Source organism: Hakea prostrata, chromosome 8 (assembly GCF_041222555.1).
Source record: "Hakea prostrata isolate BN-2017 chromosome 8, UWA_Hpros_2, whole genome shotgun sequence".
NCBI classification, from domain to species: Eukaryota; Viridiplantae; Streptophyta; class Magnoliopsida; order Proteales; family Proteaceae; genus Hakea; species Hakea prostrata.
In genome coordinates, this window is record NC_142607.1 from 5893958 (window position 1) to 5946912 (window position 52955).

The 52955-nt window shown below is 35.9% G+C and overlaps 4 protein-coding genes across 6 annotated transcripts; 3 read left to right on the forward strand and 1 right to left on the reverse strand.

The window, feature by feature from the left end:
• Positions 1-3485: 3485 nt before the first annotated feature.
• Positions 3486-8529, forward strand: LOC149006495 (auxin-responsive protein IAA27-like). Its single transcript, XM_089166090.1, has 5 exons — positions 3486-4798; positions 5465-5694; positions 5990-6131; positions 7314-7375; positions 8097-8529. The coding sequence occupies exons 1-5, from the start codon at positions 4287-4289 to the stop codon at positions 8132-8134; spliced, it is 984 nt and encodes a 327-aa protein (XP_089022216.1). The 5' UTR covers positions 3486-4286; the 3' UTR covers positions 8135-8529.
• A 4432-nt stretch (positions 8530-12961) lies between these two features.
• Positions 12962-22214, reverse strand: LOC149006496 (uncharacterized). Its single transcript, XM_089166455.1, has 4 exons — positions 21805-22214; positions 20392-20836; positions 20125-20240; positions 12962-14202 (listed from the first exon to the last, which is right to left on the reverse strand). The coding sequence occupies exons 1-4, from the start codon at positions 22094-22096 to the stop codon at positions 13781-13783; spliced, it is 1275 nt and encodes a 424-aa protein (XP_089022581.1). The 5' UTR covers positions 22097-22214; the 3' UTR covers positions 12962-13780.
• A 3946-nt stretch (positions 22215-26160) lies between these two features.
• LOC149006497 (S-adenosyl-L-methionine-dependent methyltransferases superfamily protein) lies at positions 26161-35565 on the forward strand. Its single transcript, XM_089166358.1, has 9 exons — positions 26161-26320; positions 26430-26486; positions 26683-26780; positions 26919-26988; positions 27080-27128; positions 33638-33726; positions 33823-33870; positions 34893-34952; positions 35172-35565. The coding sequence occupies exons 1-9, from the start codon at positions 26261-26263 to the stop codon at positions 35256-35258; spliced, it is 618 nt and encodes a 205-aa protein (XP_089022484.1). The 5' UTR covers positions 26161-26260; the 3' UTR covers positions 35259-35565.
• A 13807-nt stretch (positions 35566-49372) lies between these two features.
• On the forward strand, positions 49373-51159 carry LOC149006498 (protein SPEAR3-like). Of its 3 annotated transcripts, none has more exons than XM_089166624.1 (5): positions 49373-49744; positions 49843-49944; positions 50245-50315; positions 50458-50542; positions 50663-51159. In XM_089166624.1, exons 1-5 carry the CDS (start codon positions 49535-49537, stop codon positions 50771-50773), a joined length of 579 nt encoding a protein of 192 aa, XP_089022750.1. In that variant the 5' UTR covers positions 49373-49534; the 3' UTR covers positions 50774-51159. The 3 variants fall into 3 exon arrangements, with proteins under 3 accessions (XP_089022750.1, XP_089022752.1, XP_089022751.1); XM_089166626.1 differs by having other exon boundaries at positions 50675-51159; XM_089166625.1 differs by having other exon boundaries at positions 50461-50542.
• Positions 51160-52955: the final 1796 nt, after the last annotated feature.

Genomic DNA, 52955 nt, shown 5'->3' on the forward strand with positions numbered 1-52955 from the left:
ATAGAATGAAAAAAACGACTTTCGTTTTTTCTTATGACCAGATACAATAAACGGGGGTGGGGACAACCACCACACTCTAAATAGTTTAAACTTCTTAGAACACTTAGCAAGATGGTTTGCATAAACATTGTTTACCCTATTTACTTAAGTGAAAATTCTAGAGTCGAAACCATAGTAGAAATGATGTTTGATATGCACTTTAGAATACAATACATTTTCTAAGATACCAATAATAATTATTTTTGTCTTCTATATATATATTATCACCCTAATATGTATTCCAATAATATTGTATACCAAATGCAGCATATATGTATTTTGCATCATGGTGTTTCATCAATGAGGGAAAGCAACTAAAAATGAAAGGATAGATGCTTCGGTGCTTTTCAAATTTGTCTCTTTCTTTTGCTTTTCAGAATGAAAAGGTAATCCGAAATTTTTCTTCATTCTAGTATGGTTGATCAAATAGGTATAGAAAATCAAATTTTCTGTTTTTGGGTAGATGTAAAGATAATCAATCAATGACAAACAAAAGACTAGAAAAACAACCTTTATTTCCCTCTGAAGTAAGCCATGAAAACAAATGCCAAATGCCATTTTTGGTCACTCTAACTTCATCAATCAAGTAAGCCTTCTCCTTCATTTCCTTGTTTTCCTCCAAGATTTGGGCAACAAACCATACCCTATGAACAATTTTCCTTTTTTGTTTTTTTTCTTTTCATTTCCTTGTGCTTGTGAATGGATCATAGTATTGAATTTTATCCTTGAGGGGCTCATACCATTTGTATGAGTGTTTGAATCCCATCCTATCACCTTCAAACAAACACGAACAGGCCTGGTCAGACCCACCGTGAGAGTTATGAGAATGGGTGAATAGTCCCCACTTGGGTGGAGAGAATTTGGACTCTAATCCTAATCATGCCACATATATCCAAAGCTACAGTGCGAGGATCTTGCTATGCTAGTGCCGCTAACATGATAGTTCCTATGGTGCCCGTTATTAAATGATGGCTGAACTAATTGCATTAAATCCTAACCACTCAAAATACCATGCACAACTTAAGAAACAAATCGAAGTATATTTTGAACACTGAAATTTAATAGATTTCCTTTAAAAAAAAAAAAAAAAAGATTTTTAATAGATTTCACATGAAATAAATCTTTACAAGAAACAGTTTTGTTTATGAAAAAAAATACGGACTTAAAAATGTATTTTTTCCATTTTTTTACCCAAAAGAAAATTTTAAAAATGTGTTTTTGAGTGTACGTACAATTGCAGAGGGGGTGGTGGGCCCCGGTTCATAAAAGAGAAAAGTAAAAGAAGAGAATTTACTGGAGATGCCACTGAAAACGACACCTTGAGTTTTTTTCTGTCTAAGAACTACCCGACAGGCATGTAGTGGCGGGAATCGTTTGTTTGTTTATGGAGATCGCAAAGCAAAACTCTCACCAATTTTCTTTTTTAATTACCATTTTGGGCTTCCTCAAATTACCATCATGCCATCATCCATATCGGCGCTCTGCGCTTCCCGTGATTTACGCATTTACTCTATCGCTAGCGGCGTAGTCTTATCTTAATTGACCACGTGTCTCAATGAAAAAAGTGTGGGCCATGTCAATTGCTGGCTTGGAAACTACCGCCTGACACGTGTTGTTGGTTGAGTCCGGATCCTCATCCGTCGGGGAGGGAGAGTGCTCCCCGACGGCTTCCCAACCACACAAATACGTGGGGCCCACAGGTGAAAAACATATTTTGAAAATTTTTTCTTCAAATTTTCACCTGTGGGCCCCACGTATTTGTATGGTTGGGAAGCCATCTGTGCTCTCCCGACGGGGTGAGGACCTCATAAAATGGTGACGGTAAAGATAAATTCATTCAGTAACAAAATGTCTTTTTTCTATTTTTCGAATCGATCGCCTCTTCAGTAAAAGTGCCCCCCATCATTGACTAAACAGTCCTTGTTGTAGTGCCCAAACACAAGGTTTAAAGTATCTCATGATATCATAGGATTCTAGCCGATTTGTATTCATAGTTGACCCAACCGATACAATACATCTCGATACGTCTCTCTATTGAATTACACTAAAATACATTTATCAGAACGATACAATACTCGATACATGACTATAAGTCTCTTAAAATCACATAACCAATACGATACTCGATACCGATACTTTAAACCTTACTCAAACGATATTGTTGATTTGCAAAGAATGGCGTGGGGTGTGCGTGATTGTGCGGCTAAGGAAATGTCAAAATGAAAAAAAATTTATTTATTTTTAATAGATATTTTTATAAATCGATGAATATTACATAATATAACGTGGGACTTCATCCTTAGTTCTGAGGGATTCATATTCTAACTTCTTACTAAGAAAATATGGTTTTTTACCTACTAAGCCACCTCTCTACTAAAACGATAAACAATTCTTTTTGTTGGGTGTGGCATAAATTTTTTAAATATTAAAAATCGGAGGTATTACATAATAAAGCAAATTGAAAGTTTTATCAACCGAGTCACCCTCCGGGTTAGAATGATGGAACTTCTCATTTTACAATCACGGCCATCAACTCAGTGAAACAAGACGTCGTTGCGTTCCCTAACAACCGAAATGCGTGTGATGTGGAGCACATTGAACCAGGTCCCATATTTGCTTACCCCCGAGTTCCTCACTCGTAACTCGTCCGATCCAGCCGTTTCGATATCATCACGGAGTGGAGTTGACTCCGATTGAAGAAGAGAGAAGCAGAAAACAAAACTAACAAAATGACCAACAAGAGCACGATTCTGTTAGGAGGTAATTCCAAGTTCCAACTGCAATCAAATTTTGTGTTTTTCTTTCTTCAAAAAAAATCTGAAAATACAAGCATTTGTTCTTTTGTTTCAGAACTGCCGTTTTTTCTCTTCTCTTTTCCTTTTCTGGTATTTCTACAATTCTGATCTCTGTCAGCTTTCCAGCAATCCTTTCGTTTGGTTTCTGTTCTAGGGTTTCGGATCTAGATATAATACAAGTATTTGTTTCTTTTCCTTCTCTTTCCCTCTCTCAATATGTGTGTGTGCGTGTTTGTAGCCAGTGTAACTTCAATTTCATTGTTCGAGCTTTTAAACAAAGTTGATATGTAAAGTGAAATTGAAAAACAGAATTCCAGGACGAATTTCTTATCAAAAGACGTAGGAGAAAACGAGAGATGGAGACAACAATCGTCCAATTCTAATCCTTTGTCTACTTTATTTCCCTGATCGATTGGGTTCTCCCAATTTCACTGTTGCCGATTCCGTGCGATTCCTTTCTGCAACCCCTTTTCTTCCCATTACAAAGTTGTTTTTTTTTTTTAATTGAAGTACGATTTGCGTTGTGTACATTAGCACCCTAAGCGTATGTTAGCCTTCCCCAGTTTTTCCTGTTCTCATTCTCATCCATTAAATTTTTTAATCATGATTAGCAGATAAGAAAAAGCATTATCTTAACGATTGCCGGAAACTTTCAGTGACATGTCGGTGGGTTTGTCCGAAAAAGTTGATAGACAAAGCACAGAACACAGAGAAAGGGATGTGATTCGGATCTTTATTAAGCTTGCTTTATTAACATTTAGGGGAAAATTAGTCTAATTTTGTTTAACCATTGCATTTAACACAAATAGTGTTGCGTATTTCAAGGATTTTGCTGAAATGTTTAAGTCTGATATCAAATGGGTAAGGTGTTCAAATCAAAGTTAAAGAGCTTCACTGTACTATTTGGCTCTAATATCATCTGTCAAGTTTTTAATATATTCATTTTCTTTTAAAACATGGATAAAACAAATTAAATCAGATCTTTTGATGATCCTTTTTTTCTTTTTCGGGGGTAAAGATCAGGTCTTTTAAGCCATCCCATCTGAAGCTGGTGAATGAAATACCCATTGTGTATATCAACTCTGTTATTATTATATTTTTCCTTTTCACTGCTCCCCCAATAGCAATTTAACACAGGAAAAAAAGAGGGGAGAGGATTACTGCTGGTTAGTAATTGGGTTATAGAGACAATCAAAAGAGAGTACAGGAGAAAGGGCCAAGGAGATTTCTAATTTCTAAATCTACAAAACCACTACTCCACTGAGCAGCTCTCTTGGTCTTTGAGAGGTGTCTGATAGTGTTTCTGTATCACTGCTTCTCTTCTCTTTCTGTTTCTGTCGGAATTTGAAATAAGCTCTTCTTCTTCTTCTTCTTTACAACTCTATCATCTTCGTACCCTTTTCATGCTTTCTCGTAGTATTTCTCTTAGATACCTTTGTTGTTAGAAGTTTAATGTCTACACCCTTAGAACATGATTACATAGGCTTATCAGAGGTTGCTCCTTCCATGGAAAACTCTGACAAGATTTCTTCTTCCTCCTCAACTGTGTCCACTGAGCTGGATGACAAGAACAATGTCCTTAATCTCAAGGAGACTGAGTTGAGGCTTGGGTTGCCTGGTTCTGAATCCCCTGAAAGGAAGTCTGGAGGTGGGGTTTCCCTTCTCAAGACTTTTGTTTCTGGAGCTAAAAGGGGTTTCTCCGACGCCATTGATGGCTCTGACAAATGGGTGTTCTCTGGGAACACTGGATCTGAAGTTGATTTGAGTAAAGGAAGCGTCTTGTTCTCTCCTAGAGGTGGGAATGGTGGGAAGTCTCTCACTGTTTTGGAAAATATTACTCATCCGCAGCCGGGTTCAACTGCTTCTGTGCTGAAAGACATAGTCCCAGCGTCACCAAAGCCTGTGCCAGAGAAGAAACCTCAGATTTCTGCTGCAAATGACCCTGGAATGGCTCCTGCTGCTAAGTAAGAGCTATTTTCTCCTGCTTTCCGGGAATTTAGAAATTTGCTTAAATTTTCAAGAGCTGAAATAAGGGAAAGGTACTGCATATCTTCTTGGCCCCAGCACAAGGAGAAAGCTCGTTGCAGTGCTCATTTATTACCTTTCTCAAGTTGGCTTTCTTCTTTCAATTTCAACTGTTCTTTGATTCTGATTTTTTCCTTCCTCTTTCTACCTGCCACTCCCTTTCATTTCACAATTTTATCCTGTCCTCTTCTCTCTTAGTGCGTTTTATCATTCAGTTTACGGAAAACAAAAGGGTTTATATCCATTCAAAGAAAAATACATGGCTTTTCTTATGTATCCTTGCTGGTAAATGTTTCAATTTGCAGATCAGGAGCATTTGGTTTTCAAATTTTTTTTAATGTAATTTTGCATTTTATTACAGCCAATTTCCTTCATGGGACTCAATACTCGATAGTAGCTTTGCATCACGCCTATTTCGGGCTTCTGTGTTAATGTTTCTGTTCTTTTAGCCTGGTTTCCTCAAATTTTAAGCTCCTCCTACAGAAATATAATGGAATTCTATGAGTTCTTCTATGTATGTTTTTGATTATGTAGTTTCAAATTCTGGAGTTAATTTTATCTTAAGATTATTAATCATTTATTTATTGTAATTCTCGTATGAACAGAGCACAGGTGGTAGGATGGCCACCAATTCGATCTTTCCGGAAGAACACTATGGCTACCAGCCCAGCAAAGACCGGCGATGATGCTGAAGGAAAGTCAGGTTTGGGCTGTCTTTATGTCAAGGTCAGCATGGATGGTGCTCCATACTTGAGGAAGGTTGACCTCAAAACCTGCAACAACTATACTGAACTTTCTACCGCGCTTGAGAAAATGTTCAGCTGCTTTACCATTGGTGAAATTCTCCCTCCGAACAAAATTTTCTCAATTTTACTGGCTTCAAGAAACAGATGGTGAAAGATTTAATGGGAATTTGTATTTTGCTTTACTTGTTTTGCTGCCCAGTTTAGGAGAAGTGTAATTATGGGTGGGACATCAAACATACAGTTAAATCTGCTACATACAATTTACAGATGATGGCTTTGGCAATAGAATTTCTACAGTACATCTGATTCATTATATTGCTTTTCCCTTTTCTAGTGTTTTTTCTTGCCTTAAGTTATTGAGATTCTTCTTGATTGTGATTTCAGGTCAGTGTGGCTCTCATGGGGTCCCCGGCCGAGATGGGCTTAGTGAGAGCCGGTTGATGGATCTCATCCATGGTTCTGAATATGTGCTCACTTATGAAGACAAGGATGGTGATTGGATGCTCGTTGGTGATGTTCCATGGGAGTAAGTACAATATCTAACCAGTCCCAAATGTTTATTCTGGTGAAAATTAATTTTCTAGAACAATGCTATTCTAAATACTTTCATCAGGGTTATAGTTCAGCCTATGATCATCGTATATATATTTTTTAGATGTATAGAAGTGAGAAAAGGCTAATAGTATCTTTCATCTCTGCTGTGTAGTTTCTTCATAAGAAAAATAATATATTCTTAACTTAATTATCCCTTCCCCACCTCACAAAAATTTGGTAAATTCTGATTCATATTCCTTTGCAAATACAAAAGGCTAAAAAAAATCATATCCAGTTTACTCTCTATTAAGATCATGCCTTCTTCTGTTAGGGGAAATTCACATTCAGTTCACCATTGAGATAATCTTATCTAAATTGACCACCATTTGAATCATGTGGCAAGATGATGTGGTGATTCCAACCACTGGATTCATAGATCTATGTTTTGGCTTAGTCGACTTCAAATTTCAGAAACAATTGAGTTGATTGCCATCTCATGTATTGGCATGGATTCCTGTATTTTTCAGCCACCCATGTTTCCATATGTATCCTTCCATAGTCTCTAGATTTTAAAGCTTCATTTTGCTTCTTGGTGGTATCCATTTTGACATATAAGGTAGGTATAGTGGGGACTTCCCTTCCAAAACTAGGTGCATAGATTTTCTTCTCCCTTGTTAACTCATGAAGTGACTTTTCTAGCCACTTCAACCCAATATAGGAAGAAGTAATACAAGAATTGAATAACACTACCATCATGGTTCAGGAAAGAGACTTCATCAATCAACTGTTTTTAAGTTTGACCCATGTCGGGTACTGCTGTTATTTATAAAATCTTCAGAAAGCATCAGTTAGTAGGTTTAGTGGCTGTCTAGGGGAATCTGTACCTTGATGTCTCTAATTTAGATATCCCATCTCTGATGATCATTAAAACAGTGAGCACAATCTGATATTTTAATTTTTTAGTTTTTTGAGTGGTGGATAGGGACTTGGGAATCCTTCCACCTTTAGGTTTGATCAATTTGGTTGTAAGTAATTTCATCAACTTGCTCTGAATTGTCTGATCCAGATTCTTGATTTAAGTATTGCCTGATATTATTTATAATGTTATCTATTGCTGGAAAAATGTACCCACTTGATTCTGTCCCCTATTAATTATTTTTGTTTGTTATGGCAGAATGTTTACTGGCTCATGCAAGAGGCTGAGGATCATGAAAGGTTCAGATGCAATTGGTTTAGGTAAACTCTAATAAAATACAGCATATCATGATATTTAAATCAATCCTTAAAATAATACTTGTTTTACCCATATGATCCACCATCTTCTAAGATCCAAGAGAAGCTTACATGGATCAGATTATGAACTTAAATTTCTAGATGTCAAAGTTACAAATTTCCATTTTCTAAGAGTGCCTATGGTTCCATGGCCAGTTGATATGCTTGGATTTTGGATCAGCCCATGGTTTCTGCTTTGATTGGTAGTTTGACAATAGAACAGTAGAAGCCGCCATTAAATAGAAATGCAGAGAAAGTAACTGCTTTTATGGAATAATCTTCCTCAAATTGATCATATTGATTCGGTCCACCATTCTGGATACAGAATATATTCTTTGCCGACCAGCAAAGTCTGAGTCAAAAGCTCACCACTGTTCAACAGATTAGAAACCTACCCAGCATCTCAAAGTCATGGTTGACCTGCTACTTTTTTTCTTGATCTTCATCTGAAATTCCAACTTCGTTATCATTTATTATCTTGACTCTTTGTCAACTTAAAGGTCTAATTTCAGTCGGCTTGAGTCTTTCAGAAGTGACCATTAAAGATTCTCTTTTATCTTGTTTTTCTTGTTTTCAAAATTTTCCATTGAAAGGCTTATCTGGGTTCTTTCACCTCACTACAATATTCTCATTTATTTGAAGTGTACTCTTATTAACTCTGTGCTTTGAACTGGTCTTGTTGCAGCTCCAAGGGCCATGGAGAAGTGCAAAAACCGAAACTAGCCGTGCAGCTATGACCTCAAAACAGATGGATGGATTGGAAGTCTAAAGCAAAGCAAAAGGCATTTTGAAGCATCTTTAATCTGAGTATATAATATTTTTAAGAAAAGGGTTTTTGAAGTATTGCGACCATGTGTTTTGAATTCCTATATAATTTGCTTATAAGTATTTGTCCTTCTAGGGTTTGCTTCCTTTGATAACTAGGAAAACTTCCTTGAAGCCAAAGAAGGAAAAATATACTCTTGTTATGAACCAGAAATTCCAGGTTATTCAAGTCTGTGCTTTTTAATCTGTATTGACTGCCCTTCATTTCTATGAATGTAAATGGCTTGTTTACTTTGTTTCTGTACCAAATCCTCCACTTCATCTGCTTCTTAACTTCTCACCTCCTAAATTCCTGCAGATTTCAAGGCCTTGGATTCCATTTTATTAAATGTTATATGCATTTTATATACACATAAAATATTTACCATGAAAACCCACCCATAAATTTTATATGCATTTTATTTAAAGGGCTTGGTTGGGCACCTTCCATATATTAATAATTTTTGTGCTCATTATTTAGTAATAAAGAAGACAAGAGAGAATGACATGAACAGAAGTAATGTAATGGTTGTTGGAGAAAATAGAGACAATAAGGATTGTGGAAATGTATTGAAAAATGAACCTGACCTGAAATTGTCAACGAGTTTGATTGATGGAGCAGTGGAGTGTCTGGATTTTTTTTTCTCTTCTTAGTTTATCTGGTCTACTCTAAACAGAGTTGGACATTCAATCCTGTCTTTTGAAAATGTTAACCAAAGTGGAAGGCAGCAGAACTCTGGCTTTGTCCTTTTTGCATGTCAGGGAAGAGAAGAGTAACAAGTTCTGATGGAATTAAAACCCATCTGATCCGGATATTCGGATCGAAGTAGCCATCGCAGATACTGATGAGGTGATCAACATTTTAAATATCTTTGATAATTCACAAAGGTTAAACCAAAATCATCTAGGAGGTATTAGCTCAAACACATCTGGGACAAGAATTACAGGCCATGAAGTAATGGTAAAGTGTGTCAAACAGTAGTTTTTGGTCCGTGGTTCTTAGGTTTGCAGTGAGAAGGTGAGGAGGATATAAATGAATCCCACATTTTGGAAATATCTTTGATAATCCGCAAAGGTGAAAATGCAAAATTGCATTGTTGAGGCCCAATACATTTTGATCCAAGTGAAAGCAATGCCCTTTAATATATATATATAAATTTTTTTTTTTGGGGGGGGGGGGAAGAGACATATCAGAACAAACCTTGTTCCAACTAAATGGGAGAAAGGATTGTCTCACCACTTCTACTTAAGCTATGTATATCATTTTTCATAATTTCTCTTAATGTTATTTTAAATCCATCCCTAACTCTTTTAGTTCCTTCAATTTTGATTATATCACTTCTCCATACATGGGCATTTATTGACATCCGTTGAACATGGTCATGCCACTTCAAATGACTAGCTTTCTCGTAGCTTATCAGGAACAACTCCCAAACCAACTATAATATGATCATTTATTATTTTATCTTTTCTAATTTTGCCACTCGTCCATCTTAGCATCCACATTTCTCTATATTAAGTTTATCTATGTGAATCTTTTTAACAACCCAACACTTTGCACTAAATATCATAGTTGGTTGAACGACGGTTCTATAAAATTTTCCTTTGCTTTAATGAAATACGTCTATCACCCAAGATCTCGGCATGCACCTCTCCACTTCATCCACTCTATGTTGATTATTTGGGACATCCTCCTCTATATCACCTCTTTTATGTATAATTGAACAAAGGTATCTACAACAATCACTTTGAGGAATCTCCTTATCGTCAAGTTTCACCACCTCATTGTTTGTCCAATTATGACTAAAGTTACAAACTAGATACTATGTTTTCATTATACTTAGTTTAAAGCCTCTTGATTATAAAGATGCTCTCCATTATTCTAACTTTGTATTAATTCCTACTTGAGTCTCATCTATTAACACAATATCATTAGCAAAAAACATACACCAAGGAACCTCCTTTTGAATGTCTTTGGTTAATTCATCAATTATAAGTGTAAATAAATATAGGCTTAGAGTTGATCTTAATGTAGCCCAACTTTAATTGGGAATTCATTATTTTGTCCTCCCAGTCTTCTTACATTTGTCACTGAACCATCATATGTATCCTCAACTATGTTCACGTATTTACTTGTGACCCTTCTTTTCTCTAGTACTTGCTAAATTGACACTTTAAGAACTTTATCATAAGCTTTTGTTAGGTTAATAAATACCATATAAAGTCTTTCTTACACTCTCTATACATTCTCATAAGTCTCATAATTAGGTAAATAGCCTGTTGTAAATCTTTCCAGCATAAACCTAAATTAATTCTCCATAATTGAGGTTAAGTTCAAACGTCTTTCAATTATTCTCTCCCATAATTTCATAATATGGCTCACTAGTTTAATGCTTCCATATTCATTACAACTTTGAATATCTCCTTTATTTTTGTAAATTGAAACCACAATATTTCTCTTCTATTCATCTAACATTTTTCTTATGCTGATAATCTTATTAAACAACTTAGTCAACCAAGCTAGCCCATGGGTTCCTATGCTCTTCTATTATTCTATTGAAATTTCATTAGGACCTTATGTCTTGCCTAGTTTCATTTTCCTTAGTGCTTCTCTTCAGACATTGAAAATTTTCGCTTATATGTTTGAAAATAGGTGCTTTGGTGTATGTTATAATCATTCGAATCACAGATACTTGAAGTGTGCTCATTTAGTAGACTGGAGAAATAGATTTCCCATCTCTTCTTAATGTTTTCATCACATACTAATACTTTAGAATCTCTACCTTTAATACATCTAACATGATTAAGATCTCTATTCTTCCTATCCTTTATTTTAGTCATCTTATAAATATATTTTCCCCCTTCCATAGTGTTCAATTTATTACAAACCCCTTCGTATTTCTTCTCCCTTGCTTGTCCCACAATTTTCTTAACTTCATTTCTAGCCAACCTACACCTTTGAAGATCCTCAACATCCTTAATCATTTGTCATGTCTTAAAATTAGCTTTCTTATTCCTAGTAGCAATTTGAACATCATTATCCCACCACGACGTTTCTCTACAAGAATGGAACTTTTATTTTGACTCACTTAGGACATCTTTAGCCATCTTCTTAATACACATAGTCATCTCATTCCCCATTGCATTAGTTTCACCCTCAAAATCCCACTTTCCTTGTTTGATTATTTCATTAGCAAAGGATTGCAAGCACTCTCCTTTCAGGTTCCACCATCTTATTCTAGGGTAACTAACATTGCACATATTATGAGTTTTGAGGTTAGGCACATCTCCAAGACCATAAATCTATGTTGTGCAGTCAAACTTTCTCCTGATATCACTTTGCAATCCTTGCACAACAATCTATCCATCATTCTAATTAGGAAGATATCTATTTGGCTTCTATGATATCCACTTTTGAAAGTAATTAAATGTTCTTCCTCTCTCTTTTTGAAGTAAGTATTAACAATAGATAAATCAAAAGCAACAACAAAATTTAAAATTGAGATCCCTTCCTCTTTCCTCTCTCCAAAACCATAACCTCCATGTATATTCTCATGGCCATGTACACTCTCATAGCCTCTTTGATCTTTTCAAATACGTCCATTTAGATGACCCCCTTAACAAATTTCTTGCATTAATCCATCCATATTTTCCCAAATTCTAAATCAGACTTTCATCCAATCCTACTTGAGGTGCATATGCATAAACTATATTTACAATATTATTTTTCATTACGAACTTGATAGCAATAATTCTATCATATATTCTTTTAACATCTACCACATCATTATTAAAGTCTTTATACATTATTATACCTACTTTATTTACAAGGTTAAAGTCATCCAACTCTTTAGCTTTTTTATTCTTCCATCTAATCTTTTGAATGCAAGCTATAATCCTTCTTTTTCTCATAACATCTATCAATTTTGAACTCTTACCTCTTAAAGATCTTATATACCAAGATATCAATCTAATTCTACATTTCTAAACTAGCTTCTTTACCTACACTCGTCCACAGCACAGGAACCCTTGCCTACTTATCATTGCATCCTGGCGGGCGGCGCTGATGCGGCTCATCTCTTACATGAGACCACGTAGCCAACTCTTTCTCACTTATCACTACACCGAGCCATGGTGTAGTGCATCGCTTCTTTTGTCGTGGAATGCCCTAACCTCTTACATGAGACCACGTAGCTAACTCTTTCTTGCTTATCACTACGCTTGAACCATGGTGTAGTGCATCGCTTCTTTTGTCCAGGAACGCCCTAACATGTCGTTTATCATATAATGTTGAATCCATGAAAAAGCTTTGACTAAATTTTTTCTAGTACCAGCTGTTGATTAAACGCACCAACCTTCTTTCTTTACCAGGCGGGCAGCAAACACGGGCGGAATTCTATGTTTATGCACAATTGCAAGCACAAAAACAATTGCAAATCCACCACTACACTACAAACATTCCCACAGGCACTTACACAAACACCTAGCCTACATGTGACCTACTATAGAATACGGACATCCCAAAGTAGACTACCTCAACCCACGTAATCCTACAAACTTTGGAATTGCTGATGATGGACATCGCTAGTCAGTGACTCAGTCATGCAGTCTTCGCCTCTCCTATTTTCTGAATCTGGATCATCTCCCCTTCTCCCCCATGGTTTCTTGACCACAAAAACTAGTGAATCTCACTGGTGAAATTGTTTTTTCCAAAAGTATTTTTCACCATGAACCCCAACCCCACTGATCTTTGTGGTCATAAAACGTCCGGAGAGGGTCGCTGATCCGGATTCCTATTTTCTTCCATTTCTTTTTTACTCTACTTCATAATCAACCCTCACGTACACACCTAGTTGTGACTTTGCGGCACTTTTCGTGGTCTCCAAGGCCTTAAAATGAAAACACACACATTCCAATCTTCTCAAAGTATCTGTCACGCATTACACCTACAAATTTCAACATTTTGGAATGTTGTCAAGTCCATTTTCTACCTTCACTTTAAGGATTTCCTCTTTCAAATTCTGGAGCAATAGAGACTCACTAGGAATTGAAAAGGAACCAGAAAGTCAATGCAACCCCATGACATTAGAGTGACATTAAATTGAAATGGGAACAATTGTTAACCTTGGGGATGATTTTGGCATATGTTGTGATTGGATGCTCACCAGCCAAAGGTGATGTGTCTGCTTAGAAAACAGAAAACAGAAAACTCCATCCTCCAATGGCCCAAAAAAACATTCCAGCAGATTAGATGAAATCAAGCACATAACCAATTTGGATTAAGCCAAAACGCTGGTAATCCAGCCAAGTTCAATCCTAAGTTGGATAGATTAAAGAAGTTCTACTCGGAGTTTTTGCAAGATGTCAAGCATGACAATAAGCAGATGGGGACCCTAACAAAACTTGCAGGAAGTTTGCTATCGCACAATGAATCGAGTTACTACAATTACATTAGTGGACTTTCCATAGACAACTCGTGTAATATTTGAACTCTCCAAGTACGAAGTGTGGCAATCATTGAGGTAGGGCTTCTATGGACAAAACAGTATCTATTCTTGGGCAGATTTACAAGCCCGGTTCAGATATTTTAAGATATACCATCTGAGTGTATCCATTGAACACAGATGTTTCAAGCCTACCTAAACCAAGCCTCTGGAACAAGCCAAATCTACCATCTTCAACAATAGGACTGGGTACGCGGGCAGGGTCATACCTCGTTTGATGAGTAAGGGAAGGACCAGCCACTGGAGGAAGCTCCCAATATGTATCTAGAACTGATTCAACAAACCTGCTGTTTTGAAAATGATCAGAAGAAGAAATTGCCTTATTGCTGTGGTTGAAATCGTCCCGCATCTCCCCTCTGACACCCCACCATGCCTCGTTTGGTCCACATAGTTCTTCTATGTCCACTGCCTTCTCCCAAAACTTCTTCCGTTTTGCCCTTATCCTGGCTTCATCACTATCCCTAAAGCAGCTATGCCCACCTCCTGGAAAAATATTACCAATAGTAAAATTACAGCCAACAATATTACAGCTGCCATACCACAATTGGAACAACAACAATATATTTGACATAAATTCAACTGAAACATATTCTTGCAGAACATAACCATCGCCGTAAAATCAAATCACTCATTCATTAACAAGATTATCCCAACAAATGTAAGGGAAGATGACTATGCTCTTAAGTATCCAATAGAAAATTTGCACTGAAAATTCAGTTATACAGGACAAGACAGCTAGATCCGCAGTATTTCAGTTCAATGATACTCTCCAAGTATTCATTACCCAGGATGAGCTCGCAACAAATGTTAACTTAAATGCCTCCGCTTCTTTAGTAACCAATGAAATATTTTCTCTGAGAATCTACTATCAGCGACAAGCATAGAGCCCAGTTAGGAGAATCAGGCTACAAAAGTAAACAAAAAAATCATAAAGACTCCACAAAGCTGAATACCGAGTTCATCAGATTTTTTTTCTTCTGAAATTACTTGTATTCCCAAGCATCACGTACTGGAAATTGCCTGAGACTCATACCATTCCATGGATTTAGGTAAGGAGAAGATGGTTTGGAATAGAAGAAATGGAAATATTGTAGGACACAGGTTGTCAGTCCGTCCTTTCTGTTAGCAAGAGGAGTTCCAAGAAGTACTACTGAAGCAGTTGTTCATAGGAATTAGGATTCATCTTTTTGGGTTAAATTTTGTTTGTCATCCTTTTTACTGTTTTGTTCTTTATAAGAGTCGCACATAGAGTTAGAGCTAGAGTTTGTTACAGTCTGGGTCCAATATACAGTCAAACTCTCCCAGTCATTGATGCAGTACAATCTAAGATGGAGTTCCAATCACACAAATTTTTAGTCTATTTTTGAGGAATTTAATTGCCAAGAAGATAACTGATTTGATGGAGTAACATATTTCCTAGAATTGTCTGCTATTTCTTTGCTGATCATGAGGACCCACAGCCACTTATTTGTGATAAAGACTGAACTTGTTTCATGAAAAAAGGATTCTTGGTTACCATTCATGCTACAGTGACGTGAACAGTATTTTAAGGGATTTTCTTGGTTATTTTATGGGATAATTACGTAAGCAGTTTATTAATTTTCAGTAGGATACTTAGGATTCCTTAGTTTTAGTTAGTCCTAGTATAGTGGTTTTCTTATTGAAGTATGTCTCTTTCATTGTTTAAAACGCATGTAATTAACCTACTGAAAACAAAAGATACTAAAAAATAAAATAAAAAAAAGAAGACGAAAGAAAGAAGATGATTTGAAGCTTTAGCTTTATACGTTTGCAGCCTCCCTCCCTCCCCCCCCCCCTTTTTTTGTCTTCTTATTCTTATGAGTGTTCATCTCTCGCTTCCCCTTCTTCAAGTTTGATTTTTCTCAAATTTCCCCTTATCTTCCTTATCCTTCTTTACCCTTCTATTCTGCCTAATGGATTCTTCACTAACTGGCATCCAAAGCCCAAACCTGGGTAACTTTTTCTGTCTATGGGATCTTCTCTTCTCTCTCTCTCTCTCTCAATCCTGCTCTTTATTTGTCTTCCTTGCTAATTCTTCTTCTTCGTATGATCTGTCTTCCCTACTAATTCTTCTTCTCTCTGATTTACCTTCCCTGATATTTCTTCTTCTTTCTATGATCCTCCTCCCCATTCTGCCTTTCATTCTGTTCTTCACCTTATTCACTACCACTGTGATCAATAAAACTATCAGCAAATCTTACCTCTCTAATTTGCACACCTTAAAAAAAAAAAAAAGGATAATTCCTTCTTGAAACGAACACTCTCCACACAATATCAGTTCTTATTTTACTAAAAACTTGAGGACAAGTTTTCTTTAAGAGGGGGAAAATTGATGCAGCACAATTTGAGATGGAGTTCCAATCACATGAATTTTTGGTCTATGTTTGAGGAACTTTATTGCCAAGAAATAACACATTTGAACGGAAAATATTTCCTAGAATTATATAATAATTGCTTGACGAGTTTTCTTTAAAAGGGCAATTGACACAGCACAATTTCAAATGGAGTTCCAATCGCATTGATTTTTGAGTTTTTTACCGGTGGCAACCCTAAGTGGGGATGAAACTCCCATGAAGGGGGGAAAATTACTGGCGACTCACTTTCAACAAAACCCAATATTAATCGTTACCCAATATTAGTTTTTAACCCTAATTCTGTTAGTATATTCAACATTCAAAATTTAAATGACAAATTTGCCCTTATGGAGGGTGTAATGACCATAATGCCCCCATTCCTCTCACTCACACTACCCAACATGGCTATCAAAGCGTCTGCCTAGGTGGCAAAGCGGTTTTTCAACCGCTTTGTTTTGAAGCGTTTAATTGACGCCCAATCTGGAAAGGAACTCCAAGGCCCAAAGTGACATAGAACCTACCCCCGTGCCTGTCAGCAACAGAATGTGAAGCATAAGCCATACTCAACATCAAGAATCAATGAATCAGTAAATGCCTACGCGGACGCTTTGTGACAACCATGGTTTGATGAGATGAACTTATGCTTGTGTTCTTTTTTTTAATAATTTTTAATAATTATGATTTTTTAATGCTTTTTTTTTTTGGATGAATGTGACTATTGAATATTTGTTTAGCTTATTATAGAAAGTAGTTGTATTGAAAAGTATTTTAAAAGTAGTCGTATTGAAAAATTTTGACCCAAGAACTTTGGTCACCTTATTGCCGCCTAGGCGCCTAATTGCCTAGGCGGAGCCCCAATTGCTTTGGTCGCCTTGCCGCCTTGACAACCATGCTACCTAACCCTTCACCTCATTCTACACCTCCCCATAAATTGCTACCACCACCGGAAACTGCCACACCCCCTCCCCTGCCGAAAATTACCCACTCCCACCCCCACCTTCCCCCTCCTCCCCTTGCCAGAAATCACCCTCAACCCCTTTCCCTTTCCTCAAATTTGAAGATCTCAGGTTTGGTTGTGGAGCAATTTGAATCATCATGCAGCAACTGCATGAATCACAACATTTTGGAGAAGAGATTAAACTGAGAAGAGTAAAACCCATTAATGTTCTTCATTCCGATTTGAGTTCTTCCACCTGACCCGGTTGCCTTGCAACAAAATCCAAGATCCCTTCTCTACCTTTCTCCACTAAAGCTTCAAATTGCGTTGGAGATATCCAACTAAAGAGAACACGGTGGCCAAAAAGATGGTTGTAGAGAGGAAGAGTGGCCAAAAGCATGTGAGCAGGTCAATGAACTTGGGTTACCAACACGACCAACATTAGGAGCAAAACTTAGACAATGATTCCAAAGATGAGGTGATACTTGAATTTAAGAAGCTTTTCTAGGATCACCATGATTGATCCACCAAGCCCTACTTACTGAATCTAGAATATCTAGCTGGCATGGTTATTAAAGCGGCAAACCGACCAAAGCGATTGGGGCTCCGTCTTGGCAATTAGGCGGCAATAAAGCGACCAAAGCAGTTTAGTCAATATTTTTAATATAATTACTTTTAAACTACTTTTTAATACAAATATTTTTTATAATAAACTAAAGTACTAAACAAACATTTAAGAATCACAATTATGAAAAATTATCCAAAAAAATAATAAAAACATAACTTCATCTCATCAAGCATCATAAGATTCATAACAATAATTATGTAGTATGTACTATATCAGTAATCAATGTGAAAAATGAAAATGAAATTAGTAATTTTACATTCTTACTTATCTCTATGATAGTGTAACGCCAAATAAGTGTCTTATAGTCTTGTGCATAGATCAGTATCTAGAATTGATGTATCCATTTTTCCCTTTTTTTAACCAAACACTGCCGACATGATAAATTAATAGATCTCATTATTCCGATTTCCAATTCATTGTTTATTTAATGATTCATTGATTATCAATGTTGAATAGGGCTCATGCGTCACATTCTGTTGTCGACAGGCATTTTCGGCCTCGGAGTTCATTTGCAAATTGGGCCTCGATTCCAAAATGGCTCACATATTTAAATTTATATATGGCATTGTAAAATAAATTATGATTAAAAAATAATAATAATATGCACAAATTACAAAATGTAAAAAAAAACGGCTGCTTTAGCATTTAGGTGGCAATATGGCGCAAAAGGCGGCAAAGGCGTAGTGTCTAAGCAAAAAAGCGGCAAAAAATCAGCCCGTTAGTTAAGCGGCAACAATTTAAGCGGTTCAAAAACCGCTTTGCCGCTTAGACGCGCCTAGGTGGACGCTTTGATAACATGCTAGCTGGGTTTCGTTTTCTTAGCACTGCTTAAGCTTGCTTGTTGCCTTCTATAATTGGTATTGTTCCCCAAACTCAAAAGCTCAAAATAAACACGAAAATAAAGGGACACACAGAGAGAGGCTGAAATTTTTTTATTGGTAACTTACATTATTGGGTTCTGAAATATACCCTAATGGCTACCGATGCTATCGTTATCCTATTTACCAGAATCAATTACAGTTCTACTTTTTTTTTTAACTCTTTTGATAAATAAGGTCCAGTAATTGAATGTCACATTTCTATTGACTTGCCACTATGTTCTAAACTTTTGGGTAATTGTTTGGTATCAATAATTACTGGAAGCTTTTGTGACTGGTTTCATCAAGTAGCATGGTTCCTTCAAGTACCCAAACAATTTCTCAGTATCGACTTTGAGATGCTGGCAATTGGTTGTTATTAATTGCCCACAAGTAATGCTACATGTAACAGGGAGATTGAAGGTTTATTCTTTATCTGCTCAAGAATTCATGATTTTATTCTTAAGATGGTGTTCTACAAAAACAACAGTTACCTAGCTACTTGGTTTGTAGTAATTCATACTATCTTGACCTACCTACTTGGTCCTCAGTAACCCATATTGTTTTTCACCTACCTACTTGGTCCTCAGTAACCCATATTGTTTTTCACCTAACTACTGGGTCCACAATAATCCATAATCTCTTTTACCCATAGATACTTCTACCTAATACCTACAACCTACCTTTTGTGAAGAGCTTATATGTGAATGGGCTGCACATTTTATCTTCTTGTGTGGAGATTCTTCCCTACTACTAGCATTATTTGGATAGTGCCATTGATGTTATTGTTGCTGTTATACTTATGAATATGGTTCATCTTCACCCCCACCTATTATTCTCGTAGTTGGATGATTTGTTCAACATGAAGATTATTTACTTAAGCTGCTATTGGTATCTTCAGGGTGAAGTTCTCTCAGTGTCTGTATCTATCAGCATCTGTTATTGCTATATATTCTCAACTATAATGAAGTTTCTCAATATCTTCTTGATATTCCAAGTTGGAGCATTATGATATGTATACTCCAACTTAAGGGAGTGTTAATATTTCACTTTCTACTTTTGCATAGGTTTCTATTTTGGTTACTTTCTAATTTTCTTATTACTTGGTTGACAAGTAATCTCCGTAGGACAGTTTCCTTTATAGTAGATATGAGAGATTCTATATAATATGTAATTTTCCATTTTGTTGTAAGTCAATTTAGGAAAACTTCCCTAAACTGAGATTTAATTTATATTAAAAATAAAGTACCAAGGGAGAGCCACCATACACATGCAAACTCTCTCCTTTCTTCTTCATTCTTCTCTCTTCTTCTTCTTCTTCTTTCTAAATTTCCTTTTAGTTCCTAGGCTGATTATAGGTACTGAAATTCTAACACCCTTTGATAGAATCTTCTCTCCCTCAAAGTTAGGTAGTTGGATTACCTTTACAATTCACACAGGTACTAAAATGAAAGCATTCATTACAATCAAAATCAGGCATTTCAATCATGTATTACTTTATATCAATTCTCAAAAGATGATGTTAGAATTCACCATACTTGAGATCTTAAAAGTTAAATAACAATCTAATTGCATCCTACATTAAATAGTAAAAGTTGTGATGTGCACCTCTTATATAGAACTGATCACAGATCTGCCTCAGGGAGTAATGGTCACCAGTTCCTGTATCATAGTTGTCCTCAAAGATGAGATGCCGAAACCCAGCTTTCAATGCCTGCTTAAGTCTACATGTCAATACAGAATGTAAATAAACCAGTTATCAGTTTCTAGTGGAGCAAAATGAAACGTAAGTTTGATGGAAATGCATGGAGTACCACATGTGAATGAAAATTATGCATAAAGACGGGAGGGTAATTCCCAAAATATGATATCCACCTTTTTAGCTCATTTTGATGGTCATCAAAGAAGATGAGAACTTGATTGACATCAGTGATCCCATGTTTCTTCAACACACTTCCCCAGTCAGCACTTCCAAAATCCACGAAGTCTTTTCCCGCAAAGTAAGTACAGTTTGCATCAACATAGGCAGGTCCTTTCTTTAAATACTTCTCAGGGTGCCTAGGTGTAAGTGACACAATTGGTTTGTCTGGCATTGCTTGTCGAAGAACCCAAGTGGAATGCCCCTTGAAAGCACCACTCTCAATCATCAAATCTGGTTTCAGCCATCGAGTAATAAACCAAAGACCAAAACTGTGGTCAAAACCCATTCCATACATGTTATTTTTGATGGGCCTAGTTTCATAGATTGGTACAAACTCTTCCAGCCCCTTAAGCAAATCCTTCACCGTCCATTCAACCATTTTCCCATGTTTCGATCTGCCTTTTGCCAAGGATAAGAATTAAACAGGCACAGTGTGATAACTTAGTGATTGAGCACCCAAAACTCTCTGATTTGATTCACTTGAATAGGCATCAAAGACACAACTTCAATTGACAAACTAGCTTAAAGAAGAAAAAGAAAGAAAGAAAGAGACATTACAAAGTTTACCCTCAAAACACAAACTAGCTTAAAGAAGAAGAAGAAATAAATAAATAAACACACACACACACACACTAGCTTATAAGAAGAAGAAGAAAGAAAGAGATATTAGAAAGTTTACCCTCAAAAGAAAACCCAATAGAAAAGAGCCCTATGCGACAGAGCATACTAAGGGGTTCTGAGTTCTGACACAACAAACATGAATGCCAAAACTTAAAAGATAAAAATACAACGGAAAAATAATCAAAATCCAAATGTCTGAGCGAGCTACCAATAGAGTGAGAAGTCAATCAAAAAAATTAACTGAAGAACAAACAGGAGAAGAGGAGGAGGTAAGATGAAACCAAAGTTTAACTATTCCTTGATCATAGACAGGAAATTAGCTTACAACTCCATCCAATGAGCTGACAGAATAACCTATAAAATGTGTTCTTGCTTTTTAGGGGTAGGGGTGGAGGGTAGTTACAAAACCTCTTCTGATCAGTGAAATTCGTCAGAAAGGAATTTAAAGAGTAGACAGAGTTCTCCAACCCCAAAAAGAGAGGAACGGAAAAGGTACTCTGTTAAGCATGACAGTGGAGGTAAAATACAAACGAGATCGATAATAGACAAATTAGTGAGTTCCGATATACTCTGATCTGACTGCAAGAAAACCCTAAGATTGCCAAATCCAAGAATCTCACAAGAATGTACTACCAACACAACCAAATTCAGTTGTAGAGCATAAGTGTCCCAATGCTTAAAAAGAAAGATAATTTCACCAAGGCAAACACCGAAAATAATGTAGATCAGAAAAATAAAATACTTACACCAAGGCACACCGAGAGATCCAAAGTCGGATTCGAAGCCATCAATGCCAAAGAAGTTCATCCGAGAATAGGGTTCAGAAGAAGAGACACAGACGAAGCGGCGAGAATGCATTACAATAGAAACAAGAAGAAGGGCAACGAAGAGAATGATAAGTGACCACAAAATCCAAATCTTGCTCTTCGACAATCTCATGGTGAAAGAGATATTTTTTCTGGTCTTGGGTTCCTCATCTTCGTCACCTTCTTCGCTAAATTGCGGTCCTCTGCGCATCGAGAGAACACCCTCGAGCATATTTCTACAACCAGCAAAGTCTGAAAGGGAGTGAAAGGGTGTTCCCACTTCCCAGTCCCAGAGTTGAGCGAAATTGCTTCCTTCAGCTACAAGCCTACAAAACAAAACAGAGAGACCAGCGAAGCGTTACAGTTATAGTTTATATTCGTTACTGAACAGTGATAACACTTGCGTCCTGAGATTCCAGTGAAAGTGAGACGGTTTCTGAAGTGACGGAGATCTCATGATTCCCATCTAATTTGGCCTTCTTGCCCTGCTGGATATTTACCGGATCGGTCTACCCGAGACTTTGAAATCGGTAAATCGGTAAATCGGTTCGGATTTCGCTCCAAATTGTTATTTGATTGAAATGGACTAGAATCGGACTGATTTCTTAAATCCTAAACCAATTATGTTTTCAATATTGAAATAACTTAACAAGTAATTGGATTAGAGCTATTCAAACTAATACCAATGAAATCATTTGAATAGTCCATGCCAGATTAGTAGGACAAATAACAATGAGTTTATTCCAATTAAATGGGTCAGTTACATGGATTATTTATCTTTTAATAATTTTATTAAGGCATTAATAGATACAATGCCTAAGTTATACATAACAAATAGAATATGAAGTATTAATTAAGTACACAATCTAAATCAAAACCGTAGAGGAACCAAGATTGTAAAGGTTCGATGGCAGTGCACTGAATTTCATAATGGAGGCGATCATGTCTAGATTTGTATCACATTAATACTCTCTAAAATCGAAGAGGGTACCTAGTTCCTTTTTGGGTAGAAAAATTATTTCTTGAAGAGCAACGGAGGCTACAAAGATAATGACACTAAGCCAAGGAGTAGAAAGTGGGCAAACAGTAAGTACCTCCACCAATTGAGCATTCATAGCTAGGGCATCCGCATAGAATTGCGGGTCCTATTAACAAAAGAGAAGCAACAATTTAGGTATACTCTAAAGCTCCTTTCTGCCTCCGTAGCCACCTATCTAGGGCTCCAATCATGCCTCTTGAAGAGGAAATCATTTCGGAAAATCCAAAGTTGCCAACAAAGCAAAAAACTGTGGGTTAGAAAGCTTCCTTATCACATTTAGACTTCATAGAAATAGATTTAACCTCCTGCAGCCAAAGGTGCACTAATGGGTTAATCAGGTGGAGGAATATAATAAGATAGGGAGCTTGCAAACCAACAAGCCCTTGCAAACGGGCATCCCATAATAATATGATCAAAATCTACATTCATCATCCCACAACAACTACAACTAGGGATAGAACCATGATTCAACATTGCGGAGGGGGGGGAGAGAGGGCAAGGAATGAGAGTCCAAATCACCTCCCTGTTGGAGAAGCAGTGGGACCCATGTAGGACCCACGGAGGTTCCACCTATAAATTATTTTATCATATTTTGATGTAGGTTCACATTTTTTTTGTTGGGCCCACATATATTAAAAAAAGGTAAGTTATTGATCATGAAGTTTTTCCCTGACAAAATATAAGTAAATTAAAACAACAATACAAAAAAAAAAAAAATGGCACATGATTTCAACCGTAAAAATTTATATGCAAACCAATGGTAATTAGTTATCTTACTAAATATAGATATTTCATTGATAATATAAAAATCAGATAACAAATATAGCAAAAAAAATCAAGAAAAAAATATATTATAAAATCAAATAAAAAAATAACAAAATAAAATAAATAAGCAAATTGCACGAAACCCCAAAATTGAGGCTTTGAAGCACTGACATCCCACTTTTTGTTTGAAAAACACGGACACTCCAATTCATTAAACACATAAGTTCATTCTGTTAGTGAAACAGTTAACCTACTGTTTATTTTTCATTAATTCTAAAATTGCCCTCACCAAAATCTGAAGAAAAGATTTTTGGGAAATGCGAATAAGATTTCTTGGATGGGTAATAGTCTTTTCGATAATATAACTAACCATTCTAATAGAATAGGATCTATGCGTTTTTCAAACAAAAGGTGGGGTATCAGTGCTTTAAAGCCTCAATTTTGGAGTGCTAGTGCAATTTGCTCTAAATAAATTGAGAAAGAGAAAGAATACCTAATTGTGGAGAAGATTTTTTTTTTTCCAAATTTTCCTCGACCCTCGTCTATAGTAAGTAAAGAGAATAAATAGGAAGAAAAGAGGAGAGATGAGAGAATAAATAGGGATTGAGGAGTTAGTTTTTAATTAGTAATGGTTTTTTTTTTTTTTTTTTTTTTTTTGTACTGAATAAAAACTTCTATTACTTAGAGAAGCAATTACATGGTTTGCTAAAGTCTACAACAACATATGCTGATATTCTATCGAGGAAATGGATGCAAAATGATTAATTGACTTCTTGTGCAACATGCTTGAAGTGGAGACGCCCACACAACCCCTCTACATTCCGAACACTTCCAACCACCCTTCCGAAAATCACACGTTGTATTTGCCTCTGCATTCAAGTATGACCATTTAAGGATTTCCATTTGGTCCCTTATGATAGTCAAGTATGACAAACTAATTAATAAGTGTGTAAATTTTAGGGTGAAAATGCCCTCACTTGCCATTTTTTTTATTTCATGTTTAGTAGTTCCAAACCTGCAAAAACATGTGAAGATGAATAAAGATCAGGGTTAGACTAGGTATTCAAAATTAGGATGGCCCATAGACTCTGAAAAAGGCAAATGGGGAAGATACCTAAGGGGAGTTTTATTGGGTCCATTTCTGACAACGAAATGGACCTCCATTTCCTTCTCAGATGGACGACACACACCTGTATAACCTCTATCTAACGGCTAAAAATAAATCAAAATCAAACAAGTCTTTTATCTTTCAAATCTCTTCTCCTTCCTCTCTCCTGCGTTTCAGTATCTTTTATTTCTCTGCGCAATTGACGGCGGCAACCACGATGACCGACAGCCCTTCAGCTTCACCGGTTTCTCCAAATCTAATTGTCGGATGCGACAACCACGACGGGTTGCCACACCATCTCCTCAACTGTTTCAGTTCAGTAGTCATGGTACCCCCACCTCATTTCCTTTTTTCTCTGCTCTGCTATGAGGTTGAAATCCTCAACCTGGATTTGTTTGGTTAGACACATGATACACAACCAGAGTGGAAGAAATCAACACATTGAGTTCAAATGATTGCCAAAACGACCATTCTATAGAAAACCTCAAGTCTGATATGCATTCCTTCCATAGAGAACCTCAAATCATATGCATTCACCAGCCCCTGTATTTTGGTAGAACTGATAAACATTCAAATTCACAAAAACCAGAGAGCCATTAATGAGATTTGGTCCCCATTCATATTTTTGAGCTAATTGAGTTACAAATGAAAGGAGAAAATAAATTAAAGAGGAGAGAAAACAATGTATTTGAGAAAGAAAGAAACTAAAATCTGGGTTCTCCATTATACCATTCTCATCTTTCAACGTGGAGTTCAAAGGGGAAAGCTGATCTTGTTTTAAAATTATTAATGAACCTCAAGGGTTTCTGCTTTTATGAATAGATCTTTCTAACCAACAAACAATCAAACGAAGCCAAACCAACCCATACGAGAGAAGACAATGAAGCTTTCAACCTTACAGCAGAAAAGAGAAATAGAAAAGATGTGCCGTACCAAAATCTCAAGGCAACTGCTGATCTGAAATCCTTTAGGAAATGGTATTGTTTGGTTGTCGTGGTTGATTGTATCTGGCCGGTGAAACCTGGGATTATTGCTGTTCCCGCCAGTCTGGTTTTGCAGAGAAGTGGAGAGACTGAAACGCGAGAAATGAAAGAGAAGAGATTTGGAAGATGAAAGGCTTATTTCATTTTGATTTACTTTTACCATTGGATATAGATTGTACAAGTGTCATCCATCTGAGAAGGAAATGGAGGTCCATTTCTTTGTCAAAGTGGACCCGATAAACTCCCATACATAAGGATGGGAGCTCTATCGATAATCAAGAAAGAAGTTGGCTTGGATTGCCCCGATCCGGCCCAACCGGGACCCAAGCCTTCGTAGTTCGTACTTCGTACTGACTTCGGCAAGTCGCATATGAGCCAAACCGATCCAACCAGGAATTGAGCTAGGGTACGAACTGCTGAAGTCTTGGGGAGTCCTCTTGCTTCTATCAAATTTGCAATTGTCACCGAATTCACCTCGTCTGGAGCCAGTGGAATTGGAAGATGAAGCTCAAGCAGTTGGAGGGTTACCTTGGAAACCTTGAACAATTCTCTAATCCAAAGGTCTGTTACTCCATTTCTCTCTCTTTCGAACTCATACACTCCCTTCGATTATCAGTATTTTTTCTCTCTCTTTATCAACTGAAACTGATAACAAACTATTGTTGCACAGATAGAACTGGAACAGTACCCGACTGGACCTCACATTGCTTCACGTATGGTGTATACGGTATTTCAGTGATAACGCCTCATGGGTCCTTGTTTAGTTTGAATACTGATCATTGTCTATAGTGTTTTTGACATTTTGTTTTGACACTGGCATCGGAAATTTAAACAGTGTGATGCATCCTGCTATAGTTGATTTAAGTCTCCTCACTCATTCCGTTTTGGTAATGGTTATTGCAATGCTGCTTTGGGTCATTCAGGCTGAGAATTCATTTGAAGATATAGGTGGGAAGGTTGTAGCGGACTTTGGTTGTGGTTGTGGTACATTAAGTGTTGCAGCTGCTCTGTTAGGTGCAGAGTGAGTAGATTCTTTGCCTTCCTTGATTAGGTGCAATCTCTTTTCTGATTACTCATTTATTTCTGATTATTTTTTAGGTTTTTTTCCCTTGTAGCGTCAAAATATCAGTTTTAACATTGAATCTTAAAATTTTATCAGGCATGTTGTAGGAATTGACATTGATCCACAATCTCTCGAAATTGCTACCCTTAATGCGGAGGATCTTGAGGTATATGATCCTTTCTGTCTCCAACTCTTATGTGGAACAAAGATGTTTAAAAGGACTTAATAGGCAATTTCTTAACTCATTGTGGCTGCAGTTAGACATAAATTTTGTTCAGTCTGACATCAGGAGTTCAGTTTGGAGAGGTAAAATTCTGCATTTTTCTTATTTGTCTTGACCTTTTTTCTTTCTTCAAATTTTGCTTTTTCCCTGATCTTATCTGTAACCTTAATTATGGAAAGGATTTTGTACCTTCGGATTCCTCCACCATTAAACATTCTTATACTAAACTAAGGTTGTTCTAAGCTACCTTACGCTAGATTTCTGGAAATCAACAAGCCACAATCTGAGATGAGGAAAATTCAGTAGTTTATAGGGTTTTTGTTGATTCCTAGATATCCCTTGTGTTAACTTCTTAAATACAATACTTTGTTCAATCTCAAGTAGGTAGCTCAGCTAGCAAGAACCAGCACCTCATAATTAAGAGTTTATGAGTTCAGCATTTTTGGGACATGCTCCAATGGCAACAACAACTCAGCCTTATCCCAACAAAATTGGGTCGTCTATATAGATCCTTGTCCTCCAGTGGGCTCTATTCAGCTTAATATTTGATATAAAGCTCAAGTGAAGCATGTAATTTACTTACCATTTCTTCTAGGGTCATTTTAGGTCTGTCCCTCTCTTATAGACTTATAGTTCAGTCTAAATCATGTCATTCCTTGGTACTCGAGCATCCAAAGGGTTGCAGTTGAAAATTGCCATGACATTACAAACAATATTCTCATAGCTTATTATGCGTGGGAGCTACTCCTAAATATTGTTGTCATAGTAATAGGTGATCCAACGCATTGGAGAGGGTAAGAATGGCCACTTGATACCTACAAGGTGGCCAAAGCACTTAAATGCCTACGATTAGTCCGTTCATTTTCATTTGTAGTTTGCTACATTCATTTCAATACACTTACATGATGCTTAATATACCGATCACACAAGACCAGGGATGCATCTCTACAAAATTGTCAGGGAAACATCATCCTCTATATCACCTTCTTTATATTGAACCGAGATGCCTAAAGTAATTATTTTATGGAATCTCTATCTCATCAATTCTTACCAGTACATCATCTGTTCTAGTGTACTTAAAGTTACACGGCATATGCTTAGTCTCTATTTTCATTCTACTTATTTTTTAATATTTTGATTACTAGGTTGATCTCTAAGGCTCCAACTTGGCGCTAAACCCAGCTTTTCTCTTATCAACAAAACAATGTCATCACTATAAAGTATGCACCCAGAATCTCATTTTGACTGTCCCTGATTAAATTTTCCATGATAAACTCTAACATAAGGGCTTAAAGCTGATCTTTGATGTAAACCAATTGTAATTAGGAATTCATTACCTTGCCATCTGCAGTGTTCACACCAGTACTGTGCCATTATACATATATTTATTATGTCCACATATTTACTTAAATGACTTCTCTTCTCTAGTACCTACCATATTATCTCTAGGGAATCTGTCTTAAGTTTTTTCTAGGCTAAGAAAGACTGTGGAGTTCCTTCTTACATGCTCCATTTCTCCATGAGTCTCTTATGTAAGTAAATAGCTTCATTGAGGATCCTTCCTGCATGAAACCAAATTGGTTCTCAGTTATAACAGTTTCTTGTCTGTGGTGGGTTTTAATAACCCTCTCCTGTAATTTCACAATATGACTAATTAGTTATATGCCTCTACTGTTATTGCTCCAGATATCTCCATTGTTTATGTAATCAGAGCCAGACAGAGCCAGAATGCGTCTCCCCCTGTCCCCCAATTGATTTGGCATTTTCGTTGTGTTTATAATCTCATTGTACACTAAACAATATGTTTAGACAATATAAACCACAGATTCTATATTACTTCCTCACTTCTATTGGAACTTCATCAGGCCAAATACCTTGCCTAATTTCATAATGCTGCTTATATTTCAAACACCCAAATGTTTCTCACATATCTATGACATGTGGTGTCTTGATGGGTAATTTAGTCTTCCAGGACGCTATTGTGCAAATGGTCTTCATATGGTAGGGTGTAGATATAACCTTTTTGTCTTTCCTTAGTGACCACATACTTATAAGTGCTTTACCATATTCACTTTTAATTCATCTAACCATGGTCGAGATCTCCACTCTTCATTCTAGCTATCTTGTTGCCTATAGATTGCCTTCTTCCCTTCCTTTATGCCCAGCTTATATATATATATATATATATATATATATATATATTTTCATATTTTTTTGTACTTTGTTTTCCGTCTATCTCTTGGCTTATTCCTGGGTAAAGTTATACCTTTTTACCCTCTCCATCCTTAATCCTCTCAATGTTTTAAGACTAGCTTTCTTAGTCCTATTGACAACTTGAAACTCATACTACAAAGTCTTACTTGAATTAAGACATTTGGAGCAAACTTCGTTATAGAAGGATTCATCTTGCTGCATATCATATAAGCCCCAATCTGGAAGTAGCTCCGGTAAATGATAAGCTACGACAAATCTAACACACATCATGTTGATGTGCTTTTGGGGCATAGAGTTTTAATTATTTTTATTTTATTTTAGATGATATGGATATCATTCTTTTTCAATTTTGATGTCATCTAATGACGCTCTTTGGATGGATAGCACTCTATGGGTTTATGAGAACCTTAATCATTATTAACAATATTTAGTTTTCTTTTCGCCGCTAATCATTTTGGATTCTCCTTGTGCCATTGCTATTGAGATCTATGGTGTGAATGTGAGTTTGGCCTAGAGCTATGCAATTTGGATTGAGATGTGACGGTGTAGCATACCAGTCATGCTTTGAACTTGACGCTTAGGGTGGGGTGTGGCCGGGGGCTTGGGGGTGGGGTGGGGTGGGGGTTTCCCAAGTTGCACTGGAAAGGATGGCCAGTCTGAGGAACAATGGATCTGGTCTTTGTTTATATTATCGGGGAGTGATATTTTTCTTTCATGTGTTGTATGAAGTGTGAATAGCTCTACGATACCTTGATCAATATAGGAGCTGAAGCCTGAAATTTGAATATCTGAAGTACTGTATAGGGTTATATCAATGAAATTGATTACTGATTAACAACTAATACATAGGCCTAGTCACTGGGTTCCAATTTTGTCTACCCTATTGAATGGCGTTCTCATTTCAAGTTTCATGTCACAAGCCAGGTATCAAAGCTTGGAGGATGATGACTGAAATTGCTCTGGTTTCATGAGTGAACATCCATCTACGTTTTCTTCAGCTCGTCAAAAATTCTTTTGATGTGGTGTCTGGAGTAACCATTTAATCTCTCCCTCCGCCAGTGTTTTGCTGCTGGTCCCAAGCCCGGGTAAAGGAGGAGGGTTGGTGCGTCAAGTCGGTAGCCGGTGCCGGAAAAAATCTTGCCAAATCCTTTTCATTGATTTGACCTTATATGATAAAACGTATGCTAGGGCGTTCCTCAACAAAAGAAGTGATGCACTACACTCTGGCTTGGGTGTAGTGATAAGTGGGCAAGAGTTAGCTAGGGTGTCCCCTGTAAGTGACGCGTCGCATCGGTGCCCGGATGCGGTGATAAGTAGGCAAGGGTTCCCGCACCGTGGACGAGTGCGGGTAAAGAAGCTAGTCCAAAAACATAGGATTAGATTGGCATCTTGGAACATAGGATCTTTAATTGGTAAGAGCTTATAATTGATAGATCTTATGAGGAAAAGAAGGATTAATGTAGCTAGCATTCAAGAGACTAGATGGAATGGTAAAAAAGCCAAAGAGTTGGATGACTTTATAATTTGGTATACTGGGGATAAAACAAATAAAAATGGAGTTGGTATAGTAGTGGATAAGGTTTTAAAAAATGATGTGGTGGATGTTAAAAGAGTGGGTGATAGGATTATTGCTATCAAACTTATAATGGAGAAAGAGTTTGTAAATATAATTTGTGCATATGCACCTCAAGTAGGATTGGATGAAAGTCTAAAGCTAGAATTTTGGGAAAATATGGATGGATTAATGCAAGGAATTCGTTAAGGAGAAAAGATTATCATAGGAGGTGATCTAAATAGACATATTGGAAAAGATCAAAGAGGCTATGAGAGTGTACATGGAGGATATGGTTTTGGAGAGAGGACAGAGGAAGGGATTTCAATTTTAAATTTTGCTATTGCTTTTGATTTATCTATTATAAATACTTCAAAAAGAGGGATGAACATTTAATTACCTTCAAAAGTGGACATCATAGAAGCCAAATAGATTTCTTCCTAACTTGAAGGACTGATAGATTGTTGTGCAAGGATTGTAAGGTGATACCGGGGGAAAGCTTAACTGCACAACATAGACTTGTGGTCTTGGGTGTATGCTTAACCCCAAAAACACATAAAAGGTCCAATGTTAACTATCCTAGGATAAGATGGTGGAACTTGAAAGGAGAGTGCTCGAAATTCTTTGTTAATGAAGTAGTCAAACAAAGAAAGTGGGATTTTAAGGGGGATACCAATGCGATGTGGAATGAAATGGCTATGTATATCAAGAAGGTGGCTAAAGATGTCCTAAGTGAATCAAAAGGAAAGCTCCATTCTTATAGAGAGACTTGGTGGTGTGATAGTGAGGTTCAAGCTGCCATTAGGAATAAGAAAGCTAGTTTTAAGACATGGCAAAGAACTAAGGATGTTGATGATCTTCAAAGGTATAGGTTGGATAGAAATGAAGCTAAGAAATTGTGAGAAAAGCAAGGGAAAATAAGTTTGAAGAGTTATACAATAAATTGGGCATGAAGGAAGGGGAAAAATCTATTTATAAGATAACTAAGATGAGGGATAGGAAGAGTAGAGATCTTGACCATGTTAGATGTATTAAAAATGGAGATGATAAAGTATTAGTATGTGATTAGGACATTAAGAAAAGATGGGAAATCTATTTCTCTAGTCTACTAAATGAGTATACTTCAAGCACTTATGATTCGGACGATTACCCCTTTCACCAAGGCACTAATTTTTGAACTTATATACATAGAATTTTGATGTCCAAAGTAAAAGAAGCATTAAGGAGGATGAAACTCGGCAAGGCACAAGGTCCTGATAAAATCCCAATAAAAGTATGGAAGAGTTTTGGAGCCCATAGACTAGTTTGGTTGACTAGGTTGTTTGATAAGATTATGAGCACAGGGAAAATGCCAGATGAATGGAGGAGAAGCGTCGTGGTTCCAATTTACAAAAATAAAGTAGATATTCAAAGTTGTAATAACTATAGAAGCATTAAATTGATGTGCTATACTATGAAATTATGGGAGAGAATAATTGAAACTCGTTTAAGACATTTAACTACAATGGCGGAGAACCAATTTGGGTTTATGCCGGGAAGATCTACAATGGAGGCTATTTACCTAATTAGGACACTTATGGAAAGGTATAGAGAATGTAGGAAAGACCTTCATATGGTATTTATTGACCTAGAAAAAGCTTACGATAGAGTCCGTAGAGCGTTAATTTAGTAAGTACTAGAGAAATGAAGTGTTACAAGTAAATATGTAGATATAGTTAAGGATATGTATGATGGTTCGATGACAAGTGTAAGAACAGTGGGGGGACAAAGTAATGAATTCCCAATTACAGTTGGGCTACATGAAGGATCAACTTTAAGCTCGTATCTATTTGCACTTGTAATGGATGAATTAACCAAATACATTCAAGATGAGGTCCCCTAGTGTATGCTTTTTGTTGATGATATTGTGTTGATTGATGAGACTCAAGTGGGGATTAATACCAAATTAGAATCATGGAGAGTAGCTTTGGAATCAAAAGGCTTTAAACTAAGTAGATCGAAGACAATATCTAGTTTGTAACTTTAGTTATGATCGGGCAGACAATGAGGTGGTGATACTTGACGATAAGGAGATTCCTCAGAGTGATTGTTTTAGGTACTTAGGTTCAATCATAAGTATAAGAGGTGATCTAGAGGATGAGGTTTCCCAAAGAATTAAAATAGGGTGGATGAAGTGGAGAGGTGTCTCCGGGGTCTTGTGTGATCGGCCTATTCCATTAAAGCTTAAAGGAAAATTTTATAGGACTGTTGTTCGACCAGCTATGATGTATGGTGCAGAGTGTTGGGCTGTTAAAAAGAATCATATAGGTAAACTCAGTAGTAGAAATGAGGATGCTAAGATGGATGAGTGGCAAAACTAGGATGGATTAGATAAGAAATGATCATATTAGAGTTGGTTTGGGAGTTCCCATAAGTGATAAAGCTTCGAGAAGTCGTTTGAGGTGGCATGGCCACGTTCAACGGAGACCTGTAAATGCCCTTGTACGGAGAAGTGATATAATCCAGATTGAAGGAACTAGAAGAGCTAGGGGTAGACCTAAGATAACCTTAAGAGAAATGTTGAGAAATGATATGTATAGTTTAGGCCTTGTATCTAGCATGACCTCGAACAGAACTGATTGGAAGGCAAGAATCCATGTAGCCGACCCCATTTAGTTGGGACAAGGCTTATTGTTGTTGTTGTTGTTGTTGTTTGTTATATGATATCAAGTTAATTTCACTTCTAGGAATCAATGCATGTAATTGGAAGTGTAGAATGATTTTGCCCAACTACATTTTCTGATGTAAGCTACTTGAACTTTTTTTGCAAAATGGCGTCCTATGCAGGGAATGTGGTTGACACCATCATAATGAATCCTCCATTTGGAACTCGAAAAAAGGGGGCTGATATGGATTTTCTGTCTATGGCTTTGAAGGTGGAGACTGAGATCTTTTCCCACCTTTTGTTCTTATTTACCTTCTATCTATATCTATATGGATAAAAATGGATTTGATTCCTTAGTTGTTGTCAGGTTGCCTCTCAAGCTGTCTATTCCTTGCATAAGAGCACAACAAGAGAGGTTAGTAATTCATTTGAACTTGAACATCAATTCAAACTTTTTGTAATGCAAGATCATCTGTTCTCATCTTTATTGCTGTAGCAAGCCTTCATTTCTAATTGAAGAATTAAAAAAATACAGAAAAAAGAAAAAAACTGAAAGAGTGACCTTATTATATTGATAACTATTATTCCACTTTGCTGATTTTTGCTCCTCTTTTACCCCTAAAAAGGGAACTGAGCTGCTCATCACATTGGAAAATATGCGACTTTGGTTCCTAGAAATGAGTCTGAATCCTCCTTGCCTTTGAGTTGGTCCCTTTTGTATAAGATTTTCTAGCTTTTGGGGGCTAATTCTTATATTGAAGCAAAAGTCAGCATTTTTCTCTCTGAAAACTACAAACTTGTCTGTATACTAAATGAAGTCATAGCTCAGTGGTAGAACATTTTGGATGAAATTGAGGTTAGTTTAGTGGTTGAATCTTCCTAGTCAATTTTTCACCAAATAGACAAGAAATACTGTTTTTTAATAATTTAAAATTGTCCAAATTGCTAGTCTTGACAGTGCAATCCTACCAGTTACTTAAAACCAGCTGGATGAGTATTGATGGTCCTAAGAAAAAATCAGGTTGAAAGGTCAACCTCCATTTTGGTGACATGGCTTTGATCTGACTTATCCTAAATGCTGAGCTTGGGGTTCCCCCAAGAAAATTTGGTCCTGCAAGCCCTTATCAGGTACTTGAGAGTATTGGCATTTTGGAATGCTCAAATGTGGATAATTACTCTTTTAAGTTTCTATTTTCCCCAAAGATAGGAGAAAGAGCTTCTAAATCCTGAAACCCTCTATCAGCTAACTTTTGAGCCTTTTAGTTAACTGTTTCGTCCGATATGAAACTTTCTGTAAATTCAGAGTTTGCCTTCTCCTGTTTGTTTTTTGGTCCTGTTGGATTGTCCTGATTGATATTGTCATGGTGAAGTATGAGTATTTGTTGTGCCTCTGATTATTATTTTTATTTTTTTGGCCTTCCTTTTCCCAAACTATAGCATGTGAAGAGGGCAGCCTTGCGGGATTTCAATGCTAAAAGTGCTGAGGTATTATGTGAGGTATAGCAACCCACTGAACTTTATTCTCTATGCGAGGTTTTATCCTTTGATACTTTATAAAAGCAGATTAGCAGAATGTTAATATGCTCTAGCTTTAATTCACTCTTATTCTCTGGACTGAGAAATGGTCTGGTCACTGGTGGGCTTAGTGTGAATAAGTGAATTTGCCATATTGGAATGCATCACCTTCTGCGATTTGATTTACATTTTCTCTTCCAGCTTCGTTATGATGTGCCACAACTGTACAAATTTCACAAAAAGAAGGAAGTTGACATTGCTGTGGACCTCTGGCGGTTTGTTCCATAGATAAAATGGCACAGGCCAGTCAACAAAATAACCACCAAAGGCAATTCTGTTTTGTGCTTGAATATGTGCTCTATGCTATGGTATTTGTATTGTATATTCACGAAATATGTTCAAAAGTTGTTGGATTCACTTGATGAGTAACGTAGAATTGCTTGCTTATGGATAAAGCCGCTTCTGGTGCACAACTTGACCTTGCATGACCTTGCTTTCTCCCCCCCTTTTTTTCTTTCTTCATTTAGACCCTTGAGGTTTGACCAAGTCATTTTCAGTTAAAAAAAAATGACACTTTGCATTTACTTCTTTTTGTGGCATAAAGAAAAATCAATTAAAGGCACATTATCATTTTTTTTTTGACCAAAATATGCTTATGCATTTTTTATTTTTCTTCTTCAATTTGCTCGGATCTTGAATTGAGGTATGATATACTAATAATTTGGTATTGCAGTAAGCTTCTAATTGAATATATTATTAGTTGAAGAAAGAAAATAAGAAAAGTATGAGGATATTTTGGTCATAAAAATGATTATTTGTCCTTAATTGGATTTATTTTTGAAAACTATAGGTGAGGTAAATGAAAATTGTCATTTTTTTGGGGTTTAAAAATGACTTGAACCAAACCTCAGGGTTCCAAATGAAAATTATATTATTATTTTTAATGCTGTATCTTCATTTCCATTCATTGCTCCGATTGGGGGTTGAAATTTTGACGGACTCATAATCCAAGTGTTCAAGACCAGTCTCAGATTACACTAAACAAAGAATTGGTTAAGTTTTATCATTTTGAGTGTTGAGATTTGAGGACTAAGACCTCCATTTCTGTATTAGGCATGGATAACAAGGCGTCGAGTTCTAGGACCATTTGAGGGTCTCCATTGATAGCCTTGCCCTATACCCAAACGGTTTTTAGAGGCCCTTTGCCTTTACAGGGTCAGATAAGCATCAAATTCAGTGGAAAGGAAAGGAGCAGGGGGAGGAGTTGCCCATGGCTGGGCTGTGCCACACACATCTTAATGCCCAATTGGTCATTCAAGCCCAATCACTTTTTGTAGACAAGCTTGATTGTTTCTGGTTTGAGAGAGTTGGGTGGGTGTCCAGAAGGCCGGCTAATACTTAGCAATTAACCTGGAAGCTTTACATTACTTAAACATCTATATATACAGTAGGAGTTATTAGCTGCAAATTTTCTCCTACAGCACAGAGATAACTCACAAATGTTACCAAGCATAAGCGTGATTTGGTAACTCTTAGTTTTTCTTCTGGTAAATGATTGTGTAATCTTCAAACCATATGAATCTGGATATGCTTGAAATGGTATAAATGAATCAGATTCATTCCTAGTTTTCTGAGTGAATTCAATAGGGGTGTCAATGGGCTAGGTTGAGTTGGATCAGTCTTAATCCAATTCTACCCTAGGGACCTAATCCTGAAACCCAAAGCAAACCTTATCCTGCTAGGGTTCTTCTAACTCCTTAATAGATCTCTTCATTGCCTTCAAATGAGAATCTCAGAGTGAGAAGGAAGCATTCTTAAAAGAACCATGCAGCCCATCTGTTTACTAGTGATTATCAACTCTCTTTAGCTGTTTAACGACCAACCCATTTCTTCATGCTTGAATTTTTAATCAAACTCAGTATCTCCAACTAACAAGATACTCTATTTTAATGAGATTTAGTTCATACAGTTCAAGATCTTTGCTTCCATCACTCTGTCTTGCATTCCCACATGCCTTACTAATAAAATACATTAGTAGTTGTTCATCACAGAGAAACAAGGAAATCCAAACTCATTACAATTTGGAGGTAGATGTGTTGATGACTCATTCTCATGGTTCTTATGCTTTATTTATAATTAATTATTCCTTTGCAGTTTGATATCCGTGCGAGATACATTTCATTTAGACTAATCACTTTTTAATGTTTGATTAAGCACAGAGGGATACATAAAATCATAAAAATGGGTGTTAGTTAACACATTGAGAATCTTAAAAAATGAAAGATAAGCTTCCAATAACTTGATTATATATTCAAGGCAGATCATAGGAGTATCTGGGATGTTTTGTTCTCTGAGTGGTGGACAAAGGTCTCCATTCCCTACAGAGCAAGGTTCCTTCCAGTTGTATCAAACACCCATTTAATTCTCCATTATTGGTTCCAAATCCATCAAGATCCATTGTGTCATGCTCTGCTAGTACCAATTTTGTTTTGTTAAATTTAAGAGTAGAGAGAGAACACAAAAGCTAAATAAAGGTCGCTCTCCCTCTTCTTCTTCCTTCCATGTATACCTTTCCTTCTAAAAGTTAAAGCAAAAGGCATGAATAGAACTATTGAGTTTTGTTGTTGTATTAGCTGGGGACTAAAGAGCTAGAGGGGGTGTCTAGCTATCGTACCATGACATAATCTGTCAAAAAACTAGTAGATTGGTCCAAATTCAGTGTCCCATAAGGAATATTTGGTACCTAACCCACAATTACACCCTTTTAAAAGGAAAATTTGCATTGGAATTCGAGAAAGAGAAGAACAACTCGTGGTGGATGCTTCACCTTATTTACAAAGGAGAATGCAAGAACTATCATCCACTAATATGGGTGAGTAAATTTGTGTCCACTAATGTGGGAATTATGGATGATAACATGAAAACATGACCAAGGGTGTGTTGGTGTTTATAGTCTTTTATGATATATATGATGATGTGTCCTTTAAACAAAATTAAAATAGAGTAGATAAAGTGGAGTCTCGTACGATTTATGTATCTAGTATTCTTTTATAGGTTAGAAAAAAATTTATAAGATAGTTGTATGACTAGATATGATTGTTAGCCGAATTTATAGATACAATTAAGGGAATAAAGGATTAAAAACAAATTGGAAAGACAAACAAATGGAACCTAAACCAATAGGAGAAGAATAAAGGAAAACCGTTGAGATGCATCATACGTTTTCCTTAAAATAGATTCGTCTCTCTAGTGTGTGCTTGAAGATTCAACGGATGTTTGTCTCTCAGGGTATAAGGACAAACAACGGTTTACTAGTACAATGTAAACCGTTACAACGAACTTGAATTGTGCTTTTCTTCTATCACCGGAATACCCAAAATGATAGACTTTCAAAATACTAACATGACTCTCAAAAGAACTTTAGCATGACTCTTAAACTAAAAGAAAAAAAAGTCCCAAAAGCTATCTTAAGGGGGGGGGGGGAGATCTTCAATTTATAGTGGAGATCTTTGGTAGTTACCGTGAACATACCATATAACCATAAATGCCTCATTAGTAAGCTTGGGAAAACAAAAAGCTTTTGTTGTTTTACAAGCCAAACTTGAGAAACGAAGAGCTTCGGTTATTTACGAATCAAGTTTGGGAGACAAAAAGCTTCAGCCATTTATGGACCAAGCTAGGCAAATGGGGTGCCTCTTAGGAAATGACAATCCCATAATAAACCATCCTTGGGAAATGAAAACCCAAATGTACATTAACACTTCATGTTCTCATTTCCAACCAACTCTTTGTAATGAGCAATTTTCATTCACTTATGCCCATTTTCCAACAATCCCTCACATGAATTTACAAAAAAAAAAAAAAAAAAACAATTCCTCACATGAATGAAAATTGTCAACGAATAAAATAAAGACCCAACATGGTGATAGAGTTCTATGGTTAATGTCTCCTTAGGATAGGTAGGTTTTGCCTTTGAACCTTCCTTTGTGAAACTATATTTACTTTATTATCTGATCAGTAGACAATATGTCCTTAAACTATTCTGCCATTTGTGTAAATGATGATATACTACACACAAACATTCCGTCGACACAATTACATCTCATGGTTATGTTTGTTTAGCCATGGACATCATCTTGGTTCTGTAAGAGTTTCTAGAGAATTGAGTCCTCACAATTCTCCTTTGAAGCAACCCCTCTTCTCTCTCACATAGGTGATTTCTTACTTAAAAGTAACCTGCATTACTCCCTCGGATCCAACGTTTGTCCAATGCATAAAAATCATTAGAAAACATAAGCTTAATCTATTCCTTACGAGGAACATTGTTTTTATCCTAGGAATGGGTGGAGACTGATTAGTTGTCCTATTGAACATAGATCTTGGGATCTTTTGTTAACTATGTTAGGTTTCCACTGTAATCAACCTATTCATTCATAGTCTTAAGTCCCATTTCTCTTGGTGTTTTTTTTTAACTTGATCTCAATTCAATCTTTGGTCAGCGGATTCTTAATCCTTTCCTTTTGACCTTACATAGTCAAGTGTCATGACTTTAGTTGAGATCAATTATCTAATAGTATCATGTCAACGACGTATGAATTTTAACTTATCATTGTACATATCATTTTGCGTTCTCTCAATAGCTGCTTAGCTATACATATAGCAGGTACAAGTGATGTTAGCCACCAAAAGCAAATTCTGTTTTTCCTATGCGACTTTAAGATATTTAAATAATTAGGGTGGAGATGACTAGTCATAAAGTCCATCCTTAAGTGAGATGCTAGCCACCTAGCATACCTTGACAATTACTAAACCACCCCAAACTAATTAGGGAACTAAAATTATAGAAATGCCATTATAAAGCAAAATAGGACTAGTTTAGCAAAAACCATGAAGAAAATAGATAAGTTATTACTAAGAGGGATAAAAACAATTTGTAAAACCATTATACTGATAAAATATTTAAAAGACAAGCTGTAGGTATGCATACACTTTCATAATTATTAAGTTACTGTCAATGGAAAATCAACATAATTTTCACATGGATGGCTCCATAGATTCAACGTGTACTAACTATCGAGTGACTAGTCTTTATATCTTCCATAGTTTGAGCAATTTTTACTTGCACCCCTCAAATCCATTATAGTCTAATAATGTATGATTAAGCAATTAATATATTATGATGGGTGTGATCAAATTGAGGACTACCTGGTGGCTCAAACCAGATGATCATCCACAAAACCAATCCATAGCAATCCAATAGACCAAATATTCATATCAACCATTAGAATTATAAAATGCCATAAAATAACCTCAAATGAACCCAATGTAAATGTGCAAGCAACATAATAACTCATTATGAAATATCTTCTTAGAAATTTCGTAGCCATTCGGCCTCTTTGCCACATTTATCCAAGGCTACAACTCATATTTCAATGTGGATCTGATTATCATCGTTTGTTTTGAAGGATTTCTATGTTGTAAGCATGAGATCCACCATCTAAAGTCACAAACTAATAAAAAAGTCTTCTATCACATGACTGCCATGATCTCAAGTCTTTTTCTTATTACATGTAAATTTACATAAACCCCCACAATTCTGGTTTATTATGTATAAAGCTTAATGATCTTATACTTTTATTATGTCCTCCATATGTGGGTCATAACCACCATGCACACAATATTAATGAATTAGATTGCATGAACCATGCTGCATCATTCGTCTCTTACGGCCCTTTAGCATGGCTAATCATGGATTTGACATAATTCGCATTGTCTAGATACACTTGATATATTTGCAACACATGCACACTCATACAACTACAACAAGGGCATGATCAATTTAGAAAAATTCCAGCACAACCCAAGCTTGTCTAGTGAATATGCTTCCACAGTGTATTATATCTTTCAATGGATAAAATAGTCATCTCTTTCCTTTTGTACTTTAAATAGTTCTTGAAGTCTTTCCTCGTGTGGGTTAGCTTCTCATCTACTTGGAAAGATTCCTTCATGGTCATTCCCTCATTATGAATTTTGCTAATGATCATTTGGAATTCTAGAATTTGACACATCACTATTTTAGAGTCCACCATTTTGAAATCAATTATTGACCCACCAAGAACTTTTTCTCATCAACATCCTTTGATCTATATTTGTAGTCTAAGGACTCCCATAGTTCCTTTGACTGAATCCTTTGAGCTACATTTACTATAGAGTACATCAATCAAGCCATTTAGAACATAGTTCCAGCATAGAAAATCAGATTGTTTTCATAAGTCAATAGTTTGCATTACTAGTGCGTTTGCCTCCTCTTCTCTAATAGTAGGAGGATCCTCTTTTAAGAATCATGCAAGATTTAGTCTTAGACAAAACAACATCTTTCTTTTTCAAGTTTGAAGTTCAACCCTCAAAACTATTCAAGTCTCTCACAGTGATTGAATTGAAGCCGTGGGTGTCTTAAACACTCATGTTGTCACCCATACTTTAACTTTATAATTTCTAAAATCCCAAACATGCATTAATAATTCCATCCACCCATGTAATCTTTCCATATACTTACAACCAGTGGAAAGAATACATTTAATCTCAAGAACATATGCATTCTGCTATTTTATGCCAAGATACTCTATGAGTATTGGAGATTGCAATATCCTTATATCCATATGACTTTATAATCTCATATCAAAGTAAAACCTAAAATTAGTGTTAGATAGATCATGCTCGAATATTGTCTAGCCATAGGTTTATGCAATTCACCAGACCCATAATGCAATTATGGAGCCATTTCTTAAAAACCATGTTCCTTAGATATAACAAGGTATTGAGGTACAACTAACATGTGAAATAAGTAAAGACTTAGTCATGAAAATTATAACCCAGATGAACTGTTGTAGTTTCAATGGAACCATCCACTTGACACTTGTTATGAAACAATGTGCTCAAATGCTACTTTCATAGACCATTTTGAGTTTCTACATCCAAGCCATCCATACATAATAGGAAATAACACAATTATCTAAAATTCATAACCTCACACTTGTTTTTTTTAAGTGTCATCATCTCCAATATCATATTATTTTTCATATGGGAAACAAAGCTGTAAAAAACTCATCGCAAGCTTCAAGGGAAAAGTGAAAAGGTTGTCAAGATTAGTTCTTGGAGCAAAGAAATTGTTACAAATCACATTAAATAAAACATGACAATGTTGAGTGAGCACTCTAAACAAAGTATCTCCTAGAAGAGTAATATGTGGAAGATGAACTTTCAAATTTTCCTGTGCCTAGACTCCTCAACGGTTTTAAGCCATCCAAAATCAAAGTCTACTAGACGAATTAATTGAACAAGCAAAATTCAAAGCACCTAGTATACCAAACTGATAAGAACCAATGTAATGGTTAAAATCAATGTAATGGTGCCTCAGGCTTGAATAAGCAATTCTTTGGAACCTTTAACTACCCATTTTGTGCACAGGAAGATAGGAAAACATACAAACCGTACTCAACATCATCTTCTCTTCCTTTCAACTTTCTCTCTCCTTACGGTAGATATTTTGAGAAAGTAACATAAATAAAACTGTAACCTATAATAATAGGTTACACTTCAAATAACCAACTAATGAGATGAAAAGATCATGGTAGTCAACTTTATATACCCATTCTTAGAATTTAAGTAAGGTTTTCATGCCAAAGCAAAGAAGCACTAACGAATTAATAATGTAATAGACCTATATCCGTACGAGCAACATTAATATCTCAGTGAGGATTACCATATTGAATGAAAATTACATAGAACTATATACACAATTATATAGAAGTCTTATACTAACGTTTCAAACACCTTAAGATTGTTGGAAATATCATATTGTCCCTCTTCACTAGATCTTGAGGGGTTCTCCAAAATTTCTCATTTACATATCAAGCATTCAACAAGAGTTCATTATTGAGAATAAGAGCATCAATCAATTTTGATAGTAGTTCATGGAGTTTCTTAACAACTAACGTGTCCAAGAAACTCTCAACCCTCACCATGATGTCTAGTAGATCAATGGATGAGGATACCCTTTTAGCAATGAAAGGAGCCTTTCTTTCTTTTTTCCTGCCAAAAGGTCATTTAAATTAAAAGGCGAAAAGAGAGTACAACATATACAAAGCCAAGTTGCACTAGGGAACCAAAACACTCAACCCACAACAACAGTTGCACCCATTGCATTCAATCTCATTGGAAATGAAGGTTTAAGGCATAGCAACACACCACCAACGGATCAAAATGCAACCCAAAAACCTAGTTAAGTCAAAATCTAGGTCTTCCAGAAGCATCCCAATCCGGATTCACAAGCCATCAATAGAGGCCAATGATAATACACCTTAGAGGTTTCCATCTTTGCTGCCAATTGTGCCAGATAATCAGAAAGCAAATTGGTTTCCCTGTAACAGTGCTAAACCTTCCAATTGATAGTCGTAGATATGCACTCAGCTCCCTCCATCTTCCAATTGATTTTTTTTGGCATCTATTGAATGCATGGCTCATTCTTAAGACTATTCTTTCAAAATGGACAAAAATTGATCTAGTATGTGAACTTTGTGGTGCTTCTAATGAATCAGAATGGCATCTCTTCCTTTCTTGTGAATGGACAAAGAGGATCTGGGCGGCGGGACCATTAGGACTTTGGACAGATTTCATTTCCTATAACTCCCTCATCCAACTTTGTAGTTGCTTTCTCTTAAACTCAAACTTGGATACACAATCCAAGAAATGGTTATTTTCTGTTGTCATAATAACTTGCTATTTCCTATGGATTGAAAGAAACTCCAAGGTCTGTAACAATAAGGAACCTAACCCTACTAGAGTGCTGAATAATGTAAACACTAAGATAACTGACCTACATCTATACCATAAGTTTACTACACATAGCACGAACTCTGAACCAAATCACATACATAGCACGAATCTATGCATATGCGATTACGTAAAATCTTTTTGCTCACCAACTTTATTGTGTACAGGGCCATTTAATGAACTACTAAACAAGATAAAGTGGAGGGTGGGGTTTTTTTTTGGAATAGAAAGTTACTTTTTGTAAGCACAGGGGAAATAGAGGTGGGACCAATGAAGGAAGCGATATTGAAATGCATCTTAAGAGGATTGAGCAAGGCAAAGGAGCTGGGCGTAAATGTCAAAGAGATCTAATGTTACAAAGAAGAATTCCAAACCATGTTCAAAAACAACAATAGCATATGGCCTTTGAATTTGATCTCCCCAATGATTTAACTTCTTGAAATCACAAAGAACATCTCAATATGTGATATCCGATCCCACCCTCTAGAAAAGTGGTTGTTAGAACTAATTCCATCTAATTTTGAAGAGACCGATATAGAACTCTCGAATCTAAACTGTAACTATAACAACTTCCCCCACTAAATGCATTTCTTTCTTTTAATTATCAAAAAGAAAAATAAAAATAAAAAATCACATCATTTAATCTACAATGCAAGGACTAGATTTCCTCAATTTCTTATTAATAAAGCATTGGGGATTAACTTAAATAATTAATTTAGGACTCTTTGTAGTAAAGAATGCTGTTAGCTTCTAATTAACTTATAAACCTATTTAAAGAGAAGAGTGGGGAGGGGGCAAATTGAGGTGATTGGTTATGTAGTAGCAATCTTATGCCTTTATAGAATCTTGGCAGATTTTATTGCTTTATTGTAACCTCCAAAAAGTAGTGACATGGAAGTTTAAAAAATAATTCTTTTCACAAATCCTAGTCTGTATCCAAATATATTCTGTAAGTTCGATTTATATAAATTAATTTGTGTACTTTGACAGATAATATAATTTGATATATAATTGGATAGACATGATCAGGTGGTGGTTATTAAGTTCTCTACATGTGAATGAGGTTGAAATTTCCTGCGTTTTCTAATAAGGGATTTCAAGAAATCGTGTGGAGTTATGCATCACTATAATTTTGCATGTGTCTCTAAATCCATAGTGAATATTCTCCACAGAGATTCGTTGACATTTGTCTTTAATTTTTTTTTTGTTTGAAATTTTATTCTGGATAAATAAAAAATAATAATTTATTAAAAGAAAAGAGAAAAAACAAAACAAAGAAAGCAAACAAAGTTTTATTTTATTTATTTTTTTTTATTTTGGGTAGAAAAGAAACCAAAATTGAATATGAAGAATTTAATTAAGTTTTTTGTATGTCCTTTTCTGAGAAGGGTGCTCTTTCATGAATTATTTTCTTGTGTTCTTATGAAAAAAATGGTATGGTATGAGCACAATTTTGAGCGTTGGTAAAACCCCTCCTCAGAACATAGGAAGAAGTTGGAAGTTGTGTGTGAATAAAATTTGCGTTGAGTGTCATTTGTTTCTAATTTTGAGACTTGGATTTTTGTGTTTGAGAACGATGAAACAAGTCAAAGTTGTTTTACATTTCTTGGTTGTTTTTGGGAGTACTGTGAATGATGGAATGCAAAAAACAATTCCCTGACCTAGCTAGTACCAAACATGTATCAAAAGAATATAATTTGATGGTTCTATGCGCAATCAAATCCTAAATAAGAAAACGAAGACATTTTAAATTCATCCAAATTTTATGCAAGCATACAATATTTTGGAAAAACTTGTTCCCTACTTGAAAAATAACAACACTAGGCTTCTATAGATCAAAACTCGATCAGTGGTGCAGGCTTGCTAATATTTTTTGGTGGAAACATGCATGCTGATATATATTAGAGTGGCCTATATAATCAAAAGAGTTTGCTTGAGAAAACCTTCCAAATTAACATCAATATACAATAATAATCAACAATAAATAACAGTTGCAAAATAAAAAATCCATCTCCAACTCATTAGAGACCATGATTCAGCTGGCACCCATCTTCTTTTGATAATATATTCTACATAATTACTATAAACTCACATATGTGTTTTTCCACTGTATATCTAAAGCACCCATTTCTTGTTTACATAATTGATTTGGATTATATGTTATTTTTGGTAGAATAGAACTTTTAGAAAGGAGAAAGACAAAGATATCTACAAAGGGAAGAATCTCAGCTCATGCCAACTCAAGAGCAATCCAAGAGATAAAGAGAAGATCCCACCTACAAGGGGAAATACAAACCCAAGAAAACCAGTAAACCCAACCACTCAAGTTTATTATTGCATTGCCAACAAAGGCAAAATACAGTCCAACAACCCAAAATTTGGACCATCCATCCTTCAAATCGAAAACCTTAATCATGCATGATGACCTTGCAATGGATGCTCAATATAGATCAAGGTTTTAGATCTTTCTTCTTGATGCTTAGGGTTTGTTCTCTTGGTAATTTCTCATTCTTTTCTTTGTTAAAGGCAGGATTATAACCTTGTTTTTTCCTTTTGGCTTGTGTTTGGTTCTTAACCAATTTTTTTTTATATATCTTTCACTTTATCTTTTTAATACAAATGATCTTTTGGTGATTTTGAAAAGATGTTTATAGTTTACTTTTTGTTGACTGATCTCTGAGATGAACATGGTGCTCTCTAGAAGAACACATTATTTTGAAAAATTTGAAAAGGGTTCATAGTCCTGAAATGTTTTTCTACCTACATAGTTATTTCGAAGATCTCGACCATCCGGATATATGTATGTGCTCCACATTACTCTTTGGGTGCATCTTGGCCTTGAAATAGACTTGGAACATTCTAGTTTAGCAAAATTGATTTTTACATGACAATAATCCTATCAAAATTTGAAGGATCCTAAAACAAGGAAGGGAAGACATCTTAATCAACTTCGCCATCTTCTGAAAGGATAATCTGGCTTGAGTAATCCAAAACTAACCTGCAGCACAAACCCAAAAACCCAATAGAAGAAACAGCAAATTTCGCCATCTTCTGAAAGGACCCACCCAGTAACCTAAGCTAACTAATATCATTGAATTTGGGAATCCAATTGTAACCAGATGGTGACCCTTCCCTTGGGTTCTTCACCACAACTGTTGGACCTGGCCATCTTACCCAATTAAGTATCTCTTGCACTTACTATATCTCCACTCAATTCTGCTGCTTGTGTATATAATAGAGATAATGCTAAAAGAACACACCAAATCCATGCACCTTTTGACCTACCCAAAACAACCTCCTTCACAACAACAAGAAGAAGAAGAATGCTTCAGCACACAAGGAAGCAGATACGATAGTTCATGAACTCAAACTCTGATATAATTTAAATTGGTGACAATGATTATAGAAATGGCTGCGCGTTTGACACACGAATGGCTAAGTAAGTGAGTGATCGAGGAGGAGAAGTAGAGAGTTTTATATACTTATCGTTTCAACTTTCAGTGCTTAAAGCTTTAAATTTATAATACTGATCAGTTGATTCCATTAATTTATAATATCCCGTTGTTTCCATCAATGGAGTTCAACTTTCAATGCGTCAATTTACGATTGTATTCAAAACAGCCTGATTCTATGTTATAATAAAATCAAAACCGTTTAGTTTTTGTTTTTGGGTCAGATTGAAGGGAAAAATATAAATTCTTTTTCTCCCCGAAGAATGAATATTATATATTCAAATGAATGCATGGAAAAAAGGATTTATTTTTTCAAGAGAATATAGACATTATCTTATTTACCAATGGGTTAACAAAATATTTTAAGGAGCTATGTATTATTGCATGCTACATGGGCAAAAGCTGTTGCTTTGAGTTTATTTATATCTATCTATTGACCAAGAAAAGAAGTTTATATACATCAAAGATTTTTTCTCTCCATACAAAAGGAACTAGCCAACAATTGTGATCAATGAATTTGACTTATACCTTGTTCGTATTCTAATATAAGTCATAAAATTGATTACAATCTATTTACATCCTCTGTAATTCATTTTCTTACAATTCACTCCTAAGATTGTGCCATGTAGCATTTAAGTAATCCAACGGTTACTCAATTCAAACTAAATTTGAATTTTATTTAAACTTTAGTTTGTTGGGTAACCGTTGGATCACTTAAATGTCACATGACACAATCCTAGGAGAGAATTGTATGGAAATGAATTACAGAGGATGTGGATCTGATGTAGTGAATTTTATGAGATAGTCTGTTAATTGTAGAGTCTATTGTTTTCTACAAATATATACTAATAGTAGACTAAATATTTCAAATTAGATATTCACACTATAATACTTTAAATAACCGTCTGCTTAACTCAAATCTTAATAATTTGTCTGCTTAAAGCAATCGAAGATAATTTTACACCACCTAACCTAGTCTCCAATTTCTATGGATGTTGATAGATCCAATTAAATACAGTGTTAGCACAGAATCTAAACTTGAACTTTACTCTAAATTTTTTTCTTTGTAAATCTAAAAATAGATTTTACTCTAAAATTTTTCTTTATCTGACACTTTGTAGCCTCAAGGTTTCAATTTTACTATTGTTAGGCCGACATTTATGCATTATTGCTCTCATAAACTGAAAAAGAAAAAAATGAAAAAAAGGGGAATAAGTCTTTCATTCCAACAAAACAGTAAAAAGGTCTCATTTGAAGCAACTCCATCTTTCATTTCTTTCTTTCTTTTTTTTCAAATGTTTCATATAGATCCATGGATATGCCTGTGAGTATTTGTTTTCTTGCTGTTGGCTTTCTAACCCTAATGAGATGAATAGTAGACGGAGCAGTTAATGGTAACTTCTTGGGCTCATGTGTTCACATGTCAGTTAAGGAAATAAAGAACCAAATATACTATGACCCACATATCATGCGTGAAACAGCTTGCTCAATTTGATTTGGTGCACGGCAACCAAGATGGAAACTAAGAACAGTACCCAAATTATTTACAGTGCACAGGCTCCAGAATCTTATCTAATCTTATAAAAATATTTCCTCTAATAGCTCATTTAAAAATTAGATTTTGAAGCTCAAAAATTAGTAAATTTAAACTTTTGGTATAAAAAAGAAGTTGTTTGTAACATTTGTCAGTTCTAAGTTTTGAAGATCTTGCAGTCCAAGGATTTCCATTACTGATCCTTGAAAGATTTGCCCAATTAATTTCTTGAAGTTATAAATACTGATACGTGATTTGGTCTCCAATCTTTTACTCATTTTCCCTTGTTCAAGAAAATTTTGTAGTTTACCTTCTTTAAATAAACAAATCTTTCCTGAGAAATTTATATTCTGTAAATCTATACTCTTCCATACATTTACTTGTTTGACAGCTGAAACGACAAATCACTTCAAAAATCCAAACTGAAGTTTATAATTAAGAAATGAAACAATCAGAGAAGGCAAAAAGAGAATAAGTTGATATTTGTATCTTCTATAAAATGAGGAACTTCTCAAATAGAACCCAGAAAAATAGGGAAGAAAAGAAAATAAAAATCTAAACTATATGCCAATAAATCTTCACAATCTGATCCAGCTACGCAGATTTACTTTGGGGGCCAAGGAAACAGCTTAAAAGGAGCGTTTGATGAGATCTCTATTTCACTGACAGAAAAGAAACATAAACAGAAAAGAGGAGAAGTTGCTTTCGCCTTTCGGTGCAGGTTTCATTGGAGAAGGGATCAAGAGATGGATAACAATTACTTTGGGGAGCCAAGCTCAGGAGAAAGAGGGTCTTCTTCAAGGAAAGGCAAGAAGAATAACAACTCAGACAAGCCAAAGCAACCTCAAAGAGGTATGGGTGTAGCTCAGTTAGAGAAGATTAGATTACAAAATCAAATGGGTTATTGCAGTTATCCTCCTTCCCTTCACAATCCTTACCACAGTCATCTCAACCAGGTAATTTAATTTTCTTTGTTTGCTAATTTCATGATCGAATGTTTCACTGTTTTTGGTATTTCATGGTGGGTTTTCTCTTTATCTTTAATTACATGCAGGAAGGGCAAGCAAGGATGGGAACTACATATGCCTCAGGGCCATCATCTTTTACTTATTCTTCATCATCAGCACCTTTAGTCGGCTTTCGCCCAAACATCATGGTATGCCTGGATTTGACTTCTGTTCAAAAGGGAAAAAAGCACAGAAAAGGAAAAATAGAAACAAAATCTACCATAAGATTTCTGCATGAAATCTGTCATAGTACTTCCTTTACAAAAATTTCTCTATTTGCTTCATGCTTCATGCGTATATATCTCTTCCTTGAATCGGTCTTTCCTTTCTTTTTCCTTTCCAGAAAATATTTTGTATACTTTGCTGTTTATTGTTTTAAGCTGAAGTTCTGAATATCTACTTAAATGAATTTGTAAATTGAATCCGATAAATCTGCTATATGGTTACAGATGAGTAGGGGAGAGACTGAAGCTGCAGATTTCAGATATGGTGATGATTCACAGTCTAGTGTTACAACTAGGTACTTCAATTTAAGCTGAAATTCCTTCAATCATTATGTCGACTGAGGACCCATTTGGGGAATCTTTTGCATTCAATGAGAATTCTTAGCATGTCATGTAACAAGCAATCTTCTGATCATCTGTGGAAATCATTATGACCAGAAGGAGCAACAGCATCAGTTACTCAGAGAATCAATACTCCATGCACCATACTGAGACTAGACACCAGATGAGTGTAAATGTAGAGGTTGATCTCAGAATCCTTTTCCTATATAATTCACTCAATTATACTGTTTTAGATCATGTTTTCCTTCTTTCTTTCTTTTCTTTTTCTTCTGTTTATTTATATTTTTTTTATAAATAATAGGATTCATTGCAGAAGAAGAGAAGAAATGATCGATGTGCTTCAATTGGATCAAGCAGTCAGAATTCAGATTCAAGCGATACAATGGAATTAGACCTGGAGCTCAGACTTTAGTTCTCATCTGCGGGTACTTGAAATGAATAGGGTTTCTCAGTAAAAACATAGCAATACTTTAGGACTGCTTCCATACTAGATGGTTGAGCAAGTCAAATAGACTAATATTGATTTTAAACTGCAGAGTGGAAGGGATTCTGTAATGTAGTTAAGATAAATGTTATCTGTTCCTAGTACATGAATGTCACATTGTTTAGGCACTTCATGAGTTGTAAAAGAAATGATAGCTGTTAGTGAAAAAGAAACCCAAAAGATTTTATGTCCCTCAAGTTCCAACCGACAGCATCAAGTTGAAACTTTTCAAAAGCTTTGCTGAGAAAACTGTATTGTATTTTCAAATCACACGTCTCTGGCTTAATAGTCAAAGTGATGTCTTCATTAATCAAACACAGCAACAGAAATAGTAGACAAAGGAATCATGGGAAGCGTGGAACGTAGAGTTCAAAGGTTTCTCCTTTAGAGATGAGGGTGAGGAAGTAATATCTTCCAATATTGATCATCACCTGATAATATGATTTTCTGCTTTCTGTAGAATTCGATTCCAGTATATCAGGATTATTCTCACCATAAAGTGGGTTAGCATTTCAGGTAATACAGGTTCATTAGAAACGAGTAATTGATATGCATTTGCTTTATGTAAAGAGAAACCCATTGCAATGGAAACTGGAATAAACTTGTTGTCAAGCTATAGCTTTATGGGCTACTGTTTATTATCTATGATCAGAAAGGAACAAACGGAGATGGGTTTGCTCTTCTTATTGTTCTTATAGTCTATTTGGCTCTTCAGGTTAAGCTATTTAAGCAGCTTATTGTCCCCCTTCCATGGGGCTTGTTTTCTTTTTTTGGAAGAATGGGCTTGTTTTCCTGTGCCCTTTTCCTGATGCCTTCTTCTGAACCTTATGCACTCCACTATACGGATTATGAGAGCTTAAATTTCCTGTACTTCTGAGAAGATAATCTAATTCCAACTATCGAAACTAACCTGAAAGAGTGACGCTTCAGTCCTAGACTCTCTTTTTGCTTTCTGCATTATATATCATTAGGAAGCTCTCACCATCCATAATGGGACTTCATGAGCATCTCTTAAGGATAAATTAGGTTAGTCTTATATCATTGATTTGCATTAAGTGGGCGATTAGTGGGTTTTCTTCACGGTTGCGCGTAATGGAAGAATGCTAGTTGTTCTCTTGTTGTTGCTGAGTGATTAATTAGGTACCAGTTGTGACTTACCCAGTAGAGACTCAACTCTCCTTGGGTATGATTTCTCCTCGATCAAAAGGGTAAAAAAGGAACAGTATCCTTTTGTTATCAGAACTACAATAGAGCTATATATATTTTTTCTATTAATGCATGCGAATAGATGGTGTTGGTAGGTAGTGGAGATTCTACGCATTTCTGGATGGATAGATGGCTCTTCTCTGATTGCTCTATGGAAGACTTAGCACTCTACAGCCTATTCCCACCAAAGTCCTAAGAAGTGTTTCCTCATACACTAGTGTGGATGGGATGGCTAATGGAAGATTTGCTTGAGTTTTAATCCGTGCAGGTTCGAAGTCAACTAGAAGAGAGAACCACTCTCCTTCGATGCTAGTAGGGACACCCGAGTTTGGAAGAATTCCATTAATCGAATATTTTGATCAAAACCGCATATGAAAGCCTCGCGTATATTATGAGGAGCTTACAGGAGAATGAAAGAGATGTGGAAGGCTATTTGAGTGGTGAAGGTGTTGGGGATACCGATGCACAATTAGGAATGAAGAAGATACACAAGTAAAAAAAACACAAAGGAATTTAATGTGGTTTGACAAAACCTTGCCTACGGCCACTAGAGAGAAAATAAGTTCCACTATTTCTAGGAAACCTCACATCACTCTTACACCTCCCAAAGTACAACCCTTTTGCTTACCCTATTTTTAAGGTTATCCCATAAAGACTATTTATAGGAAACCTAAAAGCCTAATCCCAATTAATTACAATTTTAACCTAGTATGAGTAATTGACCCAGATCCTTGTTCCAATTACAAATACAACCAAAACTCTAATTATATGGTCCCATAGAATACAAGACACCCAATCCTAACAATCTCTACATTGGCTTGAATTTTGCAAGCCACCTTGAAAAAAGCCGTTGCTAACATCTCTCAGCAATCACATGTCTTTGTGTATTCGTCACACCTTACCG

What these genes read in the sequence shown, in the direction of transcription:
- LOC149006495 (XM_089166090.1), top strand. Translation starts at nt 4,287, where the DNA reads ATGTCTACACCCTTAGAACATGATTACATAGGCTTATCAGAGGTTGCT. An exon ending in GTTGGTGATGTTCCATGGGA is followed by an intron (nt 6,132 to 7,313) that starts GTAAGTACAATA and finishes TTGTTATGGCAG; the next exon opens with AATGTTTACTGGCTCATGCA. An exon ending in TTCAGATGCAATTGGTTTAG is followed by an intron (nt 7,376 to 8,096) that starts GTAAACTCTAAT and finishes GTCTTGTTGCAG; the next exon opens with CTCCAAGGGCCATGGAGAAG.
- LOC149006497 (XM_089166358.1), top strand. Translation starts at nt 26,261, where the DNA reads ATGAAGCTCAAGCAGTTGGAGGGTTACCTTGGAAACCTTGAACAATTC. An exon ending in AACAATTCTCTAATCCAAAG is followed by an intron (nt 26,321 to 26,429) that starts GTCTGTTACTCC and finishes ATTGTTGCACAG; the next exon opens with ATAGAACTGGAACAGTACCC. An exon ending in CAGGAGTTCAGTTTGGAGAG is followed by an intron (nt 27,129 to 33,637) that starts GTAAAATTCTGC and finishes CGTCCTATGCAG; the next exon opens with GGAATGTGGTTGACACCATC.
- LOC149006496 (XM_089166455.1), bottom strand. Translation starts at nt 22,096, where the DNA reads ATGCTCGAGGGTGTTCTCTCGATGCGCAGAGGACCGCAATTTAGCGAA. An exon ending in CATCAAAATGAGCTAAAAAG is followed by an intron (nt 20,241 to 20,391) that starts GTGGATATCATA and finishes ATTGACATGTAG; the next exon opens with ACTTAAGCAGGCATTGAAAG. An exon ending in TGATCAGTTCTATATAAGAG is followed by an intron (nt 14,203 to 20,124) that starts GTGCACATCACA and finishes ATATTTTTCCAG; the next exon opens with GAGGTGGGCATAGCTGCTTT.
- LOC149006498 (XM_089166624.1), top strand. Translation starts at nt 49,535, where the DNA reads ATGGATAACAATTACTTTGGGGAGCCAAGCTCAGGAGAAAGAGGGTCT. An exon ending in ACCACAGTCATCTCAACCAG is followed by an intron (nt 49,745 to 49,842) that starts GTAATTTAATTT and finishes AATTACATGCAG; the next exon opens with GAAGGGCAAGCAAGGATGGG. An exon ending in GCTTTCGCCCAAACATCATG is followed by an intron (nt 49,945 to 50,244) that starts GTATGCCTGGAT and finishes ATATGGTTACAG; the next exon opens with ATGAGTAGGGGAGAGACTGA.